General features: G+C 55.7%; 1 protein-coding gene across 1 annotated transcript; it reads right to left on the reverse strand.

Annotated features, from left to right (window-relative positions):
- Positions 1 to 33,092: 33,092 nt before the first annotated feature.
- On the reverse strand, positions 33,093 to 60,402 carry GFRA2 (GDNF family receptor alpha 2). The gene is made up of 9 exons (XM_050910295.1): positions 60,363 to 60,402; positions 54,618 to 54,932; positions 50,880 to 50,963; positions 46,084 to 46,429; positions 34,913 to 35,022; positions 34,689 to 34,829; positions 34,428 to 34,603; positions 33,435 to 33,488; positions 33,093 to 33,221 (listed from the first exon to the last, which is right to left on the reverse strand). The coding sequence occupies exons 1-9, from the start codon at positions 60,400 to 60,402 to the stop codon at positions 33,093 to 33,095; spliced, it is 1,395 nt and encodes a 464-aa protein (XP_050766252.1).
- Between the last annotated feature and the right edge of the window lie 546 nt (positions 60,403 to 60,948).

The raw sequence follows: 60,948 nt of genomic DNA on the forward strand, positions 1-60,948 counted from the left end.
GAACGGGCCCAGCACCCACAAAGCCGAAATCAGGGGAGAGGATCGCCGCGGGAAGGAGCGGGCCGTTTGGCGATTTTTCATGATGGAGCAGTATAAAGCTCGGAGATCGTATTAGCTTTTAAAATTGCCTTCTGCTGGCTGGCTGTGTCCCGATAAAGCACGAAGATGTATTACCAGCTACCAACGTGTGTACAGGAGGAGGGAGAGGGAGGCTGCTATGGGTTTAAAAGTCTCGGGTCTCCTGGTTTTGCAGGTTCATGAGGCTGTCTGGGAGAACAGCAGCACTGGGGAGAGATTAGGTGCCGATGGACCCCCTGAGACCCCTCAAATCTCATGGCAGAGATGGAAATTTGGAGTCAGACCAGTTAAAGCACCAGCATCCACCCGGGATGCTCAAAGGACTTTCCACAAGCTTCGCTCTGGCCTTTCTGACATTTCCAGGGGGATTTTCAGCAAAGCCAAATCACCAAAAAATAACCCAGACTTGGCCATCTGTCCCACACGGGGCTGAGCCATGGGGTCACAGCCAAAGACTGTGGAAAGGAGGCTCAAAATCATGCGCCGAGCCGCTAAAGCTGGGCGCAAGGGTTCTCACACCAGCGTGCCAGGGGCAAAAGCAGACGTAGATCTCCCTTTCCGCTCCAGCAGCAGCATCTCTGCAAGGGAGAGGGGTCAGGAGGGCTCCAGGCAGGACCAGGCATCTTAACCAAATTTCTTGGGCTTTCTGGAGCTGCAGGAGAAATAGGCTTCTCTTGTGTTAATTAAATCATAAGAGGAAATGATAGTGTGGATAAAAGCAGCAAGTGCGGAGCGGCTGGGAGCTGGTGCGAGCCTGCGCTAATGACGGCTGATTTTGCATGAGCATGACTGCCTTCGGTTAGCAGACAGAAACATGCTGAAGCAGACGCTTTTGTCAAACTCGGGCCAAAACACATCTGTGAATAATTGAACAATATTCATGTTGGAGGAGTCAGCAATTTAGCGCTGGCTTCCTCCGCAGTCTGGGAGGAAGAGGAATGGCTTTTGGAGAGCGAGAGGAGACAAAGCCAGCTCCGGCTGGTACGTCAGCAGCCAGATAACAAGATGTGCAAAGGTAATGCTGGGACCTCGTGGGCTCGTGCACGAACAGATCCCCATTGTTTGTGCTGTGCAATCGTCAGGACCCGTGAGCGGATGGGAGAGGAAGCCAAGAGGAGGAGGACGAGGAGGGTGGAGGGGAAAAGGTGATAGTTGTAATAGCAGCTTTTGAATCCTGCATCATTTTTCTCCCCTCGAAAGGTCAGAGACAGCTGGCCCTATTAACAAGGACCTTTGGTGGAGAAAATTGCCTTGTGAGAGGGTGATTTCCAGGAGTGACACTCTATTGATTGCATTGACTGCCCACTGGTGTCATTTAGAGACCGTCAGGCTGCCGCCCCGCTGCTTCTTCCTGTGCCAGCCCGCTCCCGGCACGCCGCGACCCCCGGGGCTGCCCGGCATCACTCTGCTGCTTCACAGGTTGTTGGGGCATAACGCAAAAAATAAGGGGAAAATTGCTGGAAAAAGAAAGGGACGGGCACGGGACAGAGCAGGGCTTTAATTTGATCAGCTAAAACCACATTTGTCTTCCCCCTCATCGCCGTCTGTGGGGTTTTGTGCCAGCAGGACGGTGCCCAGGTGTGGAGAGCAGCCTGGACCCCCCCGGGCTGCTTCTGGCCCTGGAAAAGCCTCCGAGTGCCAGGGAGGAGAGGGCTCGGGCAAGCCTTGGTCCTCGTGCTGAGATTTGCCCATCAGCCCCAAGCTCAAGGGCAGCGCGGTGACGCTTAGCTTTCAAAACTGCCCCAGCCTGCCCGCACAGACGCCTTGGCAAGCCTGAAGGTCGAGGAAACTGGGAAACCAAAGTTGCTGCTGCAAAGAAAGCGATGGGAGGGGATGCAAAGCTTTTGCAGCGCCTTACAAAAAACCTGGAAGAGGTGAAACATTTCTTCTTCGAAAGAATCCCCACTCTCATTTTCAAAACATTTCTTGACCTACAAAACAACATCAGTGAAATTCTTCAATTGTTTCTTGCTGGTATGTTTTTAGATGAAAAAAAAAGAAACAAAATCACAGCTTTCGCACTCCAGCCTGAAGCTCCGGCGCCAGTGCTGCTCCTCGGCAAAGCCCCACGCCGGCGTCTGCCGGTTCCCCTCCGGCCACACGCACCGGTTCCCACCACCTTCAGCAGCGCGGCAGAGCATGCATCTCGCCGAGCTCCAGCTCCTGAACGCGTTTGTAATTCTGCAGTAATAATAGCACGAACAATAGTAAATCTTTGCTCCAATGTTCAAGGCTGACACTTCTCCTGCAAACTCGAATTTGTTTTTTCCCCTGAACAACTCTGTTTATAAATAAAGACAGCCTGCCCTCCCCATCCTCCTGCTCGCTGTGCTTGAGGCTACACAACAGCCGAACAAAGCCCAGAGAAACAAACAACAACTTTGCAAAGAGTAGCAGCAGCGAAGGAGAACAGTGCAGGGTTAAATTGCCCAGGCCAGCCCATGATGCTGTGGTTCACACCGCAGAGCAGAGGCGAGGGTGGGAATCCCACCAGCACCAGCAGTTAGATGTCCCTGCCTTGCAGGGGCTGATACACTTGGGGAAAACTATTTTCTAAGCTCAAATGCAGCCGAGCACATCGTTAGAGCTGTCATCTTTAAATGAGACCCTTCTCACAAAGTTTTTCCTCTTTCTTTAATTTTTTCTCAAGTTTCTTCCCATTAGCATGTGCACTCACACTAAAGCAACCTCTCCCTCTGGCTGCACCCCGCAGACGGCTCCTGGGGTGCTCCCTGCCTGCGATGATTTGGGGCAGCGGCAGGGCGGGCAGAGGAGATATATGAGAGCCCAGGTCTTGGGGGCAAGAGCACAGAGAAAGGCCGGCAAGGAGCTCGCATCCTCTCTGCAAGCAGGGCTCGCTGCGCTCGGCTTCCCCGCTCACCCGGGGAGACAGCCCCCGGCTTTCTTGCCAGCAGCACAGGCTCCAAAAGGAGATCCGCACATCCCTGGAGAGGGGACAAATCAGCCTCCGTCACCCCGCTGCCGGGAGCCCAGCAAAGCAAGGATCTGCAGGCAGCAGCCTTGCCCATGGGAGCAGTGTGTTGGCTGGAGAGGGTGCAGAGCCAGGCAGGCGAGCAAAACACAAGCAAGCGCGCTCCAAGAAAGCATCTGTCTCCAGGCTCGCTGCCCATTTTTCAGGCTTATTTGCAAGCTATGGCACAGCAAGGCATGAGCATTATGTGCTCAGCTACCAGAAAAGCAGGGAAATGGAGGGGATGGCAGATTGAACGATGGCTTGGCCGGAGCCGTGCCAGATGCAGGAGGGGCTGCGGGGACCCTGGGCTGGAGAGAGGGTCCTGCCCTCGGGGCTGGCACTGCCGGGTAAATGTCCCCTCTGCGGTCCCCGAGGGGAGCGGGCTGGCTCCCCCGACTGCCAGCAAACGCATCCAAGGATTAGCAAGCGATTAAAAGTGCTTTGAAAACATAAAGCGCAACAGAAGTGATAATTATTTAATAAGCAAGAGTAATAATGAAAAGCAACCAGCGCGGAGCAGCCAGGATCGGCAGGTCCAGATTTTTAGCAAAGGGCTGGGCAGGCTTGTAGGGAGCTGCGCTGGCCCCCCCCTCCCTTCTGTCCTCCCCTCATTGCCTGGTCCCTTCAGGCTCCGCAGCCCAGACCCTGCCACCCATCAAAACTTGTTAAACAGGGAAGAATCCCAAAGGAGAAAGGCTGGCGATGCCCGCGGGACCCCTCTGGGAGATGGAGAGCGAAGAGCAGAGCCCATGGGACGCAGCGCTGTGGGGATGCCAGGGTTTTCAGGAGGTGTTAGCAGTAATGGCAGTACCGATGCCAGCAAACAGCATCCTCAGTATTTTGGGGCACACAGAGGTGACGGGCAGGACACAGCCATTGCTGCTCCCCGGGGTCCCAGCAGACAGAGCAGGGGGACCCCCCAAGGCACCCACCCCGGCTCCTGCTGCAACGGTGCAGGCGTAAGGATTTGCAATCCCCCTCCCCAGCTCCCCGCGGCGACAGGGGGAGTGATGAAAAGCAGGAGGGGAGCGACGCACACAAGGCTCTGTCTGCTCCTATAAACCGCTCCCACGTGGGGAGCCTGGGAAAGCCTCTGCAGGATCTCTGAAGACTTGGGGAGATGCTGAGCTGCCTAATTGGGATGAATCCGTCATCGAATCCCGCGGCTGCTGGAAGGGGTCCCGTGCGAGGGGTGCAGCCGCGCTGGAGCTTTGCACCTTACTTACAAGTTGCTCGAGCTGAGAGCCAAAAAACCACCCTGCTGAGGCTTCCCGCACTGCTTCTCCAATTCCTTTCCAGACTGGGAATTGCACGGCCCAGGAGGAGTTTATTATCCAGCCCACAGGAGATTGCAACTCTTCCCGTGTGCATGTTTGTCGAAGAGGCTGCAGCTGATGCCCCTCGCACATAGCTGCGGCGCAGTGCGTGCCCCGCTCCCCGGCTGCAGTGAGGAGGGCGAAGGGCTGTGCGAGGTGATGAAGGTCTGACCCTCTCTGGAAAACGGAGAGGCTAGCATTGCCACTGTCTCTTTGTGGGAAAAATCATCTTCGGCACATGGAAATAATCAGGCTAAACATAAAATGAACATGTTTCAGCCAGATTTGACGTGCTCCCCCACCTCCAGACAGATGCTTTCCCATCCCCAGCATCCAGCCTTGGCTGGGAGCTGCCATATGGATTAGATTCTTTTCCTGGAACTTGTTCTATGACACATGCATAAAATGAGTTATTTTTGCTCGGGCCCAAAAGCTGCCATTGCACCCCGTTTCCCTTTGGCCCATCCTGTTTCTCCAGCTTATTTATGGGCATAATTACACCCCGCTATCAATTTTCCGGATCCTATTTTACAGAATCAAGCTCATTTCTAACAGCAAAGGTTTGCATGGGCCTTGGCAGCCTGAGGAAGGTGGCTGACGCAAGGAGTAATCGCATTTTCTGCTGGCACTAAGGTACCTGCTCCTGGAGCCAGGGCAGCACCGGGGAGGTGGCAGGATTCGGGCAGGCAGGGGCTGGCAGCGGGGACCGCGTCCATCACCTCCTCCGAACAGAGGGCAAGCGAAGGGCAAAATTGCAGGAGGTGGATGGAGACCCGCTGAGATGGTGGTGACGCAAGAAATTCACTGCAAAACAGCTTGCACGTGAGTTTAAAGGAGATGTTGCTCGCTTCCTTAGCGCAGCGCACTGGCCGGGTGGCTTTTGCACAGGAAAGGCTTATCCAGGGCATCTGGCAGGTTTGCTCGCTCAGACTTTCCCCCTCTGAAGGGCGCCAGCAGAAATATCAGGGACTCATGGGGAATTTTGACACTCGTTTCCATCCTGGACAAGTGAAAACAGCGGCAGCTTTAATGGAATACAGAGCTGAGGAAAAAAATTAAATCAATTCGGTATTGAAAGACTCTTTTTCCAGAATTAGGATTCAAGTGAAAACACATTTAAATAGCAACAGTTCCAAGTGATGCGTAAAACCACGATGAATTCCTGTGCGTAGGAGGCGGGGGGGAAAAAAAACCCCAAGCCCAACTTTCTTCCTCCGATCCGAGCTGGTGGCTCAGGCTCAACGGTGGAGCTGTGAACTCAGCAGGAAAGCCGGAGTGCCCAGGCAGGAGGCCAGATGCCAGGGTGATGGACGGGCAAGGAAGGGGGGCATTTCCATAAGCAGGCAGCTCTGCTTTCCTGCAGGCTGCCAGGCTGTCACGACTCTCCTGGGACATCCAGCGACTGTCGGTTGTGTCAAGAAGCTGCTGCTACGTCCTCCCCAGGCAGGGATGGTGTCTGAGCCGCCCTGCCTGCAGCGCTGTCTGCTCGGCTCTTTGGGGAGAGCCGGAGCAGTGGCAGCGGGTTTAGAAACCTTAAATAAATCAGCACGGCAGCTCAAAGTAGATGAAGTCGCAGATGGCACATGCTGGCGCACGGTGGGAAATTAAAATTGATGCTCAGGTCCCAGCTCCGCAGAGCTGCTCTGACCCACTTGCAGGAGGAAAACTTCATGCAAAGGGCCTGTCGGAGGCTCTCGGCTCGCTTAACTCCTGCGAGCCCAGCTCGTTCACGCCGTCCCAGCCTCTCCCTGCTTTACAGGTGCTGAGACACCCCAAAGCCAGGCAGATGTGCCACCCACCAACAGCCTTTCAACACTGCGCTCCTTCCAGACACCCCCAAATCTTCCCCTTGTATAAACTCAGTGGGTTTCCATTTTTTCCTTACCCTCAATGTCGCTGCCTTGACTGTAGTGGAGCAGCTAAAAAAACCCCAGAAAGTGGAGCAGATATCCACCGAAAGGGACCATCCAACAGCTCTCCCACCAGCCCAGGCTTCAAAGGCAGCCTAAGGAGAGCGTTTAGCCGATGCACCCTCCAGGGAAGCACATTCCTCTGCGGCTTCTGGCTTTCCCTATGCTGCAGCGAAGGGAAATATAAGCTGCACCGCCAGAAATACATCTCACCTCTTACAGCTGTCTTTCAAGTTGCTGCTGGCTTTTCCCCAGATGCTGGTGCAGCTCTGCATCGCTCCCCTCCTGCCCCTCTCCGCTCCCTGACGGCGACCGTGTGGGGACGGATCCTGCAGCCTCCTGGCCCTGCTCATCTCTCCGACCCATCCCCAAAGCCCGAGCAAAACTCTTGCTCGGATCAAAAGCAGCCCGGCGATAACCAGTGAGCAGCGGCCGGCGGTAACAGAGCAGCCCCGGTACAATTATGCATCGACTGGCTGCGTTATGGCCGTGCTGATTGCCTCCTATCGATAGAGAGCCGCAGAGCTGCCCGCTCGGCTCGAGCGGAGGCAACGGGTCAGGAGGGGAGGTCAGTGCACGGGGGGTGCAGGGAATCACGCTGCATCCCTGGCCAAGTCCCAAATGCAAAGGCAGCCATGGGAAGCACCGGCAGCAGTTCCAAACACACGGCACTCCCTGGCCCCCATGCCGAGACAGCTACCTCGGTGCATGGGCCAAACCACCGCTGCCAGCCCCGAAATGTGGGGACTTACAGGCAGCAAGAGATGCCTGGAGCCTCCCGAGCAAGGGGGGTCCCCATGGCCCAGGCGTGCCTGCACTGGGGTGGTAAAGAGACTTTCCAAGGGCTGCAATTCATCAGAGCCCTGCTCCTGCCCTCAGACGTGTTTCTTGACTCGTTTCCTTTAAAGGGCTGCCGGTGGGTGCCGGCGGAGGGGAGGGGGCTGCTTTTGCTCTGCGTCCTCCAGCTTCAGGGCAAGGGTCTGCGTAACCGAGCAAGGGCATGGGAGCAAACGCTGCTCAAACGCAGGGGCTTGGAAAAAGAAGCCACCCTCTCCCAGCCAGGAACAGAGGATCTCTACACCGAAGCTTGGCTGTAAATGCAGGTGTCTGGTCAAGTAAATACGTAGCTGTTCCTGGCGTGCTGCCTTGGGAGATGTCCAATTGCCCTGCAGACGTTGCACGGCATCCCCAGGAGGGATGTGCCCAGGGCGAGCTCCATGCCAGCTGGGACAGGGGGAAAATACCATTGCAAAAGCACTTTTCTCAACCCACACTCCAGCTGGCCAGCAGTGAAAGGGGTACCTCAGCAATGAGGCCGATAACTTGTCCCTAGCTGATCTCAGTCAGCCAAAACACACCCATCAAATTCACATCCTTAATCCACCGAGGCGGTGGGAGAGTGAGCGGCGGATGCAGGATGCTCCCACGGCAGGACGGGGACCTGGGATGTGCAGCAGGAGCCAACGCACCACAAATTCACACCCTAAATTCACACCATAACCCCGTCCCTCCGCGGAGCAGCCCTGGGTAATACCAAGCAATAGTGCATTGCTCCTTTTTTTTTTTTTTTTCCCCCTGAACAGAAACAGGTCAGAACAAGTAGCAACCATTAGACTAATTAGCCCCAGTGAAAACAGAAGTGTGGGGGGGATTCAGCAAAGGCAGTAATTGAAGCCAAATAATGAATATTTAACTCTCTTAAGTAAAGTTTAATTAAGTTATCCTATGGCTGAGGCTTTTTGCAGTATTACTGTGGCTTTCAAGCACATTAAGATGAGCCAAAAATAACCTTGCCAGAGACATGGGGTACTCTCCCCCTCTCCGCTCCCCTCTCTGCAGAGGTGCATCACTGTTTAGCCAGTAGGTTTCATTAACAGTAAAGTTGAATTAATTTAAAGCAAGGCTCCTCTGGCCAGGCTGCCCCCAGCCCCTGCCCCTCCCAGGCTGCAGCAGTTTATTCCCAGGGATGGGCACTCCTGGGTGCTTTTTAAGGGGTTTTAAGCCCTTGACGGAGGAGGATGAGCTGCCCTGCATCCCCTGGCTCTCCCCAGGAGCAGTTGCCACCTTCAAAATCCCTGCAATTGGAAATAAATGCAGCTTCTCCCACTTTTGAATTAAAACACAACAAGTGGTTTTAGCATCCCAATTTAAATTAACCCTCCAGCTTATGCCAGGTGAAGATGCCTGCTAGATTTGCTTTCCTTGTGGCGGCCGTTCCTGAGTGGCAGAAGAAGCCTCTGCAAGGCCAGGGACTGAAGGAGATTCTTCTGGGCTCCAAGAAGTGTTTCATACCATAAAACTACCCACCCATCCTTCTCTTGTCCCCCGTGGGGAGGGGGACCGGTGCCCAGAGCGGTGCGGAGGTGCCCCCACCGCTGCCCAGTCCCTCCGGGAAGGATGCGGGGCCGGCTGTCGAGTGCTCTTCTAGCAAAACCCAAATTCATTAGCGCACTTCCCCTCTCTCCCGGGTTTGCCCTTTAGAGCTCTCAGCGATTTTTGTTGATGAGCATTAACTTCCCCTCCAGCCGACAGTGGGAGTGCACCTGATGAACAGCTTTAATGTCACACACTAATTGCAGAGCCCTCCATCTCGCCCATCTCCAGGAGCTAAATGCACCATTAGCACCGGGGCGAGAGCGGGTCCCGCAGCCGGGGCTGCGGAGGGGACCGAGCCCCCTGCCTCTCCCCACCAAACCCTCTCCCCCTGCACGGCAATCAGCCCGCGACGGCCGCGCTCCAAAATGCCTGGGACGCCGATGAGTGATTTGTAACAACACCCCATCAGGTACATGAACCTTCCCGTAATTGCCTGTCCTTCTCGGGGCTCTTAAAAGCTTTCCACTGGAAGAGAACAGAGGCTCCTTGTCAGAAACAGGCTATTATACAGATGAAAAGAGCCTCCCCCCCTCTTCACTGCCTCTTGTTTTTTTTTCTTAATGTTTTATTTTCTGCTCCCCCCCGCCACGGTTCTCTCCCAAGCTGTGGGTGAGGCTGAGGCATGGCTGAAAGGGCATCGCTTTGAGACGATGCCGCTGCTGGGGAGGGTTTTACCGGACAATTTTAGGAAGCTGGCAAGGCAGTAACCTTTAGCGTGGGACTAAACGTACACAGGACCACGCACGGTCGCACAAGACCAGGGACGGGCTTTCATCGCATGTTTTATCATGCACGTGTTATAAACCGGCATCAATCCTCACAGGACTTGGAGCAGCGTGGGGCGTGCTGCATCCCCCACTGCCCGTGGGCCCGATGCCACGCTGTGCCCCGAACCCCCGTGCGATGGCCGAGAGCTCTTTGGGGCAGCCCTGCGTCACCGAGAGAAAATGCATCGTCCGGAGCACGGCATGGGGTCAGAGCGCTCTGGTGCACCCAGCACCCAGCCGGCACCGGGGACCAGAAGGCTGGGGGTGCCTTCGGGAGCCTCATTTGCAAACGTCCCCCGTCCCCAGCAGCGTGGGATGACGGCGACTGGAGCAGCTTCAAAACAAACCCATTGAAGGCATTTCAAACAACTCCCTACCCATCTCCCGGAGATCAAACTGCCAGCGCAGAGTAGCGCTGCTGACTCATAACGCTTCATTAGCGATTCACCAGCAATTAATTCATCTCTTGATGATGTTCGGTCACTTTTATACACGGAGAATCTGATTTTCATCTCTCTCCTGCTGGCTTTGCATTAGTGCAGCTCTGCTGATTTCAGCGGGACTGGGTTGCTTTGCAAGCGGCCGTCCCGGCACCCTCTCCTCCTGCCAGAAACCAGCTCCTCCGCAAAAAAAAAAAAAGCCCTACATTCAACCAGCCTTTGCTCTCTCTCTGATTTTCTGCATTTTTCTTTAAAAGAGCTGAGCCTGGTGACTTTCTGAGGCAGGGAGACCGTGCTAGACAAGGCTTCTGGTTTGATCCAGCCTGACAATGCTTCTGCTCCGCTGATATTTGTATCAAGTACCACAAGGCAAGAGAAATCAGGATTTTCCTTTTGAATCAGTACTTAGCCTGCTTACAAGGAGCGGTCAGGGTCACTGAACGGGAAAACCATTTCATTCTCCCTAGAAATAGTCCATTACGGTCCCGCTAAGCTGCGGGAGCAGAGGGCAGCGCTGCACAAAAAGCAGATACACCTCGACTCATTTACCACCCCCAGCCCCACCTTCCCCTTAGAGCAGCCTCGCCAGCTAAGAAAGTGCCCGCAATAAGCTCTGGGGTGCCAGAGATTCACAGGGCACCCAGAGAAAGCAGCAGGGAGGGGGGAGCCGGGAGGCAGCCCCAGCCAGGGGTCCTGCCGGCTCAGGGCTGCCGACACCTTCCCCCGGGGCAAGGGGGGATTTCGGGGAGTCCCCAGCCCAAGGCACCTTGCTCCAAGGTTTCACCAACTGCGCTCGGAAATCTGATTTTTTGGAGCAGGGGAAGAGGCAGGCAAAGGGGAAGCACGGCCAGCTCCAGTCGGCAGAGGGGCAAACCAAGGCACAGAGTCATTCTGTATATAAATATGCATTTTAAATCACAACTCCATTAAAGATTGATCTTCCTACCAGGCCAGACACCGCAGCCCTGCTCAGGCACAGCCCCTCTTCCACGCCAGAGGAATATTTGGCCTGTGGAAGAGCCAGGCTGCCCCAACCAGCCTGTTCGGGTTTGTAAAACTCTTCTTACAAAATCAGAATTTGGGGCCTGAAAGGACTTGACAATGTTCCTTTATTTCCCCCGCGGTCCCCAGAGGAGCTGGCACTGAATAGATGTCCTCTTTGATTCAGGGAGAGGATTTTTCTCTCTGCCTGTAATTGCCTGCAGTTTGCTGGTCGATGCTTCCCAAATGCAGCAGCAGGGCTTGCAGGGAAGAGGATTCCCAGGGTGGGCTGGGACGGGCACGAAGACTCAAGGAGGGAGATGCTTAGACACGGGAAAGGTGCATCCCCCCCCAGCCCGGAGGGAAGCACCGGCCCTGGACCCCCCCCCAGCTCTTTCCACAGGTCGAGGACCAGACCCGCAGCTCTGTTGAGGTTTTCCCCGATTTCGGGTGCTTTATGTCCCATGCAGCAGGATGCGGGTCGCACTCTGCACCCTTCTGTGAGAGCTGTAAGCTTTCGTTTCATCCTCTCCCTGCCAGCCAGCCCCCATTTCTCTATTTTCGTGCCCTTCTTTTGTTCCGCCTTCTTTCTTAACACTTCCCCCCACTTTTTTTCCCCCATATGTTACTTTAGAAGAAGAAAAAGTTGGGATGAGAACCCAAAAGAGAAAAAGTACAAGCAGAGCAGGGTGTTTCAGGCAAAAAACAACCGGGATTATTTTTAACAGGAATGGAAACAATTACGACCCTAATGGAAAGCTATAATGAAGATTAGCTTGCGTTTTTTTCTACCAGTAACAGCTTCCATCATGAGGGAGAGAAGAAAAAACAACAAGAAAAGGGCAGATTTTCCCGTAACTTTAATTTGCAGTGATTTTCCTGCAAGGCTCAGTCAGCTCCAGCAGCCGTTGCACGCTCCTCCAGAGCAGCGGCACAGCCGGAGGCTCTGCCACAAGCACCCGTGTTTGCTATGGGCTGGCACCCAGCTTTGCTTTGGGCTGGGTGCAAGGACAGCACCCGGCAGAGGATGATTTGGGGCTCGGTGGTAGAGGACAAGGGGGCTGGACTCATGCACGAACAGCCCCCCCCCACCCCCCGAACTAGGCAGCCTCAATCAGCTCCCATTCATCCTCTCCCCATGCCCTGGGCTTCCTCTGAAAGCCCTTAATCATTTCTCTTATCTTCTGGCTGAAAAGGCGGTGGATAAGGACAGCGGGGTCCCCTCCATGTGCCGGGAGGGTGCTGGGGAGAGGCAAGAGCACGGGACGGGGTGAGCAGAGCCAGGATGGGGATGCAGGATGGATGAGGCTGGAGGGTCTATAGCCCCCCAAAACAACCAAATCGCTCCTCCCCATCGAAATGCCTGGGCTGACAACAAATTTCTTGCCCCTGAAGGTCATCAGGGCTGCTAAACGAGAGCCTCAGCACTTGCTAAACTGGAATAACCCAGGGTGGCTGCGTGTAACAAGCTCTTGCCCAAATCAGCACCTCTGGCTTCCCGTCCCATCGGTGCGCACCCTTCCTCTCCTGTCCCCGCTCCCCCAGTCCTGACCTCCCCGGTCAGCTTCTCTAGCAGTTCAGCATATTTTCAGTGTGAAATAAATGTTATTTTCTTGCATGCCGAAGCCCAATTCATCTTCCTGTCAGGAGAAATCGCAGGGAGAGGGCGAGCAGCGGCAGGCCACTTACTGCTTACATGCAGCAAAAGGGATAACGCCGCTGCTCACACAAATCCTTCCTTCCTTGTTTAATCAAGCTGAAACACGGCTTGTATGGGGTTGGGAAGGAATTAAAAAAAAAAAAAAAGAGGTGGAAAAAGTTACCTTGTTCTCCTCTCCAGTCCCTTTTGTTCTGTCCAGAGCTATAAAACCCAGTGTGATTTTTATCTTTTCATAAACTTTTATTGAATCTGATGTTGGGAGGGCTGTGGAGTGCCATCCAATTAAACTTCCCCCTAATCCCACTCTTAACTCCGCAACACCGATGGGAGATTAAGAACTAATAAAGATGACAAACGAGAGGAGATAAACGGGAGCCAAGAAGGAGGATGGAGGGCAGCAGGGCACCAAAAAAAAGGGCTTTAATTGTGAAAGCCGTAACCCCAGTAAGTTGAGAAATATGGCTTTCATATACTGCTGGGCAATTGGAGCCGGGTAAAGCTGATATTAAACACAGCCCCGGCTTCCTCTGCAGCCACGCAGGTCCAGGGCTGCCCAGAGCTTGCGGACGAGCTGCTCTTGCTTGCTTGCAGGCTTGCTGCAGCCACGGTGCATTTGCAAGGGTCCATGCTCCTTTGCAGAGCACCCCCAGAGTTGCTCTCCACCCAAAAGTGATTTTTCTCTCATCCTGCACACATTTTTGCTGTGCAAACCACATGTGCTATGGGCCGGGAAAGCCCAAGAAAAAGCCACCGGGGGAACCCCTGGTGAAAGGCAGCTGATGCCGTTTAATTGCCTGAGCAGCTCATCAGTCTCTAGGAGAGATGGCTCGAGGCTGAAGTCCCCAGACAAAGCCGTGGCTGTTTGGGATCGGCATCCCTCTGCCCGTCGCCGTGGGCCAGCCCTGCCTGGGCTCCCCCGGGGGCTCAGACAGCCCGTGCCGTGCCGAGCGCGGGGGCCCAGCCCCGGGAGGGCATCCCGGCGGATCCTCCACTTGCAAGAGGAGAAAAAAAAAAGAAAAAAGAAAAACTGAGCAGACAAATCCTGGCCCGCAGGACAGCAGTGGTGATACTTGGCCACAAAGATCTCTTTGTAATGCTCGCGCTTCTGCATCATGAGGATGGGGAGCCACATGCCGTCCCAGTACCCACCTGCTGCTGGGCCAACTGGGAGCTCTGGTAGGCCTCCGCTCTGGGCACCCCACTTCCAGGGCCACCAGCGGAGATGAGAGCCCACGTCCCTGCAAGACTCCAGTTGATGGGTTGTTGTAAGCAATTAGCTGCCTTTCTTCCCATGCTCAGACTCCTCACCCATACGTTTTCTCAGGTCTATATTATTTTTTATATTTATATATATATAAATAGGTGTAATTAAAGTTTCTAAGAGGCCATGCTTCGCTGAGCAATCATCTGACATGCAAACACATCTCTATCAGAGAGAAAACCACATCTACTTGTATGGGACATGTCTGTCCAGCCACCTGAGATGGGACCCACGGCCCCCAGCACGCCGCCAGCATCTCCCAAAGCAAACGGCCCATCCTCTCTCTCCATCCTCCATGAAGGATTATCACCCTTTACACCATCCTTTTGCCTAATATACCAACTGGGTGCTGCTACTTTTGCCGTGCAATCAGATCCCCAATAACCCCTCACTCCTGCACAGGGAAAATGAGGCAAATTCCTCCAAAAAGAGACCCGGGCAGGTTTCCTGGGAACAGTTTCTCCGCAGTCCATGTGCTTGCCTCCCATTTCTTCGAGCAAAACGTAATTGGCCTTGAGCAGGAGCTGCTGCTTTTAATTCACTTACCACTGACTCATGCCTCCCTTCCCCAGCACCCTGTTCCAACCGCATGGCAAGCGGCACTCCAACGCACTGGAGCTATTTTGACACACTAAGTAAATATCAATTAATTCATCTTAAAAAAAAAAAAAAAAAGAGCTTAATTGAAAAAATCCAGGTCCAGATTTGCAGCCTGGCATTTGCCAAAAGAGCCTTGTTTTAAGGCTTGCATTTCTCAATTGCTGGGGATTTTACAGCTCCCACAAGCCAAAGCTCTCTCTAAAGGAACTGTATGACTCACTGAAGTCAGAGAGGGGAAAAAAAAAAAAAGAAAAGGGTAAAATATTCGCTTCCAGAAGGAGCTGAGCTCCCACCTGCCGGGACAGACAGCCAGGATAAGGGGGGGTCACGGGCCAGCCCGGCTGGGGACCCTGAGCAGGAGGTCTGGGACCCCCGAGGCTGTAGGACAGGGGGGAGGTGGGTGCGTGGGACAAGCCCCCTGCAGAAGGGAGCGGAGCCGGGCACCGGGGATGCTGCAGCAGAAGGATGGAGCTCTTGTGTTTCCCTCCCTTGAACAGCAACCCGCAGCCCCCCAGCCCGACCGAGGCATCAGCCAGGCGGGAGCTGCAAGATGCTGAATCTTGCCCAAATTTCAAGGCAGTCGGTCCCAGCAGGAGTTGGTGCAGGCACCCCATCGCTGCGGCACAGGGCCAGCCTCCCCTGCGCACCGCCAGCAAGGGGCATCATTAAAGCTTTGTATTTAAGGGGGGGGGGGAAATAAAAAAAACCATCCCCAGCCCCTGCAGAATGACTTAATTTAGTAAATCACTTTGACTCATGTAATTATTTGCTTTTAAACCACGATTAGCTGATGAGCCTCGGCTTTGTTTTGGGTCTTTTCCTCCGTGCTGGGGCTGCGTAAGGAAGCGACTGCGTCACAGGCACCGAGTCCCCGGCAGAGAGGGGACACGCAAGCGCCCGGCCCCTGTGCCACCAGCAGGACCCTGGCTTGTCGGTGCAGGCAGGAGGGCTGCTCCCTGGCAAAGGCACAAAAAGGTCTGTTTGGAGCATGGTTTGCTGCTAAAGTTCCCCAAAAAAGAGCTTCGAAGCAGTGGTGGGAAGAGGGAAACTTGCTCGCCTGAGTCCATGCAGCAGCAGCGAAAAATCTGTTCATCCCAGCATCTCCCTCCTTTGACATCTTCTAATTAGGGTTACCCTTTGCAGCAGCATGCAACCAGCCTTTTAATTACAAGGTAGAAGGCAGAACGTGTGAGACTTTCTCTATTTTTAGACAGCATGAAAAAATAGATATCCAACACATTTTATTTTCCCCCTTCTTCCTCCCTTTCTGCTCTTCACAGCTGCCCTTAGCTGAGAACTTCAGCGCTTACAAGTGAGAAAGGGATGGGGGAAAGGTTAAGCAAGCTGTCAGAAAGGGTTTTTTTTCCTCTTCTTAAGATGGCAAAACAGCAAAATGTGTTTACTGTTGGGCGTTGGGCAGCTAACGAGAAGTAGGTACTCCGCCGGCCTGACACTAAGTGCCTTTGACACCGATGACGGCCCTTTGGTAGGAGCAAATTCGCCCGATGCCTAAACAGATTATTTCAAGTGTCTGTTGCTGGAGAGCACCACTTTGCAAATATTCTAATGTTTGAACTGCCTCATTTATCCAGCCCTGTATCCAGGGTATTTTGCATGGCGTGAGCCGCAGTAAGGAGAATTAGAACATGAGAGCTTTGATTTCGGATGCTTCCTTGCTGCATATTCGTTAAGGCAACCGGTGCAATCGGGGCCAGACGCCGATTAACAGGCTGTTCCTGTTGTTCAGCAATTTTGCAGTATTTCTCCCCTTCACCGCAATCACCCCGAGCTCGGTCTCGGAGCGCGCAGTAACTGGTGCTGCTGATGCACATCCTGACAAGCCCGTATTGCAATGCATTGACTCGACGTGCGTGCAAATGTGAAACCCTTATGGGAGCTGGACACACGCAGAGGCTGCCCCCTCCTCTGCTTCCTAACGCAGACCCCCCTCCCCCCCCATTTTGGGGCTTCCCTTCCCACTCCCAGCCTCTTCTCCTCATTTTCCAGTGCCTGTGGAAGTGTTTCCCGAGCCCAGGCAGCTATCCCAGCCCAGAGCACCGAGGAAACATCTCTAGCTTAGGGGGAGACCGGCATTTTCTCCCCCATGGCTGGAAGGGAGGCAGAAAAGCTTCCCCCATCCCTTGGATATCACACTTGGAGGTCAGAAAAATGTCACGGAGCCAGAAGAGATGATACAAGACAGACTGTGGAAGGCGGCAGCAGAAGAGACACCGACAAAAAAAACATCTTTACATTGCAAGCGGCATCAATTCATTTCACTATCACTCACTGACGTCGCTTCTTTTCTGCTGCACTGCTTCTTCTAACACTGTTAAAGGCAATCGCGCGGGTGTTCAAAGGAGCTGGAGAGGACAGCGGTGCTGGGGACAGGCTGGTGCTACCCCAAACCCCCTCTGCTCCCCAGCTTGGTTAGCATCACGCCAGCACCCTGGGCTGTCCCGTGGATGGATATTTCTATGCAAAATCACCTGGGAATGGAGACTCTCGGGCAGAGCAGGGAAGCCCGAAGGGGTGCAGGAAAGATGCACAGACAGGTCACGAGCGCTGGCAAAAATTCTGCAGAGGAAAGAGCTTAAAGAGCTCAGGCTGCTTAGTTTATCAAAAGGAGAAGGGAGGTGAGTTGATTGCCATAAGTACCTTCCTGGGAGAAAATACAGGCTACTAAAGTACCTTTAATCTACCGAAGAAAGACATAACAAGAGGCAGGAGTAGATCGTGTCTGGCTTCAGCTTCCCACTGGAAAAACAAGGCACATGTTTTAACAGCAGGGCTGATTAACCATTGGAGCGACACCAGCAAAAATGATGAATTCTGCAGTTTTTAACAGCTTCAGATCCAAGCCAGGTCTCTCCCTGGGTAGGGGTCAGCCCAGCACCCACCTCTGCTTGCTATGCAAAGGTAACCAGGTGAAATACGAAGGCGTAGGACACATAAAGGAGCCAAAGCAGGTTATTCCCAGATTATTTCATGGTCCCTTCTGAGGCCTGAACTCCAACACAATGCACAACACAAACTGCCCCTGCAACGCTCACCCAGGAGTCCTAAAACCAGCTTCGTTTTGCACCGCGGCCGGCAGAGGTGCAGGATTCATCCCTCCTCGGTTGGGTTGCACAGGTTTGCTCATGTCTTGCCAGCCTGGAGCATCCAGCTCATGGCACCAGGGGCTCCCCAGCCCTCTTAAATCCCTGCCCTTAGCATCGTTAGCACCCGGTAACGACCTGAAGCAACCGTGCAATGGTACAGTAATGCAATCATGCAAAAGTGCAATCATGTGAAGGCTTCCCCCTGCTCAGGCTTTTCAGGAGTGCAAGGCAGCTAAAGCAGAAGCCATAAATTGTTCAGCTAAAGGACAAGGAAGTGCCGTAGGAGCCATTACCTTCTTAGAAGTCAAGCAGCATGGATTAGAATGGAAATTACTTGGGAGTCTTGGCGGAGCCGGGCAGGGATTGTTCAGGGCTCAGCAATTCTCCCCGCTTCATCACCGGGTCATTGATTTACTCGCTGCTTTGCCATTTATACGGTGCATGGGTGCCCAGGCAGCCAGCCGGGCAGGGAGCGGCCCCGGCCCCTGGGAAATTAGGGGGCCAGGAAAGGTCCTGCGTGTTTGGGAAAGCAAATTAGTGTTAGAGATGGGAAATGGAGCTGGGGATGGGGGTGGAAGGAGCCTGACCCTCCCGTGTTCCCTCTTGCCCAGGTGCTCCCCGGCCACAGCAAACCAGGATCGGCTTTAAATGGTGCCTCTGCTCCATCTTTTCTGAGATGTGAAAGTCCATGCGCGTCACCAGGCAGCCCACTCCTCGATCCCTGGCCCCGTGTCACACCCCTTATCAAAGTCCCATTTTTAAAAAACAAATCGCAGGCGCTGCTTCTGCTGTTGTTCCTGGATTTTTGAGCATGTAGGTGGACAAATCTTCCCAGATTTTCCCCGCACCACAGCGGGTGGTGCCAGGGAGGATAAAAGGATAAATATATATAAATATATATACAAGAGCCTGAGAAGTCACTTGGCTCTGGGAGCTCAGGCGTTAAATGCACTGCACTGAAACATCACCAGGTTTGATACCAGCCCCGCAGGGCTGGCAGGGATGCTCTGACAGACCCGGTCTCAGCTCTGACGTTTGCAAAGCTGGTTAGACTTTTTAGCAATGAAGAGAGGCAGCCGAGCAGAGTCGTTAAAGTTTTGGAAAAGCAGAAATGCAGCCAGACTCGAGGGGATCCCGGTATTGCATGGGTCTGCAGGTGGCTGGTGCCAGTGCCATGGGGCTCAGGAGGAGAGGAGGGGGACAGGGATGGGGACAGGGATGGGGATGAGGTGTGCACATCCCTCCTCTCCCGCGCAACACCGGCATCCCGGTGAGACCTGCTCACACCTCGAGGGTGCCCTTAACGTAAGCAGCATCTGGATGAGCTAAAGTTCTTGGGCAAGGGGCTGCTCTGAGCGCACCCATCCGGGCACGTGGCTTTCCAGGCAGCTGGAAACCAGAGCCTGGCTCTAAGCGCATGGCTGGGAGCTGAGTGCGTGGAAAAACCCAACCCTGAGGGTGCAGAGGAGGGGCACAACCCTCGGCTGCTGAGCAGCCCCCTTGAGCTCATGCCCCCTCCCCAGAAAGGACACCCTGAGAGTGCGGAGGCTGTCCAGCATCCCGCATCCGTGGCAGCACTGGCCGAGGAGCGGGAGACACAAGCTGAGCCCCTCATCCCGCTCTGCAACCTCCTAAACGCTCTGCCAAAACCAACATCTTTATTCCTAACCCCCTGCAATCTGTGTAGGGACAAGCAAGTCAGCCTAAGCTGTGCACTGAGCACACTTTTCGCTTTATATTACCCAAAGGAATGAACCGCTATTATGAAATCATTAAATTAATAACTTGGTAATATAGGCAGATATATAAAACAATCTGTTCCTAGAACAAAAGAAATTACTATGTTCCAAACATTCATAATTTAATTTAACAGTGAATTAAAGCGGCATACATAATTTCACCCTCAAAATGTCAATAGCATTATGTAAATAGAGCCCGGCGCGCTCGTGCTGATGGCGTGTGCTGGCAGTGCACGCGTGCGGGAGAAGGTGCCCGTACACAGGGGAACGTCCTTTAGCACCAACCACCAATTGACAGGAATAGATTAGCTGCTTGCCTTTTAATTAAGGATGTACTAAACATTCAAAGCACTTGGCAGGATGAGAAAGGAGAGGAGAAGAGAGAGGCGGCTGGGTTTGTGCTCAGGTGGAGAGGAGAAACGAAGGACCGCGGGGTGCTTTGGAGATAGGATGCTTGCAGGGATGCAGATGCAGCCAGCCGGCAAGGATGCTGCGGCTCCCGAGGGCTGCAGGGATGGGGACGGTGTCACAGCCCTGATCCTGCACCCCACTCGCACCAGCACCGAGGTGCGATAAAACACTGTGACTCCCAGCCTGCGTCGAGCTGGCACGGCCCGTGATATTTTTTGGCTGTGCCAACAAGGCTCCTCAGGGGGAAACCGAAGCCCTCGGTGCCGCCGCGCCCCTCAGACCCCTTTTCTGCACCTTTTCTATTCCTGATCCGTCCGTCCAGAGGAAAGGAAAAACTGTAACCAAATACAGTATTCAAATTAGCCTGATTCCTATCTCACTTATTCTTTTTTAATTTTATTTCCATCTGTGCTACCTAATATTTTTCCCTTTTGTTTGAAATTAATTTGCTATAATTTATGGGAGCATATTTTGATTGCTTTTGATTAAGTTTAACAAGCAGAAAAAAAGTCTGCCGCATTAGACATCAAAGCAAACAAATCCGTTTTCTAGCCCGCTTGTGCATAATTAATAAATGCTCTCACTCCTTGTACAGTAAATATATCTATTATGTTACAATAAAATACATGTTGCAGTGATTAATATACACAACCAAAATACGTTCTGGGTAAGCCCACAAAAATCTGGGAGTAGAAGTCGCTTGTTTGTATAATATCTGGGATTCAGGGCAACTGTCAGGACTTCAGAAAAAGGGAGAAGTTTTCTTTGGAGAGGAAAGGCAAAGCAGTGCACAGCTTCTGCTGCGATCTTAGCAGCTGAAATTATAGCATTGACAGAAATTCCTGGTTATTCCTCTTAACTGCAATAACTATTAACATTTTTTTTTTTTAAACTTTGTAAGTAGGGCAGGGCAGATTTTCAGGCTGAATTCTGCTCTAACCACCCCCTCCTACGCTCAGCCACAGCCACAATTAGGAGGCAGAAATCCTGGCGTGCAATCACCTTTTTCTAGCAAAACCTCCTGTAACCCAGGCTGGGAGCTCGTGCCGGGGAGCGGATCGTCACCCGGCTGCTCCCGGGAAGAGGCATCGGCGCGGAGGGCGAGAGGGTTCAGGGATGCTCGGGAAGCGGCTCCTCTCAATTGCCCTAGTTAGAGGAGAAGCTGCCCTAAATGCTGGTTTCGGTCTGTTGCTCCTAAGAAAATTTGGGGGTTGAATCCTTTGCCAGCAGTTAGCTGTCTTTTACCACAAGATTTTATGGGTGGAGGAAGCGGAAAATAGTAAAGATGTGGGGGAATAAATATGCTAAAACAAAGGCCACTCCTGGAAAAGAAAAAAAGCCCTGGACAGTTGGTGCCACTTCTAAACACATTAAATATTTATGGGCCCTTGCTCATAGCTTCAAATGAGCTGTAAATTGAATGGAGGTTATTTTCTAGGTAATTAAAAACAGAGAGAGAGATGGAGGGGACTGTTTATGGGAAGCTGTAAAACCGCAGCTACCAAGAGCGTTACCGCTGCATCCCCCTCTGCTGCATCCTGGGCTGTTGCATCCCACCTCCACTGCATCCCCTCTGCTGCATCCCAATTCTTCCACTGCATCCCCCTCTGCTGCATCCCACTTCCACTGCATCCCCTTCACGCATAGGGCTGACCAAAGGCCAACATACCCACATTTCAAATTCCCAAGTATTATCTGCCCGTGGTCACCCTTCCCCATCCCACATGTAAAGCTTGGTGGGATGAGCCGACAAACTGCTCGGGACCGCCGCTGCGATTTTCCAAGTGATGCCGGAGCATCCAGAGATCAAAACGCAGGGTTCATCCCACCATAGGGCCACAGGTCTGGATCCAGTCCTGGGGGACTGGGTGGCCGAGCCGCCCCGCAGCGCAGCGGGGCTGGGGCAGCAGCAGCCCGTGCCGCAGAGGCTGGGGACGGGCTCGCCTCCTCACAAACTCCTTCTAATTCCAGGGTTCAGTAAAAACCAACAGCCCAGAGATCATTTTCAATAACAGCCCCCTTCCATCTCTGCACAGAGTCATTAACAACCCGGTCCGCAGCAGGGCTCTAACTCAGCCTGTTATTAATGTCAGTTCCGCTGCAAACCTATTCCTGTGCAAATTCATCCTTAAGGGAGTGGAAACCTCCCGGGCCGTGGATGTCTGTGCACAAGATGCGCTCCCTGCACCCCGGCCATCGCAAGCGCTCCCTGGTTTGCAGTCCCAGCCCAGTCCCTTTGCAGAAAGTCACCCCAACGGGACCGGGGAGGGGGGGTGGCTGAGCAGCTCGGGCAGGGGGGCCAGGCTGCACCCACCACCCGGCGAGGCAGAGCCTGCATGGCCGAGGAGGGGGTGCCAGGGGCCACGGACCCGGCTGGCAGCTGCCGTAAGTCAGCGTGACAGCCCCAGCTTCAGGTTGTGCCAGCTGAGAGCCTGACCTTCCTCCCCACTGAGCTCTTCTTCCTCCAGGTCACCCCTTTCCCAGCACCTCCCCACCGCCCGACCAGCCTCCGCACACCCCCAGTGCATCTGCTGCTGCTGAATCTAGATAACTCCCGTTTTCCTTTTTCTGCTGCTTTTTGCCCTATTTGGCCAGCACTGTGTTTTTTTCGTCCTTTTGCTCTGATGCAAGTGTAATAAATGGCAGCCCTCCCATCCCTCCCGAGAAACCCCAGAGCACAGCGGAAACAAAACCAAGTCCCCGGGCTGAGCAGAAGCAGCTTCATGTCACGTTCTCCGGCTGCATCACGCCAGGGTTTGGATGCGATGCTGGGGGAGGCGGGACAGCATCCGACCCCAGAGGCAGGAGCAGGGGAGGAGGCTTAAGGAAGGGAAGGGATAAGGACCAGATATCCCGATCCTATGTCTTCTCCTCTACCAAGGAAAGGCCTGGTGGCACCAACTGATCCATCTCAGCATCTTCCTGGAGCTGCCCCGGTCGCTGCTGAGCCACCCGCAGAGCTGCTACGCGTTTCAGTGCAAAGGCAGAGGCTGGTGGCAGTGGTCCCTGGCTTCCAGCCCCCCCACGGTACACAGACCCCTCAGGGTGCTGGGGGAGACCCCAAAGCCCTGCCAAAAGCAGGGGGGGACCTTTCCAAGCTTCCCACCCATGCATGCAGAGGCAGGGCTCTGCCTCCTGTGCTTCACATTTACTTCTCTCTCTAATAGTTCAGCAGATGGTCAATCCCTTTAAAACGATCCAAGCCATCCCTCCGAGGTCCCGACACTACAGCCTTGCCTTCCAAGAGGTTTATTCATGGTTTTCAACCCGGTGCCTGCAGGACAAGGTGGTGGGTGAAGGGGAAGCCGTGCATCTCTTCATATTTCGGTAGCAGGACAGTAATTTGGGAAGGCAATTGCTTCGCCCCGACTATTGCACTGGGATTGCTTGGGATAAATCGTGGCTGCTGCGTCCTGCCAGCTTGGAGGCAGGGGGCTGCGGATGCCCGGCTGGGGGTCGAGGACCCACGCAATGACTTTTTGCCTCTTATTAACGTAGGGAAACAGAGGGGGAGCAAGTGCAATGAGAAAGAAGGAACTCAAGAGGGAATGGGGGAGAAAGGAGGGAAGGAAGGGAGATTAACAAACAAACAAAAATCCCCAAATCCATCAGAGCGGAGGCTACAAAACAAATTAAAGTTGTTATGGCAACTGGTGTGTGTGGGCAGCAACACACGTCTCCGAATGCATGGAATTAAAACAAACGTCATGTTCAGCAGCTAATTAAATATCGCCGGCCAAGCCCGCTGCCTCGCGGCGCGGCCAACTCACCGGGACACCGCCGCGCTGCCGGGGCCAGCACGATGCAGCTGGGCTCTGGCTCACCCTTGGGCGCGCGTGATGGCTTCCAGACACCCGTCCTGCCGGGCTGAGCTGCGGGTTTGCTTCCTAAAAAGCTCAGCCAGCAGTTGGGTTAGGTAGGGTGAGCAATGTGCATGCACCGACATCTCCCTGGGTACCCGCAGGGTACCCCCGTGGTGCCCCCCAGCATTGTCCAGGTACGGGGAGGGTTGGGCACCCACAGCAGACCTGGGTGGGAAATGCCAAGGCTTACCACCCCCATGCCTCCCCCTGCCCCACACACTTGATTTTCCCCCAAAATGACCATGCAAGGTCACCGAAAGGACCCCGAGGCCGCAGAGTGCAATGGAAACAGTGAAGCCCTTATTCCTCCCGTGCCCCCTCGGGGCATCGGCCCCCTCGTCTGCACAACAGGCCGGGGGGCGGATGCTCTGCAAAATGCTGCCTTTATGCGGTGAGCTCTGGGATTTCTGGGGCTGGAGCACCCGGTCCCATTTATCAGCACCCGAGCAAAACAGGGCTGCAACGAAGACACCTTAACCAGTTCACTGCCAGCCTGGGGTTTTTCCCTTCTTGGGAGCACTGGAAAGCTAAGCAGCCCGTGTTCCTCCAAGGAGAGGCAATGGGGAGCATGGATGATGCTTTTAAGGGTAGCTGGTTTTTGCTCCAGCAAGGTCCATCAACAGCTTCACCATGCACGCAAGGAGGGTTTGCAATTCGTGCTGCAACCACCTGTGACTTCCCAGCTCTCTTCTTAATCCTCCTTGACATCCCAGTTACTGCTGCTTCTATAATGAATATACAGGCAGGGAATTAGAAGAGCCTGCGCTCGGTTTTATTTTACCCACTGAGTCTAATTAACATATGCAAAGATGCGGCACTCGAGCAGGCATCGAGGAATAATTCACGAGGACGCGGCCGGGCAGGAGGGAGCCCGGCGGGCGCTGAGCAGCATTGCTCCCGCACGTGCCTGGCCCTGGCTTTGGCCGTAGCAGCAAAACCTTGCAGCCGCTTACTGCGGAGGCTTTCAACAGTTTCTCCAAATTTTACAGCCCTTTAAAATATACCAGCTAAACCCAATGAATTCCTTTACTGAAGGAGCCTGCCGGTTGTCCCACCTAACACCCCGGGGTAACACACTGTATATGACAGCTATCGGAGAATTATTACAAGTGCATTTCGTAATTTGCTTTCTATAACCCTATGTAAAGCCCAGGAGCTTCTTCTCACGTCCATGCATTTCTTCCCAAGGCCAAAGGTTAAACAAAAGAGCTTTGGTGGTTGTAATTCTTCCTGGTAGAAGACGAGGAGTTTGTTCTTTCAATACAGTCACCAGAAGGGCAATTTTCCTGGGGTTTAAATCTCCTCTTCTCCCGTGGAAGGTTTGGTCTGTCCCACAAAGTTACTGATCTTGGGAGAGAAGGAGATGAAGCATCGGAGATGTTTCCTTTTAAATCTCAAGTGGCTGCAAAGCCTTGCATCCCTCTCCTCCACCCTTTTTTATGCCCGTTACCTGCTTTTGCAGGACTCGGAGCTGCCCAGGAGTTGACACGTGCTGCCCTCCCAGCAGGGACCCCCAGCCCACCAAGACCTTGCTGTTCCTCCCATAAATCGCTCCAGTGAATGACGGCTCTTCATAGAAAGTTATTAAACCCAATTTTCTAGAAAGCGCTTTTTCCCCCAAGTGTGATGGTACCCTAGTTTTGCATGTTGGTATTTTTGGTACAAACAGAAGCTATTTATAAAGATGTCTCTGAAAACATTTTTTCTCCTATTTTTTTTTTTCTTAGCGCTCCCACCTGTTGGCATTTCCTGCGAGCAGCACAGAGAGTGTTGCACTCCTTAAGAAGCCTGTCTGCAGAAAGCAGCCTCGGACGGACCTCATGCCGGCCCTGAGCTCGATCTATGGCAGCGAGTGATGGAGCATAAGTGAGCGGCCCAGGGAGGAAAAGAGAAAAAAAAAACCAAACCAACAAGCCAGGACGCTGAAGGTGAAACCATTAGTGGGCACAAGCTTCCCATCCCCTCTGCCCCTGCCCTGTCCCTGAGTGTCCCTCGCTGCTCCCCGGGTGTCTGGGGGCACAGAGCTGTTGGCTGCTCCTTTGATGGCCGGGAGCAAAGAGCTTGGAAATTTATGCACAACATTGAGCAAGATGCTTTGGTCTCCAAGTAGGTTAAATTGCTTTCTATATTTAAATTGCCTGCTAGCTGGTCAGATGCAAGGCACAGCTGTGAAATGGAGACTTCCATCCAGTAAACAGAGGAGGAAATCCTAATGGATTAATCTGTTATAATTAGGCGATTTGTGGCAACTTTGACACTGCTCTCGCAGGAGCGCTGGGTGGGAGAATCGGAGGAGCCGTTGCAAAGGGCGATGCATGGGGTGCCAGCCCTGGGTGAAATGCAGGAGCAGCCCTCACACACGCTGATGCTCACAGACGCAAACTCTTCGTTTAAGCTCACCCTGCTCCCCCGAAGTTGCAAACAAGCCGGCACAAACCCCGCATTTCACAGCACAGTGTTTCTTGTGCTGCTATTCAGAACAAACCTTGCTTTGCCAGGGCAGTGTTGCCTGCGGGCAATAGCCATGACATTTGCATCCTGGCTCTGCCAGGCTTGGTAAGAAACACAGAGCACTATTTCCTCCCCCCCCACCAAGATGCAATGCACAGGAGTGTAAGTGCCAAGCTGAACCCTGTAACTCTAGAGCAAGAATTAGATAAAGGAGCCAGGAAATAAATTGTATTTAAGGAAGGAGAGGCTCTCTCTGGGAAAGCTTTAGCGGTTTTCTTCAATTATTGTTTTATGCAACATCAAAAAAAAAAAAATAGTGTTTTCAGCACTTTCTCATATCAAGAAAGTAATTGAGTCAAAATGAAGAAGAAATTATCTGTGAAGTTAATTATCTAGCAGACATGTTTTACACTCAGTCATTTTTCACTACTACGCAGTAACTGGAAGCACAGGCATTTTTCTTTCCTGTAATTAATGTACTTGGAATATGTTGGAGAAAGTATCAGGGGTTAGTTTTTGGTTGGAGGAGCGTGTGTTGGAGGGGGGTTATCAGCCACCTGAGCAGAGAGGGGACAGGAATGCCAGGAAAGCGGAGTGAGCCCAGCCGAGCTGGTTTCAAGCCTGGCTGGGACAACTCCTGCACCCGGGCAGAGGGATGAGATCACCCCAAACCCGGGCTTGGTTTGGGAGCTGCCTGTCAGCAAGCGGAGCGAGTCCGTGCAAGAGGCCAGCACGGGGACCTCTGCTCCGACCGGGAGCTTCCCCACGCCAGGAAAAAGGAAACCCGGAGCTCTTGCCAGCCTGATGCGGATCAGCACTTAAATTTGCACACGCTGAAGCGGCGGTTTGCTTGCTAGCAGCCTGTGTGCACATGGTAACTGGTCTGTGCTTCCAGCAAGCAGAAGTGGCTGCTGTCATCCGTCCAGAGTTTCCACATATCTCCCTAAGTCAGGAGGACACCAGCAGCCTCCTCGACGCCTTCCCTCCCCGTGGCCAGTTTCCACAGAGGAGATTTTTCCGGCCCTGATGAAGGGACCCTTTCAGCCCCATCCCCGTGCAGGAGATGCCCGAGCACAGGCAGGGCCCTCGCCTCCCGGTCCTGAGCCCAGCAGCGCAGGGCAGCCCCGGGTTGCTCTGCCCTGCCCAGGGCACCGCAGGAGAGACTCAAAGCCGCTGCTGCAGCAAGCGAGGCAGAGCGAGCACCCAGCTCCACCCAGAGCAGGACACCCCTTAAAGTCCCCTTTCTCCAGCTTTGCCCACCCCTCGACAGCAAAAGCAGAAGAGCATCCCCACGGCAGAGCCTTGCCCTGTCCCACGCTCTGTGCCAGGCACGGAGACCCTCAGTGAGCACAGAGTGCGTCTGTTCAAAGCAGGAAAGCAAACACAAGCAAGGACGCTAGCGAGCTTTGAGGGGGAAGGGGCTCCACGTTGCTCTTCCAAAGCCCCTTTGCTCTTGGAAAGCTGCAGCCGGCAGCCCAAGGGAAGGGAGCGCTCCCCTCTTTTTGGCTCCAGTGGGGCTGTCTGGGTACCAGTGTGTCGAAGGCGCTGGGATGGTGCCTTGCTGTGGAAGCACATGGCTGTGAGTGAAATCTGCTTTATACTAAAAATCACATTCCCCTTCCATAAGGTCTCACAGCAGAGATGTGACATGTCCCTCCAACCACCGCCAGCTCAGAGCCACCAACCAGCTCTACTCCTGCTCTCTGCCCTGCGGCAGGCAGCCTGGGCAGCTCTCCCCGTGCTGGGGTCTTGCTCCAGCTGCGGATTTTGTTTCTGATCATAATGCACATTTGGAAATCACCTCTGTGCACGGATGCTGCCACATCCCTTGAGCAGCTCTGCGGTCTCTGGAGGAGCTCGTGCTGCACCTGCATGACAACAGGGTGATGCTGCAGGGACCTACCTGGGTGCTTACCTGCACCTCTTCATGCTGGAGTCTCCTCGCCATCCCTGCTGACATCCCTTTCCCAAAGAAGAAGATTCAAAAGAGAAGAAAAGCCTTGAGCGAGCAGGGAAGATTGCCTACCTCCAGGGAGACAGAACGGTGACCCCTGGCAGCAACACACAACTGGTGTCTCCCCCTGCCTTTCTCCTTGATTTAATTCATTGTTCATTTACTGCAGTAATTATATTAGGAGAGTGTAACGCAGGACACAGGAGTCCCTCAGAGGCTGCTAATTGTTGCTGGAACGAGGCCATCCGGGCAGTAATTGAGAGAGACGCGGCCGGTCCTGCAGCCCGGTTCCCCACAGGGAAATGCCACAGCTGAGACCCCTTGGGGCAAAGCCCCACGCCAGGGCTGCAGGACCTGGCTCGTTAGCCACCTCCTTAATTACCCAGCGAGATCAGGGGGTGTCACCAAAATCAACTTTCTTTTTTTGCATAGGGGAGGTGGTAGAGCTCACTCGTGTTGATATGAAAATCACATTTTCATATGTATATGTAAAGCAGGACTACTCTATGTTTTCAAGCCAGCCCCGTGAGCTTTGGGGACCTCTCGGTCACCCCCTGAGCCCCTCCTCTCCTTGGGGACGGTGGCTGCAGCTGGCCTGGGCACATCCAAACTCCCTTTTGCCTCCCTGGTGTCCCCAGCCCCGGCAGTGCTGGGACATGGCTCACGGGGCAGAGCCCCCCTGTGCCACCCCCCAAAGCACCTCTCCAGCTGCTCCCCCAGGTTGAAGCTGAGGGTCCTGGTTTTCCTGCTGCGTGGCATCCCACTCCCCCAAATCCTTTAAACCTCATGGGGTCATCTGAGGCCCCAGGACCAGTGAGAGCCTCCAGAGCTTCACTTACAATATTAAAGATAAGAAAATAAATCAATTCTGCTTTCCTCTCCTTGTCAGAGACCTCACCAAGCCTCCTGCCAGCTTCCTCCTCTGGTGACATTATCCCTGATAATGATGATGGGTGATTTGAGGAGATGTTTGGTGCCTCACTGGAATTGTTCCTATTTAACAAAAGGGACCGGTTTCCTACATCCTTCTCTTTCTTTTTCTCTCCCTGCTGGAACAGCATCAAGTGAACTTCTGGGCTCGAGGATCAAGAGGTTTCTAAACTCGGGCATCCTGCCTCCATACACATCTCCATCCCTGACCCGCAGCTCTGCTCATCACCATGTGGTCGGCAAGAGGTTATTTTTATGCCTTTAAAATTAAACACAGCACAATGGGGGGAAAAAAAGTATTTCTTGTAAGTGAAGCAGCTCGGGAAAGTTAATGAGGCAAAAGTATCTGCTCGTGGGAAACCTGGAGGTGTCAGGAGTGCCCCAAGGTGATAACTTATTTAATGGAGAATTAAGAAAAGGGAGGAGGAAGACAACACCTGCCTGACCATGCTGGCCCGGGTGCTTATTTAAGCCTAAAGAAGAACATCAAATTAATTATAGAGGACAAAGGTGCCATCCCATCTATTTTCAAGCACCTCTCATGTTGGAAGAGTCTTTCCAGGCCGCTGCAGCTGCCCTTGTCGTGAGAGACGAGCCAAAATCCAATGGGTTGTACCACGGGTGACCAAACCCCAAACCAGCACACCAGAAAACTTGCTCTTAGAGAAATGAATTGCCCTTAATCCCTTTTTTTTTTTTTTGCCTTCTGTAAGCGGGTCAGAGTGAAGGGAGAGCCACAGCGAGAGGGTGGGCACGGGCGAGGGGTACCGCAGAATTGGGCAGGGAAGGGGTTAGTGCACACCGGCTGCACATCGGATGCGTGGCTCAGGGTATTCCCCAGGATTTGGGAAGCCATGGCAGACAGCTCCTTGCAACATCTTGCCTGTACATCTGGGTTAGCAGAGGAAAAAGAGAAGGAAAATCCCCTGTTTGCAGGCAGTCCTGGTCCCATGCACTTTACAGCCCTCGGCTAGGTGCAAGTCCTGGAGCCGTGGGACCCCACACTCAGCTGGGACATCTGGAAGCCACTGGGTCCATGGAGCTTCTCGGGGCCGTGCCCCCAGGTGGATTTTGCAGCCTGGTTTCTGTTCCTCTGGTCACGCTGAAGCTGCAACTACCCAAAAACCACCAGAGCATCTCTGCTGCCCGCACGCCCGTGTCCGGCACACGGGACCCATCCCTGCTGCGACAGTTTGCATGGATGAGGGTTGCAGCGGTTTGGAGCAGGACTGCCCATGCTGCCGCTTGCAGCGCAGCCCCGGGAGAGCCTGCACAAGGTCTCCAAACTTCCCTCCAGCATACGGGGTCTCTCCAAATCCAGATGAGATGAGGCTTGGCTCTGGCTGAGAGGGGCTGGAGATCCCCGGACCCACACGGCTCCATTTGTGCTGCTCCTCGAAAAGGACCATTCCCAAAACAACGCCATGCAAATGAAATCCTCGTATACATCACATAGCTTCTGCCAGCAGGAAAGGCAGCTATTTAGCACGCTGCATTAGCTCCGCCGCATCTCCAGAACAATTTCCCACAGCCTCCTTCTGCCGCTTCACAAGCAGATAGCGTCTTGTCCCCTTGCCCTCCTTCCAGGAAAGGCTTTGTGTTTGGAGAGAAAGACTTATCTAGGCTTTGGGAGGATAACTTGCCAGGATTTTGCATCTCAGGCTCGGCATCCCCAGTCCCAGGATCAGCACTTCCACCTTGAAGAGCTTTGCTTTCAGCAGCTCGAGGTACGAGGCACCTTATCAGCATGGCTAATGCCTTCATTCCGAACATATGAATATTCAGCAGCTCCAGCACAATCTCTGTGCCTAGGACCCAGCCGGGGGGGTACAGCTGGGATCCAGGGTGCTCCAGGCACGGTAGCTCCCCAGCTCTGCTGCAGCCGGCAGCTCCAGGCGCTGCCCTGCCTCTCACCCCACCGGCACGGCCACGGGGGGTTCGGGGAGGGCACGGCACTGCCGAAACAGCCGCGAGAGCGAGGGGGCATTCGAAGCTCTTTGCTTTCTGCTGATGTCTCCTTGGCTGGAAGACCTGAGGAGCTCCAGGGAGCGGGATGGACATCTCCTGCGGATGGGGTGCAGGTACCCAGCGGGCAGCAGATGTGGCATCAGCTACTGGATGGAGACATGTAGTTTCTCCCTGACCTTTCCTAGCAAAGGAGTTCATACTCCTTTCAGAAAAGCCTCAAGTGTTTCTAGCCTTCTTGGGGAAGAAGGAAACCAAACCACCACCAAGAAAAGCAATCTCCACTGTATTTTACAGCCCCTTTCCTAAAGAAACACGGCGCTGGTGCTCAGGGGGTCCATGCGCCTCTGCTGAAACTTTGAACCCACGGCTGAAGCAGGATGGTTGGGAGCGCTCGGGTCGGGGCAGCCAGGATTTCGGCTCACCCCACGCACGAGAGACCCCAAAGTCGGCTGGAGAGCCCCTTGAATGCTGCCCTGCATGCCTAGATGCTTTTTTCAGTGCCAAACTGCTCAGCACATCTGGCGCTCTAGTTCAGAGCTGTCATTTTCCTGGCTGTTAGAGGAGAGAATATGGTAAAGAGCCGCCTGGGTTTGCAACACGACTCCGGCGAAAGACGTGACATGTTTATTTTCCCCGCGCCAACTTCCACATCAAACGTGTTTTCTTTTTCCGTGCTGCAAAAGGGAATATTCATCCCTCCCTCCCCTATCTACCAGCACCCGGCCCCCTGCAAGCAGCCCAGCCGGTCCTTCAGCTCAGATTTTGGCATCTCTGGGTCCCCGAGACGCCCCTGACATCCCGTTATCCATGGGCAGAGCTGGATGGGGGTTGATTTTTCTGCTCCCTGGCACGAGCAGTAAAGTGGGGGGGGGGGGGGAGGAAATTTGAGAAGCTTGATGTTTTGTGTGACCCAAATCTCAATGTTTCATGTCGGTTTTAAGTGCTGTCAGGTTGCTTGGGGGGGGGAAAAAAACAAAAAAGACGTTAAGGAAAGGGGATGGTATTTTCAAAAACAACCCCTGCCACACGGGAACGCGTCAGCTCCTTTGAAATGTTTGCGTGTTTGGTTGTCTCCCGGAGCAAAACAGTCAGGGAATTGTTCGCAGCATTGCAAAATATTTAGACTGACCCAAATCCTTGCGTTTCTGCAGCTGAAGGGTCCCCGTCCCCCCCCGGGCTCGGGATGCTTGGCCAGACACAAACCCCGGCACAGGTGGATGCTCGGCGGAGCTCGGCTGTCGGTGCTGCTTCGTTCCTTGGTTGGTTGGTCTTGGTTTATTATTTTTTTTTTTTCCATTATAGACATTATTAAAAAAAATAAACTTTACAATAATACATTTTTAAGTTGTTGTTGCCATTTGAGCATTTCTTTTAAAAATAAAGGAAAAAAGGAAATTAAAAAAGCCACACTGTAGATGTATATGGTTATGTATATACATACATATATGTAGGTATAGGTGAACGGTGTATATACATACACTATATATGTATATAGAAAAGAAAGAAAATGGAGAGGAACATATAGAGGTTTCCGACCATCGATGGGTCGGATCCCATCCCAACCCAAATTTGACCAGACGAAGATTAAAAAAAAAAGAAAAATCTCCCCCTCCAAGTGACAGATTGAAAACATCAGGACAACCTCACAACGCTTCAACAGGAGTTTCTTTTCTCTTCCATTTTAAAACTCTCGTCGACCACGGGAAAGGAAAAAAACCCCCAAAACCCCAATAACAATGTCAAGAGCTCGAGCGAGTCCCTTCGGAGGATGCAGAAGAGCTTCCCAACAGCGTGTCCATCCTCCGGGATGCTCCGATGTGGAAACCTTGCTGTCCCTGTGGCCACCCCAGCGCACCCGGGCTGATGGGTCCAGCAAATAACCTTTGCCAAAGCTCTGCTCAACACTTATTTTCCCTCCCCAGTGCCGCTCGCAGCTCTGGATCCCCTGTTGCAGGGCACATGGGGGGGTTTCGCCACGAGCCATGGGCTCCTGCTTTAGAAAAGAAACCCAACGCACCATAAAAGACCAAAAAAAAAATTTTTAAAAAAGGGGAAAAATGAAAATAGGAAGAAAACCACCAAAGTTTCCCGGCGTGGTGAGGGTCCTCCTGCCGCCCAGCATGCCGGGGCTCGGCATCCCCGGTGTTTGTGAGCGTTTCAGTCTCCAGCACGAGGCGGCCCTTCCCTTCCCCATCGCCGCAGCAGGAACCGAGGCAAGGGCGAGCGTGCCGGCGGGCGCTGCCGGTGCGCGCTTGTGGTGCGCTTGTGCAAGCGTCCCCGTCCCGCCGGCCGCTGCCTTCCTCGCCCCTCTATAACGCCAGCATCAGCAGGAGGATGGGCACAACAGGCAGGATCCGGCCCGCCAAGTGTCGGCTGCCGCCTGCCTTCTGGTCCACGAACGTCTTCTGGTCTGGCATGATGTCCGTGGTGAGCTGGGTCTGCGGGCAAGGGGAGAGCAGGGTTTCATCAGGGCCTTTTCGGGGGAAAAGCATCCAACCTTGGAAAACACCTATTTTTGCCCTCCGGTCAGCAAAGCCAGCGGTCCCCAGCACAGTGCTTGTCTGGCACATCCCTCCTGAGCCACTTGCAGTGGGAAACAGCTCCCGGCCCCGGGAGCCCCCTCCCCACGCTCCCCCCTGCCCCAAATGTACCTCTGAGTAGCACAGGCTCTGCTCTTTGGACTTGTTTAGCTTCAGTCCGTGCTCCTGGAGAGGAGAAAGGAGAAAAGCTTAGGGCAGGTATGTGCACCCGGGGCTGCTCCTGCCCGGGGTCGCACCCCAAGGTTTGGGGGGGGTCCCCAAATTCCCCTGGGAGCTGCAAAGCTGCCCTGCAAGGGCGCGGGACGATGCCTGCAGCCCTGCGCATGGGGCATTGGAAATCGTGGCTCAGAGCACACGGCTGGTGTTGAAGCGTGAAGAGCTTTGCGAAAGGCGAGAAGAAAGAGAAGGGGCTCATCCCTTCTCCCCGGGCAGCTCAGGGTCTTTGCCGAGCTCCTGCCTGAAGCAGGAGAGAGCGCAAACAACAGAAGGCTGCAAGCACTCGCGCAGATTCATCCCAGCCCCAGGTTCGCTCCCCCCGTGCTCCCCGCTGCAAATACTCCTGCCGAGGACCCTGCCTACACCGCTGTGACACCCACCGGCCACAGTCCCCCTGTCCCGCTCCTCTCCCAGCAGCACCTCACCACCCAAGGAGCAATGCATGAAGCCACAAGCCCGGCACAATGCAAGAAAACGCATATTTTTTCAGGTTTCCCAAAACCACGTGGAATTCAAGCTGTTTTCACCCCAAACGAGCCGGGGGCAGGAGAAGTTGGGCTCGGGGCAGCTGTGCCAGCTCACCTTGCCCTGGGCACCGCGCCATGCCAGGCAGGGTACGATGCCCCAAGCGAGGGAAGGGGATGGGCAGGGCATGGATCCCTCCCTTCCCCACGCCAGACCCCCGGGCAGTGCCCAGACCCTCATTTACCAGGGATGGCCGGATCCTGCCAGGCACTTGGGTATCAACACTGCATCCAGACCGAGATGCAGGCACTGAGCAGGACTTTTTGCTGCCCACGGGCTGCAACCGATCTCCTGGCTGACAGACCCACCAAGGGTCCAGACCAGTGCCCCCAGTTTGCAGCAGTGACCGGGCTCGGGTCCTACCTGGACGGAGGTGCAGGTGGTGATGATGCTCGTGTCGTACATGGTGTTGCTGTCGTTGATGTCATCCGGCAAGGCAGGGCTCTCCTCCGTCTTCGGCGGCAGGGTGACGGGGGGCGAGGGGTTCTTGGGGGAGAGGTTCACGTCGGTGCCGTTGCCGAAGGCTTGGATGGCGTTTCCTGGGGGGGCAGGAGATGTTTATGGGGGGGCTGCAGCCCAGCGGCGATGGGGCAGGGTGAGGAGAGGGACAGGGAAGCGCCTTACGGAGACAGGGGTTTTCCGTGAAGTCTCGGAGGAACTTCTCGCACTCCTCCTCCATGTTGCCGCTGCCTTTGCAGGAGCACCAGGGCGAGATGGTGATGCTGGTGGTGCTGGCGTCGACGTAGTTGGGTGTCATGTCGAAGCCTGCTCCCGGGTGAGGAGAAGGAAGAGGGATGAGGGGCCGTGGTGGGAGAGACCCGTCACCATCCCGACCCCCCGGCACTCACCGATGAGCCCCGCGTAGGAGCCCAGGCAGGCCTGGTAGTTGTCCCCAGGGCAGCTCGTCAGGGACTGGAAGGTGGCTTGGCAGTTGGTGTGGAAATCGGCCAGCCGGGACCTGGGTGCAAAGAGCAAGAGGGAGAGGGACGGGATTTCACCGCCGCTCCCAGCACGGAGCAACTCAGCAGCAAGGAGCAACATTTAAAAAAAACAAAGGCGAGAAAGCAGGATAAATGGGATAGAGAGAGGAGATCTAAATGAGATCTAGACTCAGGAGCTGCGACTTCTTGTCTCGCCTCCAGTCGCCCCAGCCTGCCGGGGGGTGATGGGCAAGGGAGGGGTGCCTGCCTGCAGGTGGGTACCCCACTGGGGACGAGCCCCCGAGCGTGGGACCCTTGTTCCTCCATCCCTTCCTGCTCCCCACCTCCCCAGCCCCTTCCAAGCGCTGCTCGACTGGCAGAGCACACCATAAACTTCACAACCTCATTTGGCCGCGCTGCTCCCGGCGTCATTACACGACTGTAAAATTTCACTGCTTGTTTTTATCTTCCCCCTGAAATGTTAAAGCTTCGAGTGCAATTAAAATGCCTGAGGTTGGAGTTTACATTTTCCTTTCTTCTTTTGCAGCTGAGAAGGGAAAAAACAAGAGGAAGCCTTGCAGAGACCCCGGGGGACTGAGATGCTCGTGCCCTGCCTGCCCTCCTGCCAGACTCAGCTCAGCGAAGGCAGGAAGAGCAGAGATGGGGAGAACCAGCAGGACCAGGAGGAACGAAGAAGGGACAAGAGGAGCAGAGGAGCTGATTTTCACTTCTAACCCAATTACTGGCTTGGTTACCCCTTCTCATCTTCTCTCACTGCTCGGCGTAATGCACAGAAAAAGCGCACGGAGGGATGGAAGCACAGCTATTTCCAGGTGTGTTGGTAATCTGGCTCTGCTGACACAAACCCACACTTCCCATGCGATGCTCTGGGGATTTTTCTTGGGATGGATCGAATCACTGAGGTGGAAGGATAAAGAAAGGGGAAGGATGTAGAAGAGGATGGACAGACAGACCAGGCGGGCAGAGGGATGGGCTGCAGTTTTCCGAGTTGACTCAGTCATTAAATGACTAGCCTCGAGGCTGAATTGTGGCCCATGCTGGTCTCAATCACAGGGAGGAATCGTTGTGAAGCAACCAAGTTGCTGACACTGTAGATGAGGCCTTGCACTTCACAACAGAAAATCTCCTCAGCTCTTTTTTTCCGCACTTCATATAGAAAGAAGAAGGCATACATTATTTTCTTTAGCTTCCTTTTCCTTCCTTCTTAATTAAATGTCATCTTTGTTCAACCGGTGATTGAATCATCCAACAGTACCTGCCTAAAGCCATAAGAACTGATGAAAATAAAGGGCAGAAATTGTGTTATTTTTTTTTTAAATAGGAATGATTTGTTTTCAGAAGGTTTTGATCAAATTAAATGGAGGAACAAATGAAGCAGTGATTGAATGAAGTAGAAGGGATCCGCAGCGATACCTTACATCCACCCAGCACTTTTCATCACACCAGATCTCGAGGGCCCGAAGGGAGCAGGGGCCAGGTACCACCAAAACCGCAGCCAGCGCCGGGGAGGAGCAGAGATGCTGCTGCGGAGCCCGCAGCCAGAAGGCCGTCGCAGTTTCATGGGCTACGTACTGGGGAAAGGACATGAGAGCGAATAAAGCACAGCGGCTCAGGGCTGGGCCGGGGCACTGGATGCTCCCTGTGGGAATGCAGCAGTTTCCTGGGGACTTTTGCTGTTTCCAGCCATCCATGACTGGGGCTTTTTCCAGGTCACGGGGTTTCACAGCCACCGATGCAACCATCTTCTGCGGAGCAGCTGAGCCTCTTCTGGGGACTCCCTGGTCCTTTGGGGACACCAGCATCACCCCACAGCGAGCTCCCCGGCTGAGCCGGGGTTTGGCGAGAGCCACCCATGCACTTGGTACCTTCTTTTTGCTGCTGCCCGTAGCTGGGCGTGCAGGTTGCCCTCAGTTTTCGCCTGCCGATGGGCTGCCAGCGGCATGAACTGGATTATTTTCCCACTTACACCAGCTGCCTGACCCACTTACGGCCTCCCGACAGGCTGCAAATTTCCAGGGCAAGGTCAGCCTCTTCATCTGGGTTATTCAAGCACTCCCAACAGGAAGACAGGACTCGGGCACCGCCGCGCTCTTCTACACATTGGATGCTAATAAATAGCAACAACGCAACTGGCATCGCCTCAGGGAGAGATGCAGCCGGGAGCGTGTGTGGGGCGGCTGCTCCGTGACACAGGGAAGGAGGATGGGCTTGGGCTAAAGCACCGATTTCAGGAAAAAAGGGGATTCTGCAGCTCTCCTGCGCCATGTGTGAGACAAGGAGCCAACTTTCTCCCTCTCCTTCTTCCTGGAAACAAAACTCACCCATCACAGGAGCATGTTATTTTCACCAGACCCACGTTTATTTTCCTCCCTAGTGATTTAGCACGTCGTCGTGGTTTAACCCCAGCCGGCAACTAAGCACCACGCAGCCGCTCGCTCGCTCCCTGCACCCAGTGGGATGGGGAGAGGATCGAAAAAAAAAACCCTTGTGGGTTGAGATAAAGACAGTTTAATAGGACAGAAAGGAAGGAAAATAATGATAATGATAATAATAATAAAGTGACAATAATAATACTAAAAGAATTAGAATATACAAAACAAGTGATGCACAATGCAATTGCTCACCACTCGATGACCAATCGCCCAAGCAGTGATCTGCCCCTCCTGGCCAACTCCCCCAGTTTATATACTGGGCATGATGTCATACGGTATGGAATATCCCTGTGGCCAGCTTGGGTCAGCCGTCCTGGCTGTGCCCCCTCCCAGCTTCTTGTGCCCCTCCAGCCTTCTCGCTGGCTGGGCATGAGAAGCTGAACAATCCTTGACTTAGGATAAACACTACTCAGCAACAACTAAAAACATCAGTGTGCTATCAACATTATTCTCACACTAAATCCAAAACACAGCACTGCACCAGCTACTAGGAAGAAAATTAACTCTATCCCAGCCGAAACGAGGACACACACAGACAAAGAAGAACTCCCTACGACAGCGGTGCAGAGAGGGAGGCTGGGGGCTTCCATCCTGCACCCATTCCTGGGGCTGATGCTCAGCTTTCAGCACACCGTCTTCCTCGCTGGAGCTGTGCATGAAGCCCAGCATGTGCAGAAAAGCTTTGCCAGGTGACATTTGCAGTGCTTAGCCCTCCCTGCAGCCAAAGCAGCCTTGGGTCAAGGGGTTTTGCTCCCCACTTGCAAAGTGGGAGCAGAAGGAAGAGCCCAGGGTGGGTGTTGCAGAGCAGAAAAGCTCCAGCTCTGCTCCTTTCACACAATCCCCATCGCAGGAAGGTATTTGGACTCCCTCCTCCTCCCCTCCGCGGGAGATAAATAAAGTTTCTGACAGCATTTCCCCTCTCCCCAAATTAGAGGCGAAGGCACATCAATTCTCTTAAAGGACTGTGGCAAGTTCATCACCGAGCGCCACGAAAATTTGTCATGCTGCTCCCCGGGGCCCTGCTCCTGGCTTGTAGCATCCTCTAAGGCAAATGTTATTCTTTTCATAATACATGACAAGCCAGCTGGTAATCTTTCCAGAATATCCAAGCCAGATGTCACTCTTTCCGTTGTATACAATGAGTTTGCAGTCACTGGATGAGACTCTAACTGCCAGGAATAAACCTTACTGGAGCTGGCCCATAGCTTCTCAGATTTCTGCTTTTAAGAGCCCGGGCAAAAAAAGGAGAGGGAGCCAAGTCCATCTTAGCAGAAACAGGAGGAATTGGTGCCAAATTGCTGGCTGGCAGCTCGAGGCAGCAGGTGGGTCTGGCCAGTCTCTGCCTGCAAAGGCCAGATCTGGGCTGGGAAAAGCTGGGCTGGCAGCTGGGTCAGGGATGGGGAAGGAGGACGACGGCGCGGGGAGCTGCGGAATGCAGCCTCGACCAGCGCGTTCTTTTCCTGAAAGGCCTCCAAGTTGAAAAAAATAAGGAGTGAAAAAGGGATTAACAAAAATTAATTACATATATATACACACTTCTATCCTATCCCAAACCCGCCCCAAGTGCTGGACTTCAAAGTTAGGGGGTTACAAGCTGTTCCTCTTTGATGCCTCTAGAAAATATGTTTGATTTCTGGGTGAAAAGAGCAGGACGATGCCAAGGGGAGGCAGCTCCCAAGTTCCAGGGGTTTTAATACTTCTCTTTCTCCCTGCCCAACTCCAGACACCTCCAAGGGACCCGGGTCCCTGCAGTGCACATATACCCCTGGCACATATATCCCCCGTTTAGGGGACTTCGTGCATCGTTGCAGGGACCATCCCATCAGCTCCTGGTTGCTAACTCATCTCCTTGCCTTGTTATCGTGCAGGAATTCAGAAGCAGCTTGCCAGCGCCAGCAAGACACCCTCGCTCTGACATTAAAAGTTACCTACACAGCAGAGGATTTTTGATTGGTTTTTTCCGCTTGTTGGCGCGTTGCAATTTTTTAAGCAGAAAAATCCCCAGAACAGATGCAAGGTGCCTAATTGGGTGTTAATTGTTCCCATCACCGCATGCGTATGAGAAGTCCAAGCCCGGTGCTGGTAATAACTCACCACCCATCAAAGCAAACAGTATCAGGCTCTTGAATATTTCATGCAGAAAATGTCCGAGATGCGGAGATTACTCAAGACGTGTTTTTCACAGGCAATTTACAGGGACCAAGGAAAAATGGCTTTAATAGACACGAGCGTCGAGAGACAGCTCGGAAACGCACCTCTCCCCCCTCCCCGCAGAGCAGTGGATGTTCAAGAAGCTGCGACAACATGCAAAAACTCAGCAAGACATGAAAAACCCATGGGCCTGCTGGGCATCCTCCTCCCAACACTCGCTCTTGCCTGCTCGTCCTGCTGGAGATGAATGCTTTCAAAGCCAGGAGACGCTGAGATAAAAAAAAATTAGCCTCAAACACCAAGAACGGTGGCCAGGTAATTCAAAGGGCCCTGGGGACGGGGATCAGCTAAAGAAATGAGGGAAGCTGGAGCAAAACTCCGCTTTTCTGGATGATCCTCTACCAAAGCTAGTAAACAGTTCACAGCGGAAAAAAAAAGATCAATGGAAATATTTGTTTTATCCAGGAAAAGTTATCTGCCACCTCTGAGGACTGGAGTCACCTGTTCTGGTATGAACCAGGAGGGTTTTATTCCTGCTTTTAGTGAAAGTCATATCTCTGCGGTAGCACAGCATCTTGCCGTAGGATGAGCACTGGTCCCCCATCCCAAAGCCGCCCCTCGCCCAGGGAGATGGGGGCAGCAGGAAAGCGGCAAACCCAGAATGAACCAGAGAGAAGCAAAGGAGAAATCCCCAAATTAGAGTGAGCAGAGCTAAGCCAGCAAGAGGAAAAAAAAATTAGGACAAACAGACAACAGACCAACTGCTAAGTTAGGAGCCATTAATTAAGAAGTTTAGTTATCCATATGTATTTTTAGGACATCACATTTTGATTCCTCACAGATAAGAGCAGTTGAAAGACTTTTTTTTTTTTTTTATCCTCTTGCCTATGCTCAAACCCTATCATTACCCGGTAAGAGAAGGGAAGAATTAAACGCACGCATCATTTGATTTTAATTGAAGGACTGTTCTATTTCATTGAACTGCTAACTAAGCCGAACAGGAGATTGTGTTTACATAAGCAAACCCTGAGTCAGTATAGACTTGCTGTCACATTAAGTCAATACTTATGAAGGCTCTCTATTTAATTATTCAGTGCGAATTGACTTATTATTGTGTTAAGAGCGCGGTTAGCCTTGAGCAAAGTGGCCGTGGAGCTGAGAGATCCCTTCCAGCTGCCTTTGCACGTGGGTGCCCACCGGGTCCCAGGGGAGAGGTACCCAGGGGGTGCTGCCCCACTGGCCCCCCTCCCTCTGTCCCCCCCATACCGGGAAGCCAAAGCCACCAACCTTTGCTGATTTGCTAATTTAAAGGTTGGATTTGGAGGCTTCCCCCGGCAGGTTATTGCAATCCCGGTTGCCCAGCCCTGGTGCAGCCACCCACCCTGGGCACCCATCAGCCATGCCCTGTCCCCCTCCAGACTTGAGCATTGCTCCTCTCTGCCAGCTCCCAGAGCCGCTGTTAAATCCAGGAGCATTTTTCCCTCCTCTTTCTTCTTCCCAGACAGCTATGTGGACAGCCGAGCCGTACTTCTGAGCCGCTCTCATTACATGGTGTAATGAGAAAGTTGAGCTGCCGCTCCGCTGTTTATCAAGGAAACATCCATTATAGATGGCATTTTGTCTGTGCTAAACAAAGGGCATGAAGACGAGGACGTAGGCTTAAAAAAAAGCGTTTTGTTCCCATATTTGGTGTTTAATCAATACCAAGCCAGCCTGGATCCGTTCCCTCCCTCGCACACACCCCGAGCCAAGCCTCCCTCGTGGGTCCTTGGGTGATGAAGCAAGGCTTTCCCTCCCCGGGGTATCGCTCCTGAATTAGCATCCCAAGCCCAGCCAAAGAGAGATGGTTTCGGCCATGCACAAATGCACCTCACCAATGCATGCAGACACAGGGGTCCTGCAAGGAGCTGGGCAGGATCCGTCCCCCTCCCAGCCACAAATACACTGAAAACGGGGAGAAAACTCAGGCAGATGAAACATCACCCTGCTTTTGGATGCTGAGGAACTACAGCCAGTGGAGGCTGGGAAATTCTTCAGCACCAGCATCACTGAAGCATATAAGACCAGATTATTTGTGTTCCTGACTTGCTGATGCAAGATGAAAAATACAGCAAACTGCAGCTGCTGAAATCAGCTCTTTTCTCCCCTTCCCTTCCCTTTCCCCTTAGCTGAGGTTAGTGTTTTGCAAAAGGGTTTTGTATTCTGGGAGCTAAAACCTGCCCATTGCAATCAGACACAAAGCTCAGGGAGTTTGTCAGGCTCCTCCGTTGTGCCAGGAAAAGCTTCCCGGCACGAAAAGCTTCCCAAATTGCAGCGATCTGAGCCTGATTGCTCCTGCTCTCACGGCCGGGAGCTGGGCGAAGGGGCTTGGGGCTGGGGCATCTCACCGGGGATTTTTAACAGCCTCACAGGTCAAGGCCATTTGAATTGCTTTGTCTAGAGCAAAGCCCAGGATTTCAGCCCAGAATAACCCAGATCCTGCACCCACGCTCCCGGGAAGGGAAGGGCACAGGGTGAGCGCTCGCCCTTGCCAGGACCTGAGCCCAATGCAGGGATGCAGGGGAGCTCGGGGGCCGCATCCTGGCCCCTTCGTGCCCTCAGAAGGGCAGTGCAGAATGGAGGGGCTGCAGAGCACCCTCCTCCTAGCTGCGGGGACCCCAGGTGATCCAGACCCTGCTCCATGCCAGGACGCTGCCCGCTGGTTAAAATACCCCGGTCCAAAGCATTCAGAAAACAGCCACCTGCAGAACTGCTCTCGGTCGTGATGGAAGAGCTGGTGGCTTTTATCTCCCCAGCTTTGTGACCACTGCTGGGACAGGCACTGGTGTTCAACGACCATTTATCCCCCAGCCCTGCGCAGCTGGAAAGCAGCAGCAGAAAGCCATGAAAACCTCCAGAATGACTGTTTTCCATGCTGGATCATTAATTTGCCCTCTCTCTCAACTCCTCTGCTTCTTTCGGGAAGGAAGCAATGCGACCTCAGGGTGGGTTGTGTCCTGCAGGAGCAGCAGCCCCTAAGAGGGGCAGCCCCCTGCGCCCAGCTCGGCAGTGACCACAGCGAGATGGCAGCAGAAATCTCCCCGCAAAGTCTTATCCCGGGAGAGAGGGCTTTGCCGTTCATTAGGCGTTCAGCCAGGAGGCTTAATTACGCTCGCAGCCTGTGCGGGAGCATTATCTCATCTCCTGTCACCGCTGGGTTTCAGAGCAGCTTGCCGATCTGCTTCTGAGTTCAATGTCCTTGCCAGTCCCGTGCGCAGATAAGGAGGACGAGCATCAGTCCGCGATGCCGGCCCGATAAGCACAGGCATCGACGGGAAATCCCATGGCAGATCCCAGCCTTGCCTTGCCCGCAGGCAGGGGCTCGGGATGACGGGACATGGAGGGGTTTCATGCCGGCTTGCTCCTGGGTGGAGGCTGGTGGGTGTAGCTGCCGTGGGAAGGAGGACAAAGCCTGCACGCTCTATTTATACGCGTTCCCGGCACCTGGTGATGATCTTGGCAGGGGCTGCCTGCCAATGCTTTCGTTATTTATAAACGCAGAGGGCCTTGGAGAGGCAAGAGAGAGAGGAGAGGCCCCCCCCAGCGCACCAGGCAGCCCTGCAGACCACCCTGTCCCTGCAAAACAAGCCCAGAGCCGCTCGGCAAAGGGGACACCAAACAACAAAACTCACCCAGGCTGCACATGGATGCGAACCCCCCCGGGCTTTTGCAGAAGAGCAGAGCAAGCTGCTCGCCCGGAGCTGGACCAGCAGCATCTCAAGGGGTCCTGGAGCCACACACCAGAGTCTGTCGATGCCCTGCGTCGGGTGCAGCCCTGTCTGCACAGCAGCTCCAAGCACAGAGCCCACAGCAGGACCCTCTGCATCACTGCTGAATGAGACCCCCCCTGCTCCAAGCCAAATCCATCCTAAATATGTGGCACCTCCGCATCGGTCAAAACCCTCTGACGAAGGGCGAACAGCAGCTGCCGGGGGAGTTTGCATTACCCACGGGGTGGTTAGACAGCTTAGATTTCATTCAGCTCCTGAGCCTGGGCTTTCCAGGCTCACTAGGTGCTCTCAGCCCGGAGCAGCTGGGAAATGCCAAGAACGTGCACGGAGGAGGAGACGAGGCTGTGGGAGAAGGGGTTCAGCCGGCAAGTAAGTCCATGCCCAACTCTAAGCTGGGAAACTGGACCCGCAGCAATGGGAGCTGCAACTCCCAGCCCACATTTGGGGCAGCGCCGGGGTGGACGGACTCATGGCCGCTGGATAGTCAGGCAGCTAACATCAAGCAGGCAGGGCAGCAGGCTCTCACACAAGACTCTTGCTAATGATGGTTTTGCTTGACCAGCTCTCCTCTGCATCCACTCCCCCATGGGCCAGGAGATGTGACGCCCATGTGTGCATCAGGCGCAGCACGCAGGGCCATTCCTTCATCCCTGAGGAAGATGTGCCGGCAGGAGACCTCCAGACAGAGATGGAGGGGGGGAAACAGCAGCAAGGACTGTAAAGTGCAGCCTGTGTGTGCATGCCCGCTCCCAGGGAAAGCACAGTGCACCCACAGCCCTGGCTAGAAGGCTCTGCCAGAGCCCTCTCCATCCCAAAAGCCAGGGAGAAAAAAGCCAGACCCTCTCTCACGTGCAAGGCAACAGCAATAGAGAAAAATTCTTATTTTTCCCCCCCTTCAGCTCAGGTGCTGGGCACGGCTCACCCCAGGTAGGTCACCGCTTCGAAACACTTTCGCAGCTGCAAACACAAGGAGGTCAAGCGAGCTGCTGGAGCGCGGCAGCATCTCCGAGCATCCCCAGGTGCGGGCTCCCCGCCGCAGGCTCTTAACCCCTCTTGCACCCCAGTGCCGCAGCCTGGTTAATATAACTGCTTTTAACGGGGGGTTTGGAGCAAACCCGCCTGCCTGAGCCTTGGGGAACACTGCCAGAGCCCACCCCGGGGCAGAGCTGCAGGAGGGGAGCGGATGGGATGGGACCTTCTCTTGCAAGCCCAGATCCGAGGAGTGCATCCATGCACAGGCCTGCAAGGCCCCATCACGGGGAGAAAATGGCCGAGGCTAAGGCAAAACTCTGCAAACCAATGCCCAAAGCTGGTTGCATAGATAAATGCCAGATTCAGGTGCTTTGCAGAGCGAGAGCCCCTGGCCAGGGCCGCCTCTCCCCAGCCAGGCAGCATCCATGCTGCTGTCGGAAAAATGCATTTCCAACCTGGAGCAAACAGCCAAAGCAGCTGCCACATGCTTCCCCCTTTGCTGCTTCACCTCTTTCTGGTGGAATTTCATTTCATGCAGGAATGGGCTTATAATTAATGCTCAGCAGCTCCGTGGCCTCTCCGGTCCCCCCCAACGCGATGCTAATGCAGGTTATTCCCCTCCGTGAGCGGATGCATCTGCAGCATTTAATGTCGGAGCAAGCATCAGGCCTGCTGACGGAGAGGTGCTACCATTAATTTGGCCGCGACTCGGCGCAGCCCTGGTATCTTTTATTCATAGACATTGGCTTATTGTATTACTTTTTGATAAAAAGCCACATTCCCACATTTCAAACACATTCGCTTGCAGCCAGAGGAAGACCTGAAGCTGTGTTATTTATTTATTTCGCCAACAGGCTCTGGGAAACTCCATCACCTTGATGGCAAAAAGACCCTCCTCCTCATAGGAAACGTATTCTTTATGAGGCTGATCCAGCCCCCGGAGGGTGACAGGAGGTTTTTTGCCGTATGAATAATGAGTTTCATAATGGAACAAAAGCCTGATCTCCCAACTTTGCTCTGCCACGGGGAAAACAGCGGATTTCACCAGCCATGAAGTTTCGCTGGGGATGCTGAAAGCACGCCGAGGGATTTTGCTGCTTGCAGGGCGCGGGTGCCCCCGCTGACACGGTGCCTTTTGCACATTCATCCCCTCCACAGCTTGGGGAGACGGAGCAGTCCCAGGTGGGGAACAGAGCCAGCACGCTCCCCAGGGACTCGGGGGGATGGCAGCTCCATCCCCGCCACTCTGGTTCTGCCCCACATCTCTATCCCACCCCAAACGCTGCCGGAGGCCATTGCCCCACTGCAGCCTGCCAGGCCAAGCACAGGGAAGGGCAGAGCCGTGGTTTCGCGCTGGGGGTTTCGGAGCAGATCAGAGCTCAGGGTGGGGTGGGGGGCTCGGTTGGCAGCCCCCATGCTTGCAAACCACATGCAGCCCCGCACAAACCCATGGGTTCACCCCACAGCAAGGGGGGACCAAACTCGAGGCCACACCTCGGCCTCTCCGTGAGCAGCCAAAAACCATTAACTCTGCCCCATTCTCTGCACAGCTGTTACTGGAGGAGACCCCGCCGGCAAGTGCCACACGGCATTGGGAAAATGCAACAAATAAACTTGGAATGGGGTCATGCGACAAGAGAGCGTTGCAAACCCGGCCACGGCCCCGCACAAAACCTCTGCTACAGTCTGCAGGTCCCCTCCGGCACTGGGAAGGGCTGGGAGAAGCCCACACAAAGCCCGGCACAGCCCTTACCGGCAGAGGTGATCCGTCCGGCACGTGTTGCGCAGATCCAGGCAGTTGGACTTCTCCTTGTCCTCATAGGAGCAGGAGGGGACGATGGTTTGCCGCCGGCGCTCGGCACAAGCCTGGTCCTTGCAGGAGCAGAAGAGGAGGCGGTAGGTGTACTCGCTGGGGACACGGTCGAAGAACTGGCGCAGAGCCTTGTGGCATTTCCTCCGGCTGCAGTGCTCGGTGGCCGAGATCTTGCTGCAGGTGGAGATGTAGCCCGAGCGCAGGCGCTTGCAGTTGTCATTCAGGTTGCAGGCTTTGGCCGCGTCGAGGCAGTGGTTGCTTTTGGAGTTGGTGGCGGGGTCCATTCCTGCCCGGAGAGCGAGAGGGAGAAGGGGTGAGCATGGCACTGAGGGATGGGGAGGTACCCTCAACCTGGGGAGATGCCACAGAGAAGGGGCTGGCACTGGTGGGACCCCTGGCATCTCTGGCACAGCCTGTCCCTGCCCGGTGGCAGCGGGGAAGAGGCTGGATGCACTGCTGCGGTTCTCCCCCCTCATCCCCATCCCCCTGCACGATTTGGAGGTCTTCCTCCAGCACGGAAAGGGTTAATGTGCACCGAATGCGGCGGAGGGACCTGGTCAAACAGTCTTCAGTGCATAATTCATGCCACGAATTTGCGGTATTTGTCAATTATTCAAAGAATAATCACTAATCATTCAGCCTGCTCCAAAGCAGAATAATCTGCCGAGCGGCACAGGGCCCCCCTGGCCCCCGCATCCTCTCCTGGGGCTCCCCAAAACCGGGTCACCCCCAGCCAGCTCCCCACAGGGCTGAGCACTGCCCAGGCAGGGACGATGGGGACAAGGCTGTCACCGGAGCCAGGCACTGGCCACCCACCCCGCACCGGCTGGATCCCACATCTGCCCCGGGAATCCCAGCCATCAGCAAGTAAACAGGGAGAGGATGGATGAAGCCAAACCACTGCGCGGGAACAAACGCTGAATTTTCTTTCTTTCTTTCTTTTTTTTTGTCAAAATGATGGATCGCCCTCGGCAGCCCAGGCGCTATTTTAGAAGCCACCTGACTGCACTAGCCATCTTGTCCCTAATTTCCTCCCCTCCGCAGCCCACCCAAGGCCATGGCTTCCTCCGTTGTCTCCCAGCTTCTGCTGGCAAAGACAAACACCACCACCGAGGAGGGTTTCCTAACAGACATCTTTGTAGCACCCTGCTAACGGCAAACAGCAGGCAGCTGCCTGGGCCAGCATTCCCCCCCCACCTCCCTCTGCCTCCCCCAGCTGCCCACGGGGGCTGCCCTGCGGGTGAGCAGCGTTTTGGGGTGTTGTTTGCAGCACGGGACCCGACTTTGTCTCATTTTCCCACTGTCTTATCCAACTGGGCATGAGCCTCCAAGCCGGGAGCTGCCAGCCCGGCACTGCCTACGTTAAGGGGTTCTGATGAAAAGGCGAAGCTGGAAGCCCCCCCCGTGCCATCCCATGCAAACCTGACCCACGTCCCGCTGCCCTCGGGGGACGTTTGCGGCTGCCAGGGGCTCGGTGCCACCAGTCCCGAGCCGTGCTGTGAGAACTGTGGGGTCCCTGCGGTCCCCTTCACCCAGAGCCAGCATCCCTCGGCTGAGACCATGAGACCCCAGAGCCGGGGGGCTAAAGCTGTTCGGAGAGAGCCCTCCAAATGCCAAACGTGTCATCCAGTGATGAACACCCCCCGTGGAGATCTACCGGGGACGGGGGAATTTGGTAAGACATACGTAAAGTGAATACTTCTTATGATACATGATTTATAAGTAGATCTGCCTTGAAAAATAGTGCAAGAGGCAAGAAGGTCGCCTAAGCTAAGAGAGATGTTTGAGCTGATGGATGGTTGGAGCATGAACCGGCGCTGCGCTGGGCGGGGGAATCCTCCTCCCGGCTCCTCCTGCAACTGGGCCATAAGCCCTGTTAGGAACAAAGCCACGAGAGGGGGGAAAGGAGGTGAAGACAAGTCCTTCGAGGCTTCACACCCTCCCCGTGCAGCCAAGCCCCAAAGACGGGATGGGGCAGGGACTGCCATTTTGCAGCCCGGGTCCCTCCAGCTGAGGGCTGAGGATGGAGACAGCTCATGACGCTGATGTCAGAGGAGCAGAAGGGGAAAAAGATGCTTGCAGAGGATGGGGGACAAACGGCTCTCTTTTCTCCTTGCCCAGACCAGCTCCGGAATTTGAGGGGGACGCACCGAGCTCTCTCTGCACCCAAGTGTGCTGGCGGCTGCCCCGGCTCCGAGCCCTGCGAGCAGTTAACAGCCAGTGCGGCCGCTCTCCGGCACGAGCCTGGGATCTGTGCAAAGTGCCAGCTTATTGTCTAATCCTCCGGAGCATCGCTCCTGCCCTGCCTGAGACCTGCAGGGACCTGGATGCATTTTAATAGAGCTGATGCTTGAAAGCACAGGGTTTCTGGGGAGCTCATTAATAAAGCACAAGCATGAAAATTTCATGAGGAGAGAAGGAAATGGGAGCCAAGGAGCCGGGGAGGGGACCGCGCTGGGAGACCTGGTGCCACCAGCCGTCCCCTCAGCAGGCTCTGCGTGGCCTCTCGGTGCAGGACGGGGTCGGGGTAGAAGAGGAGGAGGAGGGCAATGGGGAAGGCAGCGCTGCCTGCAAGCCCACTCCGTGCCGTGCAGCGTGGGCTGAGTTCAGGGGTCTGACGCCCACTCGTCTCTCGGGTGCTGCTGCCCCGGGTTGGTGCCCACGCAGGCAGAAACACAGCGTGGGGCTGGTTTCCCAACCGGAGCCTCTTCCTTCTTCCCTGCAGGCTGTGGATTCCACTGGGCAGGCTCCGGCACCCCTTGGCATCCTCACCACGGGCCCGGGATGCTCTGCTCCATGGGGGGGGGGCCGAGAACGCAAAGCCCCGTGCATGGGGAGGGCTGCGGTGCTCGCTCGTGGTGCTTCGATCTCGCTCGCGGTGCCACCAGCCCCCCCGGTCCCGGCAGGCTGCCCATCGAGGGCGCGAGCAATCAGAGCACAGCAGCGTGCATCGCCACCCTCCTCGCTTACACAGCCCCTTCTTTCTAGAAAGGTAAGGTAATCCCTCCGCTATCCCCACAGGCAATTAGCAGCACTCTGCCTCAGCCTTGTTATCAAGAAACAACACTAACAGCTCATTTGCTTCAATCGTTTGGGCTCTAGGTCGGGGCTGGGGGTCCCGGGGGACAACCGCTCGCTGCTCCCACCGCTCCAGCCCCATGCGAGGGGGATGGAGAAGTGGTGGAAGAAGCATGAGGCCACTCCGATGGCCACAGCACATCTCCTGAGCACAACAGCCAATTCCCCCCTTCCTCCAGCCCCAAAATTGCCAGACAGGCTTCCTTCTCCTCTCGCTTTGCTTTTATGAATAAATCAACCCATGAGCGTTTAATCCTCCACTCCAGACACTTTGCTTTTCATACTTTCAAGCAGCTAAAATATTTCCTTGACGCTAATGTAATCCAAAAAGACGTGCGGGAGACGGGAGGGGGTGGCATCGTCATCCTGAACCGGTGCTAAGCTCCCCGGAGGGAGCCTGGCAAATTCGTTTCGGGAGCTAAAACCCGGCTGGTGATGGCAGCGAGGGGATGCGGCGTCACAGCCCTCCTCCGAGGTGTCCCCAAGCGAGCCGGGGTGGCTGCGGGCAGGGCTGCACAGCCCGGGGGGCACAGCATCACTGTGGGGTCCCCAAGGTGCCACCACGCTCTGCCCATGTGCACCTCACGAGGTCTGGGGGCACAGGGACCCCCAAAACCCCGCGGCGGTGAGCGGCTTTCGGGGAAAGGGTTAAGAGGAGAAGGAGCAAGGAGAAGCCAAGGCATTGCTGACCTAATTTGAAAAGGGAGGGGGGAGTGGCAGCATGGAGGGTTGTCATGGAAATAGATGGCAAAAAAAGTTCCTGAGGATGGTGGCGGAGTTTGGGTTCCCGAGAGGAGGATGTGGAGGCAGAGAGATGCTCCGAAGCGTTCGGCATCCTTCTCCCAGCAGCATTCCATAGCAGCTGCCCCAGGGAGGGACAGCAAACAGAGTCCCCCCCTCGGCTTCCCCATATACGGGGCATCCCAAATCTTCCAGAAGACAAAACGCTTTCCGTAGGGTGATGGATGGGCAGCGGGAGGGTCTGGTCCCCCCCCGGAGCCCGGGCTGTGCCCAGGCCTCCTCCTCCTCTCCTGCCTAATGCCGTGACACTCGTGACACTCGGCTGCACGAGGGGACACGTCGGCAAGACAAACGAGGGAATTACAGGCTCTCCAGCCCACCGCAGCTATTTGACACAAGCCCACGGTTGGAGGCAGCTGAGTCCAAAAGGTAAAAACCTAAATCACAGCCTGCGGGGAAATGGGAAGCCCGAGGAGGAGGAGGAGGCTGCTGCCCGTGGCTCTGCCGTCACTGCCGGGCAGGGGCTCAGAGCAAGCCCCCACCTCAGCCGGGGCTCACCCGCTCCCAGCAATGTCTGATCCCACCGGGAAGGTCTGAAACAGAGAGGATCTGTCCCAAAGTGCATCAAACCCTGGCAGCACTTGGGAACCAGCCCCTACATCACTCCCCTCCATCAGGCATCAGCATCCCGGCCGGCTGCGGGGGGGCCACGTGTCGCCCTCAACTGATGCTCGAGGTGTCAGATCTGGGGCGACGGGAGAAGAGACGGGCACGAGAGTGGCCATAGGAGCTGGAGGAGCAAAGGACCAAACCACGGGGGAAGGAGTTGCAGGTTTTCCTTGCCAGGGAGCTCGGTAGCAGGTCTACGTTCACAGGCAACAGAAGATAAAACAGCAGAAGCATGTTGCTTTTATTACCTGAGAAAATTGAAGCGAGTCTGAATATATCAGAGAGACGAGAGGTGACTGGCTCGTAGGGGGAAGCTTCATAAAATTCTTCTCCTAGAGTGGGAGGGAAGAAAGAGAAGGGGGAGAAGAAGCAAATTAAAAACCACAGTGAATAACCTCAGCCACCACCGAGGCTACGGCCGGGCGTGGGCACCCCCCCGGCATGGCAATCACAATTTGGGGAGGGAAACCCAAAAAGCATTTAAATCACTGCCCTGCAATGAAAGGAAAAGCCCATTTTGGACCAACTCAGCTTAATTCTTGCTGGCTGGGAGTTTGTGGCCGGACAGGCAGATCTGCACTGCTGCCTGCAGCTGCCTGACGGCTGGATCCTGCCGCAAGCTCAGCTCCTTGTGCAAGTCAGGTTTGGCAGCGGCCGCGTTCAAACTGACCTCAAGAGTTGAGGGAATTTAGCTTTGAAAGGTCAATGTTTCATGACTACGTGCGCAGAGTCTGGGCCAGCTGCAAGCTGAAAGTTTTAGGGTCTATACTCAACACTGGATTGTTCTATTGTTGTTGCAAAAAAAAGCATTTGCCTAAAAAAGCCACCAGTAAAGATTGTTTTCTTCTCCGCTCTGCCTCTGATGCACTTTGGGAAGATGGAAATATTTCAGTGGGGGGACACAGACCTGACCAGAGAGCCTCACCATTTGAGCACCAGAGCATCCCCACCACTGACCCACCCACGCTGCGCTCCAGGGGCTCATCCATCGCAAGCCGCACTTTCCGGAGGGAGCCTGAGCACGGTCCATCTGTCCTCAGGCTGGGAGCAAACCCTCTCTCTCCCATCTTTGATTTTAGTGCCAACCCACGTGCTTTTGCTGCCTGCCCTTTGTGTAACTCCCGAAAAGGCTGATTTCAGGAGAGGAAACGCTCTCCTCAAACCCCAGCAGCCACAGGGGGAAAAAAAAAAAAAAAAGATATATAAAAGAAATAATCAATGGCTGGACTTTGAAAGCCCCAGTCAGAGGCTGACCAGCAGCCCGGAGCATCGATCTCCGCTGTGCCTGGCAGCCCTTTCGGCAGGATCCCTGCCCGCACCGCCTGCCCTCGCTGTGGGTGAGCCCGGGCTGCCCCGGGGACGGACCCCGGCAGCCGGGACCGCTCCAGCCCACGCGTGTTCTACCGAGTTATTATTAGCCCAAGGCGGCAGCATCTTTTCCATGTAATTAAGGAGCCACTTGAAACTCTGCGCTGGAAAACAAGCTCATTAAGAAGCGGGGAGCAATGCGGGAGGGCTTGCACCAAGCCCAGCAGCTCCTCAGCGCCGTTCCCTGGAAATTCGGGAGGACAGAGGTGGGTGTCTGGCCAGGGAGACCCCGGTGGGATGCCAGGTTGGGCTGTCTCCAGCGGCGGTGGATTTTCAGCCCATCACCCTGCGCCTGGCCTTGCCACCACCCTCAGGGTGATGCCGGGTGATGCTACATGGGTGCCACAGCCCCCGCCGGGGCCAAGGGTGGCTCCTGCTGCTGCTGCTCATCACGGGGCAGGAAACACGCTCCAGGCAGCCTGCAAAGTCCTCCCGCTTCAGGCCAAGCCCCTTCGCCTCGCCAGGTTTCCTAATGCTCCGATGACAAATAGCACCTTTATTAAAGTGCATTTAGGAAACACTGTAACCTCCCGGTATATTGCTTTGCCAATGCAATAAATAATTAAATACTAGCTGAATCCTGCTGCTTGCTAGGAAAATTACTGAGCATTAAAAGGGCAGTGGACTTTTCTTGAGCTCACTGAGATGCAATTAACCTCCAGGAATGAGACTGGAGTGAAAGCAGTCCTCCTTAATGGCAGGGACAGGTTAGCTCCCGCAGACGATGGGCTGGACGGGAGGCCACCGGGCACAGCATCTTCGCTAAAAGGCAGAAGACCAGGGTCTACCTTGGGCTCCTCATTGCTTTTACACTCACTGGTTTATGCACTTTAAAACTATGAGCTGCTGGATCTCCCCGAAGCTTCTACCTCTCCTTAAGACTTGGTATAATCACTTCTCTTCCCACCTCCTCCTCCTCCTCCAGGTACAGGTCCTGGAGTACCCATCAAGCAGTAAAGCATCCTTCATTCATGTTTGCAAAGCCCTCTGAAATTGCTGAATGAAGGCTGCTAATGAGGGGTAGAAAACAATTAAGCAGTAATTCCTGCTCTGGGCTGGCTTTTGGGCTCGCTAGTCCCTGCACTGACTCAGATTTGAAGGCAATTTCACCCGGGAGGCTGCACGCTCAGGTACAGCTCCCCACATCCTCGCCGCGGCCACCAAAGCCCTCCCAGCACCACCACCACCTCCTCTGGCTTCAATCCCAGCTCAGGAGGGAGGTCAGAGACCTGCGCCCGCTGTGGGAACGTGGCTGCCAGGGATGGAGGCTCTTCCGCGGGCTCCATCAAATGAACCCCTTTAGCTCAAGCCGCTAAGGGAGGTGGCTTTCAGCCGGGGTAATGAAACAGCAGAGGAACGGGCATTTTGACAGGCCCAAATCATGGGTGGGAGTGCGGCCAAGCTGCCAACACACTGGGTGCTGCGGGTGGCCGAGGGTCTGCCGGCTCGCAAGCTGCCACCGGCCAGGCGGGCACGTGCCCTTGCGAGGACTGTGCCGCAACTCAGGGGCTCTGGTACAGGCGGTTTTGCACAAGCTGAAGCTGGATTTAAGAGCTTCCACGTGCAGAGCCAGTCATAAGCCCATTAAAGGGATCTATACTGTTAAACTGATGCTGGCTCAGCTCCTTTCCAGTCCGGGGCCAGCCGGGTGCTGGCAGAGCTGCGTAGGGGTGGCAGGAGTGGGTAGAGCCCACACGACAGCAAAGCAAATCCCACCAGCACCGGCACCAGCCCCAGCTGAGCCCCTCACAGCCGGTTGCTCCCTCTGAGCCCAGTAAAGTGCCCCTCTGCAGCCCTGGACCAGCAGCACGAGCCCCCGGGGCAGCCCCAGCCCCGGTGATGCCCTTGCAGAGGGGCGAGGGGCAGTGGGTGAAGTCTGTGACCTCCCCCTGCCTTCAGGCAGTAGATAATCCTGCCTTCAATGAACAAACCAGCCCCGGGCTAGCAAAATCCAATTTCAATTACCTGCACTGCTCCAGCCTTTGATTTACTCCTTCACCAGGCTGCAATTAAGGCAGGCTCTGGTGCATCGCCTCTCCGCAAGGTGAGACCCCAGCGAGCCCTCCCTGCTGCTCCCCAGCCCACAAATCCCACCGGTGCAAGGGCTAATGGGGGGCTGGGGGGCCGAGGAGGCAGCGACAACCTCTGCACCCCGAGAGATCCCCACAGCTGGCATTGAGGCGCAAAACCATGCCCCAGCCTTGCTTCCCTCTGCACCCCACGGGCACATCTCCTCCTTTGGGGCAGGCAGGAGGGAGGGAGCCGGGCTGGAGGGGAGCCCTGCCCAGGCTTGCACGTACCCGGATTCCCCGGGCACAACAGCTCTGCCATGATAGCGCTTAGCTCTTGCTGCAAACACAGCCCCCAGCCCGTTTCTCCCTTGCCCCACGCCCACGTTGGGCAGCCCAGCTCTCAGCCTGGCCCCCATCAGCATCCTCTGAGAAAGGGGGGACCGTCTCCCTTGCCTGGGGTGCCCGTGCAGCCCAGGGTGCTGCTCAGCCCATTTTTACTAGAGCAGCGAGGTGCCCTCGGAGCTTCCCAACCTCGAGGTGGGTCAGGACCACCTCTCCTCCAGCACCCTCCACCCCATTGCAACCCCACGGAGCCCTGCCCCGTACCTTCGGTCAGCCCGAGGTGTATACTCCAGTAGATCTGAAGGCACTGAAGCTCCTTCTTCATCCCTCGCTTGCAGCGGCAGTCGTAGAGGGGGCTCTCCTGCAGCACCTCCAGGGCTGCCTGGCACTCCTTGTTGGCCAGCATGGTGTTCCTGTCGCGGCCGGCCAGGCACTGCCGCAGCGTGCGGTACCGGGAGCTGCAGCTGGGCTCCGCCGCGCACAGCTCGTTGGCTCGCACGCAGTCCACGGGCACCCGCCAGCCATGGGGGTCCTGCCCCGGCGGGGACGGGGGGCCAGCCAGCGAGCGGAGGATCTCATCTGGGCGAGGGGCAGGGGAAGGAGAGATGAGGGCAGAGAGAGGTGAGGGAGGGCGACCAGGTGGGGCGAACCCCTTGCATCCCCTCCCCGGGGTCCCACACATCAGCCCGTGCCCCAGCCACGGTCCCCAACTGGTCCCTGGTGTTAGAGCCACCTTCGGGCTGCTCCAGAGAGGGAGAGCATCCTTCCATCAGGCCTAAACCGAGCCTGGATGTGTCCCCAGCCGTAACCCCGCCGGGGGCTGTCAAACATGGCAAAACTCAGCCGGTGGCCTGAAAAAGCAAGCGGGATGTCACAGGGCACCCCGGCAGCGGTGACGTGCCCCAAGGCGTGGGGTGGGGAAGGTGGAGGGTTAACCCAACACCTCGGCTACCAGAGCCACGTGATGCCACGGAACTCTCTGTTTCTTATTAAAACCAAACAGGCAAATAAACAAACACAGCGTGTTTCTAGCCCCAGTGCTTGGGGACATGAACCTCCACACATGACCTCTCAGGAGTCAAGGGAAGCAGAAAGCCCATCCAAACTCTCTGCGCCCGTTGCTGTTTGGTTTTTATTTTGCAGCTCATCGTTTTCGGGCCTGCCACGGGATTTTTAGGGCATCTGACTCATGGGTTTTTGAGCACTCAGGCTTGGCAGGGCTGCAGATCAGCTGCAGCTCAGTACAAACTCTTCCCCTCGGGGATGGCCTCCTGTGTGCCTCCGTGCTAGTCGCCCCTCGGGGTGGCAACCATCCAGCTCGCCCGACTCCTGCCCGTGCACAGCCACTGCCTGCTCCTTGGACCCTGCCTTGGCAAGCCCTCCCCTTTCCGCCCGGCACTCCCTCAGCTCTCATGCTGTTTCTATCATTTTCTCATTTTCTTTTGTTTTTTGAAATAGATTCTTGCCAAGTCAATCCCAGGCAAGGCCACTGGCCCGTCCCAGCACGGGTGCATGGGGAAGGGGGACAGGCAGCGCTGGCACGGCTGCTCCCCCCATGCCTGCACCAGCCGAGCGATGGGGACGGGGTGGGCAAGACCCCCTGCCACTCCTGACCCCCCCCCCATCTGCCAACTTGCAACTGCGGGCAGGGAAAGCCCTGGAGCAGGCAAAGATGGGCACGACGGGACCTGGAGGGCATCCTCGGCTGCCCCGGAGGGTGATGCAGAGGGAGACCCCACTTCGTGCAATGCCTACACCCGTTCCTGCCCCCGCGCCCTGGGGAGCAGCTTCCCCTTCCCCTTGCTGCCACATGCAAGGCACCACAGGGACACAGCAAACCTCACCCGCCAGCTCCCAGCCCCTTTCCAACCCGTGGCCACTCGGCTGGGTATGGCAGGGGGACAGTGACACCTACAGGCATGTGACAAAGGCCACCCGTGTCCCCCCACCCACCCACCCACCAGGACACGCAGGCAGCTCCCATGCTTGGCGGGCGCTCAGCCCCAGCAGCAGCTCCCCCACGCAGGCGGCTGCATGCAGGCAGGGCTTGTCCCCTGCCACCACCCTGGGGTGGACACCCGTCCCCTGCCTCCTGCGTGCCACGGGAGCCAGCGGCCACAGGAGCAGGCGGCCACGCACGCCTCTGCCCACCTCGCCGAGTCGGGACACGCTTCTCGGGCCGTGGGGAGAGGAGAGGGGATGCTCGGGGCTCGGACGGCTCTGCAGGAGGGATGGGGCAATGCCGGGGGTGAACGAGCAGGATGGGCAGCAGCTTCGAGTGGAAACACCTCCGCTGCCTGCGGGCAGGCCAAGGAACAGATCCCGTCCTCCTGGTCTTCAGCCGATGCCCCCGAACAAACACTGTTGAGTTCAGAGAGGTCTGGAGGGTGTCCGGGTAACCAGGAGCAGGTGCAGAGCCCCTACACCCACGTTAGATCCAATTTTGGGTGGCAGATGCCCCGTGGGAAGGCCCTCCTTGGCCTTTCAGGATTATATTCCACATGGGAGGCAGGCAGGATCCATGAGCAGCGGAGGCACACTCACTCCTGACACACAGCCTGGACTGGTGGAGGAGAAACAAGCATCCTCAAATGCTCCTCAGGGCAGAAATGCCAGCTCTTCGCCAGGAGATGGATGATGCTTTGGTGCTTTGAGTAGAAAGGGGCCAGCTCTGCACCTTTACACGCCGGGAAACCCCAGCCCGAGGCACCCAGCGCAGCAGCTGGGACAACCTGCTCCTGCTGCAGCCGTCGGCCCCAGGGCAATCGGCTCGCAGGCACCGAGAGCCATCCCACAGCTCCACCATGTGCCATTCCTCCTCCGCCGCCCTCGCCCAGCTCAGCTGCAGATCCGTCTGGTGCTCGCCCCGAGCCCTCTGCCCTGTGCAAGCCCAGGTCTCAGCTCCAATTGGGTCTTCTCCAGCCGATGCCATGAAGCCTCTTCCCAAAAAGCCGCCCGAAGCCTCTCCTCCGGCTGTGCTCCTGTCTCCACGCTGGCTCCATGGGCCTCCCAGGCAGGGATTGGAGGTGTTGGCAGGCAGGCAGGGAAGGGAGACAGCCTTGCCCTGATGCAAAAGGCGCTGGACCACATGGAGCATCCTCATGAGGGGTCTCAGCACCCTCGGCAGCACACCCCGGTGCTGGGGCGGGCACTCACTCATGCCGGGATGAGAAGCCCAACAGTAAATCCACCCGCCTGGGAGCCAGGAGGGATGCATGGTGGTGAGCTGGCCCCGGTCTCCCGGCTTTTGCCGCCTTGCTTCCATGGCCTCGCAGAGAGCAGGGTGCTGCATGCCCCCTTTGGCAGCCCCGGGAGGGTGCCTGCAGCATCCCGCACCGCATCCAAGCCGGGAGTGCCAGCAGACCCCGAAGCACGGCACAAAACCATACTGCTGGAGGAGGAAGGGCAGAAGCAGCCCTTCCCTGTGGTTCACAGCCCGCACAGGACAGCTCGGTCTCCCCAAATCCAGCAGCACGCTCAGCCCTGGCTGCCAGGTCAGTGTTTTTTCCTGAGGCCCTCCTCTCCTCCCCACTTGCGGCACTGCCAAGCCGGGTAAAGCTCCACAGACCCCCGCAGAGGCGCAAGGTGGGGATTTTGGATGGAGGGGCAGGCTGAGGGGTTTTTTTCTAGCCAAAAGAAATCGCCTTACAGATACACACTCGCTAAACTCACATCAATAAAACATCTGCAGAGAATTTAAACCTAATCCTCATCAGTCTCTGGGGTGTCGGAGCACAGCAAGGATTTGCAGGCAGATGCACAAGCCTCCGACAGCCAGCAAACAACGCGATGGCCCGCTTTCCTCTCGCTCCCGCAGCTTCCCCCAGCAGCATCAGGCTGTGTTGATGCTTTTCTAGCTGTAATACATGTTTCCTTCTACTGGTCCTGCCAGAGACCTTTGGACACAGGCAGCTTTAGAGGTAAATATTTATCCTCCCAACTCAACTCAAAAAAAAAAAAAAATTGCTCAGGAACGTGCAGCCTCCCAGCCTGGCAGCGATCGCTTTCTCCCAACCGAAGGGCTTTTTTGGCTCATCGGAAAGAAGAGCCCAGATGTGAAGAGCTAGGCTTCCTCCGTGCCGGGCCCCGCTCTCCCGGGCTCCTCACCACGAGGCCACGCCATGGGGGGCTGCTTCGGAAAGCGGGAGGATGATCCCCATCCCTAACGCTCAATCTGAGGGTACGGCTTCCCTGCAGTCACTGCTCAGGGTGTCGCAGCTCCTCTGGCTGGGGGAGGACAGCCTCCCCGCCCGGCCTCCCCCCGCTCCCGGCACCCATGAAACCTTTGGGGCACCCAGGAAAGGGGGCAGAGGGTCTTGCTTTCATGCAACCCCCGCTGCGAGGGCGAACGGACCACGGTTTGGATGCCTTAGGTGGGGCATCCTGCAGGTCCCTGTCCTCCTGAATCTCGCTCGTGAGATGTCCAGCAGTGAGTCAGACATGCGTACACACGGCCAGCGGCCAGCTGCCCCCCGAGCCAGCGCTGGAGAGCCCTTCCTCTCCCCTGCCCAGATGTCTTCCCACTTGTGCCCCCCACCTTGCCCCCAGAGCATCCCTCCTTGCTCTCTCTGGCTCAGAAGGCAGGGCTCGTGCCCCCCTGCCCCGACACTCCCCGGCACACTCTGCCGCTGGCAGGTCACGGGGAAGAGCACCCCAAATTGGGGCTCAGCCCCCCACCGCTCAGGCCTGTGTCCCACCCCACAGAAAGGTGTGTGAGGCACCAGCTTCCCCCCACCGGCACAGCACCCCTTCCCCTCGCCAGACGGGGATTGTGGCGGGGAGCAGGGGAGAGGAAGAACCTGTCACCCCCATTTCATCCAGGGAGCAGAGCGCTCCCCAGGGATGCCAAGCACCCCGCGCACGGTGGTCCCTCCGCCTGCACCCCGAGCCCTGCACCGTGGGATGCTCTGGAAGGAGCCAACCTTCTCTGCCAACCTTCAAGTCTCCCTCAGCAGCTCCCCGTCCCTTCTCCCTGTCCTCGCAGGCAGGGTGACGCTCCTCCAGCCCAGGCGAGCTCAGCAGAGTTTTTCCAGGCGCTGGCTGCTGCAGTGTGCTGGGGATCACACGCACGCAGGCACCCGTGGAGAGGCAGCGGGGTGTGGGCGCTGCCATAACAGCGTCTGGAGCACGACACGGCACGCGACCGAGTCACGGACCTGCGTGCACCCAGCCTCGCAGGAGGCGAAAAAAAGGACCTTTCTCATTTGCTTCCTTCGCACCCCAGACCCGCCACGATCTCCGACTTCCCCCCCTTTTCGGCTGCACCTTCCCCGTCTCCGTAGGAGGCTGCCCTAGAAATGCTAAGCTTTCTTCCTGGCAGAGGCAGAGCTCCTAAATAACTCACGCATGATCTAAAGCAACACGCACGAATTGCAACAGAAGGGACAGCGGTTCCCCACGCACACACACATGCAATTAGCTCAACTTTCCGAACCGATTCTCCATGCCGAGTTCCCATGCACTAGCAGGAACGGCGAGGGCGAGGGGCGGGGGGGGGGGGGGGCGGCAGCCACGGCAGCAGCGGCTGGAGGGCGCTGGGAGACATGGGTGGGGGGGAGAGAGGGGTAGCTATCCTCCGAAATGCAAATCCACGTAGGCTTGACAAGGAGAAAAGGGATCAAAGACGAACAGGGCTTTGCTGCCGCACGCTGAGCGCTGATCCTGCCCGCTCCCTTGGATCGCGACCGCGGCCGTGCGGTGCCAGAGGCGGGGGCTGCCCCGATGGGGCGGCTGGGGTTGTCGTCCGTGTGTCCCCTGTCCCCCCCCCGTTTTAAGCTTGATAGAGAATAGTAAAATAAAGTTGTCCCTAGTTAAAATCCTCGTCTCGCCTTGTCCCTCTCCTGATGCAGACCGAGACCCGAGCAGTGCCCACCTCGGAGGAGCGCCGGTCCCTCTCTCCAGCCCCCGCAGCCCCTCACCCCGGGGAAGGACACGCCACCTCTGCCATCCTGCCCGGCCAGGCGACAGCAGCCCTCCCGACCCGCGGGCATCCCCGCCGGGGCTACTCACCTACGAAGAGGACGAGGCAGAAGGCGTTTGCCAAGATCATGTTAGTAAATCCACGCGTTCCTCCACGTGTGCAAAAAATTAAAAAAAAAAAAAAAGAAAAAAAAAAAGGAGGGGAACAACGACAACAAAAAAATAATTCCCAAGGCGGCCAGGTAGATCCCCAATCCGGGCGAGGACGGTGGGCTGCAAAAGAGAGACGGGGGGGGGGGGGGGGGTGCGCTCCGCCCGGCGCGGAGCCGGGGCCCTCAGCCGCTGCGCCGGGCAGCGCGGCTCGCCGCCTCCCGCATCCCCCTCCCGGGCTCCGCGCTCCGGGGCTCCGCGCTCCGCGCACGGCGGGCACCGCGCTCCGCCGGGCTCCCGGCGCCTTGTGCCGAACCTCTGGCTGCCGGGGCGGGGGGGTAGGGGGGGTGGGGGGGGGGGGGCGAGGCGAGGCGAGGCGAGGGGCGGCTGCGCTCCGCCGAGCCCCGGCGGCGGCGAAGGGGCAGAGCCGGCGGTGCCGCCCGTCCCCTCCCCGCCCCTGCCCTCCCCGCGCCTCTCCGCCTCTCCGCCGGGCCCCGGGAGCCGCGCACCGCGGAGGGCAGCGCGG

The sequence above is a fragment of the Gymnogyps californianus genome, chromosome 23 (genome assembly GCF_018139145.2).
Source record: "Gymnogyps californianus isolate 813 chromosome 23, ASM1813914v2, whole genome shotgun sequence".
Classification (NCBI taxonomy): Eukaryota; Metazoa; Chordata; class Aves; order Accipitriformes; family Cathartidae; genus Gymnogyps; species Gymnogyps californianus.

Bases quoted from the DNA above. Each gene is read 5' to 3' on its own strand.
- GFRA2 (XM_050910295.1), bottom strand. From the start codon at position 60,402: ATGATCTTGGCAAACGCCTTCTGCCTCGTCCTCTTCGTAG. The intron at 46,430-50,879 runs GTAATAAAAGCA...CTCTCCGGGCAG, and splicing joins ACTCGCTTCAATTTTCTCAG to GAATGGACCCCGCCACCAAC. The intron at 35,023-46,083 runs GTAAGGGCTGTG...CTTTGCACCCAG, and splicing joins CGGACGGATCACCTCTGCCG to GTCCCGGCTGGCCGATTTCC.